Source organism: Gouania willdenowi, chromosome 5 (assembly GCF_900634775.1).
Source record: "Gouania willdenowi chromosome 5, fGouWil2.1, whole genome shotgun sequence".
Lineage (NCBI taxonomy): Eukaryota > Metazoa > Chordata > Actinopteri > Blenniiformes > Gobiesocidae > Gouania > Gouania willdenowi.
The window spans coordinates 3,175,243-3,236,190 of NC_041048.1; the positions used below are offsets into that span (position 1 = coordinate 3,175,243).

Sequence of the window (60,948 nt, forward strand, 5' to 3'; positions counted from 1 at the left end):
TTTCAAACTTGGTCACTTTGTTGACCAAGTTTTGATAAATCTAATGAAAGAACAATTAAGTCTCAAGGTTTCATTTATACAGACAACCTTTTTCAGGAAATTGACTTTGATCTACTGTAGAATGAAATCTCCTTTGATTTTAGGAGATCAAAGAATATTTCTTGTAAAAAAGTTGTCTAAATAAATGAAACCTTAAATCATTCAAACACACGATAAAATAAACTTGCTGGAAAAACCAAATAGCTTAATATTCCTAACGTGTTTTGTCCCGTGGATAAAGCTATTAAATGTCCCAACAGGAATAGCTCATATCAACTTGTTGACTTAGTCGACAGGTTTTCTTTCCTGCCAGGATGGCAGAGCGTGCTCAGACTGTTGCACGTTTATTGGAATAAGCAACAAAAATTTACACAATACATGCAGAGAGAAGCAAAAGCGGTGAATAAAAAAACAAAGAGAATGTAGGGGGGGGGGGGGGGGAAAGAGGGCAAAGATCAGGTTAGGAATATGGAAGCACTTAGTTGCTCAGGAGTGTTCCCTTTAAAGGGTTAAAGATGGCGATGGGATAAGTGGAGCTCGTTTATTGCAAATTTGACAGTGGTAGTTAAACGTTGAGTTTCCCTCCAATGTGCCAGTGCAGAGAGGCGGCTCCACCACCCCCTCATCCCCTCATCTCCTACTCATCCCATTCCCAAACTCAGCTCTACGAAACAGGACCAAGACAAGCTGGATTTCCTTCTGTTTTCCTATCTCCACATATGTTTCCAACTCCTCTCCACGCCTCGTTTTAACGTTGAAACTTGGAGCCTGAGCAGTAGTTGTCATTTTCTATTCCTGTTCTGTTTTCTGAGCACTTTGCTGTGGAAGTACATTTTTGCCCCTGCCACCCTTGGAGTCTTTGCAGATGTCCTCAGCTTGGCGCTGAAGCGGGCGTTCGCCGGCAGCCCAGATGCATTTGCGACTCGTTGTGATGTCGTTGCTATTTGAGGTTCTCAGGATGGGGGCTGGCGTCATGCACAAGCATAGTGGTGAGTACGCAAGTATTATTATTAGTAAAAAAAAAAAACTCCAAATTTAGATTTTAATTAAAGACTTTCTCATGAATTAATCTCAAATATTCTAAATCAGTGGTTCTCGCTTTCTCTAACTTTTGAATCCAAGTCCCCCCTTATGTCCGATTAGAACATTTTGCTCATAATTCTGTGAAAAAATAACTATAGAACATAACGATGGAATGAATGAGTGATAACACACATTTTAAAGATTCTCATTTTGTAAATCAGTGAATAAAACAGTATTTAGTGCCCCCTGAATAGATTATTTTTTATAGTTTTTATAATTTATGATAATTTCCTGCCTTGTGTGGAACCAAGACTGACTCAATGTTCTAATCAAGATCATTTCTATCATCATTTTGTGTTTTTGGTATCATTTTGTTGTTTGTCTCTTGTTTTTATTGTTCAGTATATTTCTCTCTTATTTTGTGTGTTGTTGTTATTATTTGAATTATTCTCTCTCAGTGTGTGTGTTTTTGGTGTCATTTTGCATGTTTCTCTGTTATTTGTGTGTATTTTGTAGTCATCTTGTGTGTTTTTCTCTCATTCAGTTTGTCTTTGTTGTCGTTTTGTGTGTTGCTGGTAATAGTAAGTATTTTTCTCTCTTTTCGGTGTCATTTTGGGCCTATGCTACGAATCTAGATAATTATATCCTGGAATAATCTCCGTTAGCGAGCTCCACCCAACCAAACATTGTCCGTCAGACAGCAGCTGTCGCGTGTTGATTTCAGTCTGGCTCTAGTGACGGAGGCGGATATTACAGCGTCAGACCAATCACACGGAGGAACTGTGACAAATGAGGATTAACTCTTTAAAAATATGAAGAATTAAAATACATAATTCAGATGAAAAACAACACTGTTGCTGCTGTAACAGCAGAAAGTAATTAATGCAGGAATTAATGAGTGTTAATAACATTTAAATAAGTGAGATTATAAACAGTGAATCAGTTTCACTTTCTCTTCTCTTTTTACCTTGTTTGTGTCTCTGATGCTGTGTTCATACAGATCAGCCTACATCATAAGGTGGAATATATTTATATTTTATATTATCTACAGGAATGAGGCTCTTTGCATCACCACAGAATACATTCATTATTGAATTAATTAATCAGTGTGAAAGCGCCCGATGCATGCAGGCTTCATCAGCTGACTTGTTTTTATTGATTTTACTTTATCAGTCATCAGATATAAATCTATATGTTTCCTAAATGATGTCATCATTGCTGAATATTTTCTCTCTCATCAGCTGTCAGATCAGATCCACACAGTGACGTGTTCAGACGATGATCCACCCTTTCTAAGAGATCTGATTGGTCAGGAGGGGGGACTTTAGAATTCGCTAAGATCCTAGCCAGAACTAAACCTGCTCCCGAGCAGGCTAGTCGTTCAGCATAAGTTTCCATGGTGATTTAGCTCCGTAACACGTTAGCGAGCTTCGTAGTCCAGAACACACTGATTTAATCCCGGAAGTTAGCGCGATAAGAGTTAATCTAGGTTAATAACACATCCTTTTTACTATTTTATGTTTTTGCTGTCGTTTTGTAAGTTGCTGGTAATATTTAGTATCATTTTTAACTAAACCCCATATTTTTAATATTTTCATTTGTTAGTTTTCCTCTCTCTCTCTCAAGTACCCCCTGTAGTGCCATCATGTACCCCACATTGGTCTAAATTAATCTAACAATATTTGACATGAGAAGCAACGGTTTTTCCACTTGTATTTTGGAATCTGACTGAATCAATGACAACAATAAATGAGCTACGACAACTATATAATGTATATTATTTTCATCACTGAGTGTTAAGATAATGTGTAATATGAATAAAGAATATTATGATTGCATTGTTCACAAACCACTAACTTAAATTTAACTAAACTACATTCATGGTTTTTTTAAACTTTCTAAAACAAATATGTTTTTGTATTAAAATTAAAATTAAAAAAAAAACCAGCACTGAGTCCAGAACGTTCCAGAGAAGTATAAACTGAACAGTGTAAAATAGTTAGAATATCTGTGAATATCATGAAATAAACAGAGAAACTGATGAATTTAGTTTGAAATAGTCTTTCTACATAGTAGTTGTAAAGAGTACTGATATATTCTACTGAAGTAGAATTACTGTTAGGTGATTGAAATTGTACTTACTGTAAGTACAAGTAAACCATAGATAAAATACTCAAGTACAAGTAAAAAGTAGCTCTATTAAATAGTACACAAAGTAAAAGTTACTATAGTTACTTTCACCCCCCGCGTTTATTGTTGGTAATAAATCTTGCCACGGTTCCCTTACATACAGTAAACATCACATGAATAAACTTAAAAAGAAAGAGACCAAATATTGTAAAATGTAACTTTTAAAATTTTAAATAAAAAAACACAGTTGAATTAAACAAAAATAAATAAATAAAAATGATCAGGCTTAAAGTATAGCTACATAGCTCCAAAACAGATAAAATAGCATCATTCAATGCTGTTTTGACGTTGTGCATTATTATCATTAATCTGATTGGTTGACTATGATGTGATGCATTTGATTGTTGTCTGGTTATTTATTTTTTTGTAGTTTCACAATGTGTGTTGATCATTTTAAATAAAAAAAAAAATAGTTTACTCAGTAACAGTTAGGTGTAGAAATGTAATGATTTACTTATTTAAATATATATTTAAGTAAAATTGTAGCTAAAAAAGTACAAGTACCTATAAAAGCAACTCAATTACAGTAACGTGAGTACAGACGATGCTATCAGTAGCAGCGCTTCTAGCCCCGCCCACATCCTCTACCACAGAGTGGTGGACTGTCACTACAATCATTTATCACTGACTTTGTTCATTTGTCACTCATGGATTTATTCATTTTGGTTCTGAACTTTGTCCGAGTGTCCGTGCTAGCTGTCTATGCTAGCTGCTATATGTTTAGCATTAAGGTGCTAGCTGCAGATAGAACAACTCCGGTGATCCACAAAGTCTTTTTTGCACAATGTGCAAACAACTGGACTTTTGTTTTCCATCTGGTGTTTTTTGCTTTGTTTAGTTTTGCTATTAACGCCCACTAAACACAGCAACGTCGTCTCCTCTGGTTCTCCTGTTTCTTGTGTTGTGGTCTGTGCGTCAATATTATGCGTATACCGGGAACGCGTAAAATAGTTCCGCACTGTTTGGAGTGCAAAAATAATAAAATCAATTAACTGCGTTAATTCTTTTTAGTGCTTTATTTTTTTGTAATGTTTTAATCGTGATTAATGCAATAAAGATGATGACATTTGGTAAATGAACAGGATTTAACGTCCTATTATCCTCAAATATTACAAACACATCTTACCTTTGGGGTCAATCTGACCCCTGGGATATTTGCCTTCAGAAAATGATTTACAGTAAATTGTTGACCAAGTTTTTGTGTCAGACATTTCATTTTAAATGTTGAATACATAAATAAGCCCTTGATAATGAAACCTTGACCGGTTCTCTAGCGCCACCATCAGAACAAATTTTTACATTAAAATTAATTTGATTTCATCCAAATCTTCTCAAATTTACTGACAACAATAATAACCACACGAGTATTATTTTTTTGGGAGATAAACATTGATTGGAGTCAAACTGACTCCAATGAAAATAATAGGAGGGTTAAAAACAAACACAATAATAGATGTTCAGTGCTTTGCTCAAGGACATTACGCTGAACAAATACAATGAAGCAGATTGGAAACAGTCTTTTAGTGACACAAAACATTTTCTTTTCCACCATCCCAGTTCGGGGAAAAAAATTAATTACTTGATCGTGCCTAGTCCAGAATTTAAAGACTTCCATCCCTGAATTGAAAGTGCATTTAATTATGTCTTTCCCTGGAGTGTTCAGCAGCTAAATGCTTGTGTCACTCCTGGTTAGTCGTCGTAGCAGCAGATGTTTCACAGCGTTCAGGGGTTAGTCCTCACATCCAGATTTGTGGCTTGTTATAATCTCCCTGAAGACATCCCCGACCACAGATACACAGGTATACAGTGTATGCAATGTATGCGGTGTATGTAGGGTATGCAGTGTGTGCGGTGTGTGCAGTCTATGCAGTCTATGCAGTGTATGCAGTGTATGTAGTGTATACAGTGTATGTAGTGTATATAGTGTATGTAGTGTGTGAAGTGTATATAGTGTATGTAGTGTATGCAGTGTGTGCGGTGTGTGCAATGTATGCAGTCTATGCGGTGTATGCAGTGTGTGCAGGGTATGTAGTGTATGTAGTGTATACAGTGTATGTAGTGTATGTAGCGTATGTAGTGTATATAGTGTATATAGTGTATGTAGTGTGTGAAGTGTATATAGTGTATGTAGTGTATACAGTGTATATAGTGTATGTAGTGTATGTCGTGTATGTAGTGTATAGTGTATGTAGTGTATATAGTGTATATAGTGTATATAGTGTATGTAGTGTATATAGTGTATATAGTGTATATAGTGTATGTAGTGTATGTAGTGTATATAGTGTATGTAGTGTATACAGTGTATATAGTGTATGTAGTGTATACAGTGTATGTACTGTATATAGTGTATACAGTGTGTGAACTGGCCACGTTCTCACCAGTGTCTGGTATTTTACCAACAATCTGGATCTGATCTCAATTACACCATCAAATTATTTATTCTAACTCCATCCAAAGTGTCGCATAAAGATTATGGAAACAAAATGTGTCACTGAGTCTTGTTCAAAAACAAGAAGTTATGTTTTTAGAATTTATTCATTATTTTTATAGTTGACTAACAACATTAATGACAAAGGGGATTGGTGCACAGAAACTACTACTACTAACCACTAAAGAGCATCACACTTACATTTATTTATTTTTTTACATAACTGTTTATGAGAAGCAACACCTACAGTACGTCTAAGAGACGTGGAGCACAAAAAACAAAATGTGAAAATATATCTACTAACTTTGAAGAGCATCACATTTTATTACAATAAAATTAAGCATTTTGAATAAGAAGGTATTATTTTATTTTATTCATCATTTTAATTTTAATTATTTTTTTGTAATGTTTTAATCGTGATTAATGCAATAAAGTCCCAGCCCTTAATATTTATACAAACACCAATAAAAACACAGTTAAAGTTTATTATTAATCGTATTAATTGGCCGATTTTCTAATGGTATGAATGTTGAATTAAGTTTTAAGATGATGACATTTGGTAAATGAACAGGATTTACAGTAACGTCCTATTATCCTCAAATATTACAAACACATTTTACCCTGAAAATGAATTACAGTACATTTACATTCTCAATTACTAAAGTTCAATCATAATCAGTCACATTTACTGAACCTTTAATAAATAACCCCATAGAATGTAGCCTTCCTCTTGTGTTAGCTTTCTGTTAGCATCTCTAATGATAATAGTTTGACCCATGTCTTAAATCAGCTGTAAAATACACTAAAAATATTATCTATCATCTAATTAGTTTTTTTATCTTTGGTTACCTTGTTAGGCTCCTTAATTAATTAAAATATTGCTATTATGTTTTTGATTTTGGGCGTCTGACCCTTTTTTCTGTCAGAATACCCCTAGATTTACATTTCTTTTTGGTAAACTGATTCTTGAGAGAACTTATAAACTATATAAGAAACATATTTCAATAATCATTAACTACGTATGTGTTAGCCAGTTAGTTTCACAAGTTTACATTTAATGAAATTGTAAATTAGAGTTTTTATAGAATTTCAGGGCCAATTACAATTAGAAAGTTGATTATCTGAAGTCAATTACAATTCAATTATGATGACGACAGCAACAGAATTTTGCTGGTAAAGATGGCAGCTCTAACAACTGGTATAATAATGATAAACTTGGTAATATTACAGCCTGTGCTTACAGTAAGGGCCACATTTACAAATATTATCAGAGTTACTGTCTTTTAAATTACCAGTGGTTCCCAAACATGGGTACGTGTACTCCTGGGGGTACGGGAGCACATTGCAGGGGGTACTCGGAAAGATTTAATATAATATGTTCCTGTAGTTCCTTTTTTAGGTGATTTTTTGCACAAATTCACCACAAACTAACACTACCAATAGTATTGCTCATTAAAATAAAATACTATATTTTCTTGTCATTTATTGAAACAGGATTATTTCATGCTGTAGAGACTATTTTTTTTTTTTTTTATCACACTTCTGACAATAGGAGACAATAATTAGCTACTATTTACAAAGGAGACCATATTTACTGGCATTAATTGGTATTTTTTTAAAAAATGAATAAATTCCACATTAAATTCCACTGAAATTCCAATGAAAAATCATATGACATCATGGAGAGAGTAGTTACAATATGAAGAGGGGGTACACGAGTGGACAAAAAAGATTGGGAACCACTGCACTAGATGTTGGTAAAATCCGGGCGGACAAGACATGTCCAGGTTAAATTAGGACGTCCTAAAATAACTATAAACACTGCATTTAGTGGATATTATTAGTAAATCAGGATATTTGATGTTAATGGTGGTGAGCAGCTAGAAGTTGAGAGCGTTTTAAGGGTCCAAGGGTCAAATGCTCGCTGTGGCAAACGTGTGGTTGACCCGCTGTCACAATTCATCTGGTCACAGTGCTTAGATTTACCGCCGTCGCTTTATTCTCCAGACTTTCTTTTCCTCTTCTTTACCTTCCCGATCCCTGGTGTGTATAACCTCCTCCTCTTTACTTCCAACTGTTCACCTTCTCCCCGTCCCCTTCACATCTGGACCTGGTTCTTTTAGCTGTTAAAAACACACACACACTGGTTCTCACACGCACACACGTGGATTGAAGGAGGTTAGTGTTTCAGTGGAAAGCTGAACTTCAGAGGTCGAGAGGCCAAAGCCATTATTGTTCATTAGTGCTATTTGTGTTGCTCTACGGTTACTGTAGGTAATGGTGAGCATGTGTGAAGCTTTTACAGGAGAGTTGTTGCACTCAAACACATCACCTCTGCAGATAAATTGCTTCCCCCCGCGAGAGCACAGAGATAAACTGGTGTCTGACATTTCACCTCATACAGTAACACACTTTAACGTAATGAAAACATCACAAATGTAAATATTTTCAGAGGAATCAAACTACGCACAGTTAAATATAGGAGGAGCATCACACCCTAATATTAATCCCCCGTGCTGGAGTCGGTGATAAAGTGGATAAAGTTTCTGAGGTGTGTTTCTGTTCAGTGGGTGCAGTTATTTTTTCATTATTCACGTGCACGTGTACACCCAGACATGATCGGTGCATTATTCATGCAGAGATCAGACACACATGTGTAAAAAGAGCAATTGTTATCAGGTGCAGGTGATGCAGGAGTGGGAAACAATGATTCCATTCTGAAATGTCTATTTTAAAATTACACAAAAATGTCTCCAAAAACAACACTAATCCAAAACTTGACTCAGAATCCAAAACAATAGCAAAAATACACAAAAATTAATCGAAAGAAACACAAAAAAAGATTTTCTCTTTTAAATTTCATTACTTTTCTAACTATTTTTATTTATTTTCTAGAAATTAAGTTCTTTGAATATTTTAAAATGACTGCAGTCAAGTGAAATAAGCACCGGAAAATTGCGATCCTCCAAATAATGTGGAGTTTCATTGAATTAGTGTATTTTGAAGGGCTGTGATATTAATTATTTAGTAATTTACATAAACAATACGTCTTTTTTTACTTTCTCCTGTGGGCCAAATTGGATGGTCTAAAGGGCCAAAATTTGGCCCCAAGCCTTGAGTTTGACACGTGCTTTATATCAAACATAGACATCACCACAGAGGCCACTGGTTTTGTTTTCAGGATTTCTGCGAAATGTGTGAGAAGAAAAATGCAAAAACATCTTCAGATTTTAATTGTAAACGTTTTCTGGAGCTGTAACTATTATAGATCAGTGCTTTGCTCAATAAGTAAATAAAGACTAGTTTTTTCGTCCATACTTAACATTTTCTATGGAAATATTGAGTTAATATCCAAGTTAATATAAAGGTGTAAAAACAGTTGACATGTCATACATTGAAGGAATCTTTATGGGTTACACATGCTGAAATAAACAGCAACTTTTTGCAACATTTAGCAACAAACCACTACGCGAATAGCGCTCGTTCCCGTCAATGACCTTTTATTTTGGGACTTCTGGTGAATTTCCATAATATCGAAATATTTAGTTTCACCCGTGACATTTATAATTAGCATTTAGATTTAGATTAAACATTTAACATTTAAGATTTGCATTTAAGCTTTAGATTTAACATTTAGATTTAAATGCAACATTTAGATTTAGATTTAATAATTAAAATTTACATTTGAATTCAATATTAACATTCAACATTTAACATTTAGATTTAGATTTAGAATTAACATTTAGGTTTATTAAGAAGCACCTTTAATAAGTATTTACTGCATTGAAATTGCCAAATTTTGTCCATTAAATATTGTAAAATACTCACAGCTTGTGAAGGAACGTTACATTAAACAATAGATAGATAGACAGGTAGATAGATAGATAGATAGATAGATAGATAGATAGATAGATAGATAGATAGATAGATAGATAGATAGATAGATAGATAGATAGATTTAACTAAATTACTCCAAGAACTTAAAACGACAAGAAAAGCACTCCACAATGACTGCAAAAAAATGTACAAAAAAAAACAAAAAGGTCAAAAAGGTCAAAAATGACTCAAAAATTCCAAAAACAACAGCAAAATTACACTGAAAACACACAAAATTACAAAAAAAATATGTAAAAAGGAAACAAAACACACAGAAATGACACCAAAAACACACAAACCCTTTGTTCTGTATCCTGTATAAATGCTCAGGTGGCCGAACTATAAAAACGTATACATTTTTATCGTCGATCTCTAAACTCTGCACAGTTCATTTTCAAGCCTTACGGCGTACAGTGAAAATCAATAAATTGTGTTTTACAGCCTTTGGTTTTAAACGTTCCCATGTCTCCATGAATCCCCAACAGAGCTTGTTACACCTGGTGCTTGTTAAAATCTCAAGGCAATCCCATGCAAGGTCAAAGGTCATTCGTTTTACGCTACCTAAACCTGCCCGCTCCTCCTAAAGTCCCTCTAGCCCGTCGATCGATAGCACATGTGCAGAAAAGTGTTTGTTCAAACTCAGCAGGAAACAGAGTTGGAAGTGAAAGAAGTCCAAGAGATAAAAGAAGCATCAATTTCTAATAACTGAGATCTTAACAAATACATTAATCTAGTCTAAGTTTTACATGGGTTTTAATTATAGTCAAAAAGATGTTCACTTCTGGATGAAAGCATGATCATTTGTACGCGGGGGTTTTAATGGGACCCACACTGGAAAACCAATGGTTCCCACTCAAAAACCAGAGAAATCCAAGATGGCCACCATCTACATTGCCAATTTGGAAATTCTGTCATTACTTTGGTTCTATTTGAAAAGAGGTGGATTTTAGGTTTTCAAGGTCAAAGGGTGAAATAACTGAATAGTCAGGGATGTCCAGAAGCGTAGGCGGCGGGCGGAATCTCCTACTACTCTCTTTCTGGCCGCCTTCTACTCTTAAACGTGTTCATAAATGATTCCTTACCCCTTTAAGCACTGAAAAAAATATCTGTAACTATACATGAATATATGTAAAAGTCACATTTTTCTATTAGCTTTGTCTGCTAGCGAATAGGTTCTCTTCTTCACTGCGCTGAAGAGCTGCATCCCAACCAAACACTGGGTTACCAGCGCCCTCTGCTGGTTCAAACATATATCTGGCGGCTGTAACTGAAAAAAAAACATTTGTTCTCTATAAACGTTTCCCCAATAATATAATAAATATTAACATTCACAACATTACTGAATTCAACTAAATCAAATAAATATTATCTTTAAGAAAGATTCAACAAAGAATTGTCGCTTGTAAGAATAATTCACAGAGCAAATTTGAAAAAAAGTATATTATGAAGGGGTTTTTAATTATTTTCTTATAATAATGTGCTTGTGTTAGATACAGTATATTATGAATATTAATGTGCATTGATACAACTAAATATATTACAAAAAACAACTACAATCATGCAGATATGTTCCAGTACCAGACAGCATTCTACAGAGGACTACTAAGAGACCAAGCACCCATACTACTGCTATACTATAAATTGGTACATTTTATTTTGTCTGCACATGCTGTCAAAGGTCAACACTAGAAGAAGTGCAATCTTTTATAGATAGCAATGCATGTTTTGTTATTGCAATTAAATAAATGAATTTGTTTTATTGCATAATTGTGACCATCACCAGCCCTCCCTAAGGAAGGGTAAGAAACACTTTATTAAAGTGAGGATATAAAAAGGGAGAGCAGTGTTACACTTAAGTGAGGGGGAAGGGAACAGGGAAGAGGGAGTCAGGGTAGGAAATGGAAAGGGTGGGGAAGAGTCGACTGCTTTAAGGTGAGAGTGAGATGTGAGGTTATAGTTGTATATATTGTGCTTATTGTGTTGTGGAATCCATTCAGCCAGTCTGGTGACAAGTGTGTTATGACTTTAAACTCGTAGTGCTCAGATGTGACCCTATTATGTCATCGTAGCAAGGAAAACGACTGCTGATTTAAAAAAAAAAACAAGAACAAGAACAAAAGGACACAGAGAGCACAAACAAAAAAGATCAGTTAATCACAAACCCAGACATGATTTTTTACATCTTAAAACTGATCCAGAATCAGTAAATTGATTTGAATCCCCTCCAAAGTTTTATGTTTTCCTCCTTGGTCTAAGGTCACTTTTTGTTTAAGATTTTTTTAAAAAGTACTTTTATTTTGACGTAATCCTGCAAACAGACAAACAAACAAATGAACTCGCGCTCGTTTAACGTAGACTTTTGAAAACGGCCCAGATTTCATCAAACAATCAATGATCCAACAACAGATGCAGAGATGTTGGTTAACCACGTGTACTTTACCACAATAACTACAGAAGGCACTGAGGTCTGCACAAGTGTAAATAATATTTACTGTTCTGATCATGTTCTTGTATGTTGTATTGATTAAGTATGCTGATATTTTAAATCTATCTAAAGTCTTTAACTACTAAATAAAAAGGGTCTTGACTGATAAATATTGACAAAAATACCACCAAATGTGGATTGAGGTCACAACCCGACATCATCCTGCAAACTTCTCTTAAACATTCTAATTGGAACACTGATGACATCACTGTTGACATCACCATACCTTAGAATGGCCACTTTTGTTCTAAGGTATTTTCTCATTTTCCTGTTCCTTGTCCCATTATCAATATTTCCTGAAAATTTCATCAAAATCCGTTCATAACTTTTCAAGTTATCGTGCTAACAGTCAGACAGACAGCGTCGCACTGCATTAGCTTAGCATTAGCATAGCATAGAACACTGATGATTGCATTTGTAGCTAATATTATTTTGATATTAACCTTAATAAATATTGTAATGTGTGGTTTCTAGGTGAGATGTCTGTAAACATTGTGTGCTGTAAATGAGATCTACGCTCATCATAAACTAATTCTTCAGAAAAAAAAAAGATTTTCAAAAGACAAGGAATTTTCCTGTGACGCTGTTATTCCAGATGTTTTCCAATGTTTTAAGGGATTTGTATGAACCAAGCAAACTCAAGAGAAATCCCTGAGATAAAGCATAAATCCCATGAGTACTTTAAGATGTCAGGAATCATTTTTTCCCCTTTTTTTTCCTTGACTCATTGTTTATTGAGTAATTGTGACCAGGACATCGTAGCATGTTTCCCCTGATATCAGAGGACATCGTCAGTTTTGCTTTTTCTTGCCCTCATTCTTTCCATGATCTGTCATGTACTTGTCAGCTTTAAACACTTTGAAATTACTTAAACCAAAATCCAAAATTTTTCAATTTCTTAAATTGAAAAAGGGAACTGAGAAGCTGAAACAAACGAGAAACAGTCATGTTTTGGAATTTAGATTTTTTTTCATGTGACTTAGAGATTTGGCACAAATTTTGTCAACTTAATAAAGTATTATTTCATTTGTTAAACATTTACTTTTTAAATATAAATTCTTGTAAACGCCATCTTATTCTTCTTTGATTTAATGTGTTTTTTTGTTCTTATGTTTATGTCCTTGTTTTACTTCTTCTTACTCTGACCTTAAACTTTTCATCCTTTACTCCAGGGGTCATCAACACGGTGCCCAGGGGTCTCAGGTGGCCCACATGGTCCACGTGAGGGGTCCTCAGCACTCGTCCTCAGTCTAAGTTTCGAACTCATAAAGATAAATCCAAATGTCAGATGTAGTCAGAGCCTTAGTTAAATGCTTTAAATTAACCATCTTTAAATGTTTGTTTTCACTGAAATTTGGTGTTTAGATAAAAAATGTAAAAAAAAAAAAAACAGAAAGTAGAGTTTTATAAAATCTTAAATAATTGATAAATTGTAAGGAGATGTTTGGGTCAGTAAAATAGGAACATGATGATTCTCTATTCATTGTTTCATAAGTGGTCGATTGAAAATGAAACAATGGCATAATTTAAAAGAAAACTTCTTTCTTTCCTAACTTTTTAAGTCGACGCAAAGTCTTCCTTCTTTTTTCCCTCTAATAAAAGTGAAAATGGAAAATTGTCGCTGTATTTCTGTGTATATTAATCAGATTATTCAGTAGCTTTTAAGAAGCTCCTGGTTTAATAAAGTTTGGTGAGACCAGCTTTACACAATGCTGTGTAACATAAATCTATTCCTGAACTGAAATGTGTTAATTATCATTATCAACACATCCCCTTCTTTTCCAACCCCTGATTTATCCCTTGTTCCTTTATCTGGTGATGAATGTCATACAGCAAATATGGGCAACAGGTGGCCCAGGGGCCAAATGCAGCCCTCGGTCTAATTCTGTGCTGCCCTCAAAGTAAATACACGAATTTACTCAAAAATCACACAAAACACGTAACAGGACAATAAAAACACAAAAAATGTCCCCAAAAACGCACAAATAGCAGAAAAAATATGCAAAAGGACAACGGTAATACAAAAAATACTTTAAGAACCCAAAATGACATTAAGAAACAGAAACAAAATGACACAAAAATGCCCCTAAAAACACACAAATAGCAGAAAAAAATACAAAAAAAACTAATAGTATAAAAAATGACTCCAAGAACCCAAAATGACAACAAAGCACTCAAAATCAACTCCATAAAGAAAGAAAATGCAAAAAGAATTACACAAAAATGACTTCAAAAACACACAAAATGAGAGAAGAATCCACAACAGGACAACATAAAAACACAAAAATGTCTCCAAAAACATAAAGATGTAAAAGGAGAACAAAAACACTATATTGTAAACATAATATACAATTTAACTGCACTAATCCAAAAAAACGAACAAAAACACTGGAAAAAGACAACAGCTATTAGCAAAAATGACTCAAACTTTCCAAAAATGACACCAAATGACAAACAAATGCACAAAAGGACAACAGATATACACAAAACTGACTCCAAAATAGATTAGTCATGATTTTAAATGTAGATAAATGTGGCTCTGGGATTAGACAATCACATTTTTGTGGCAAATTTGATCAAAGCCAATGACGGGGAAGCGTTCAATGTGATTACCAGAATCGCCCGAGCCACAAGAAGAGCCAGAGATTCTATCTAACGTACGCTGACACGTTATTTAATGAAAGTGTCTATTCGTACAGTGACGTACGGAAAACCCCTGGAGCTATTGGTACGTTTACCGAAATACACGTGCGTAGCATCCGAGGGTTAGGGTTATGTTTATAATTAGGGTTAAATTATAACCCAATATCGCAACAATTTTTAGGATTAGTATTAGGCTTAGGTTTACGGTTAGGTTTAATCTTAGTCACGTGACCTAAACTGGCCAATGAGGGGCGCAGCGTACGGATAGCTACTGCCTTCTTTAATTGATCAAATGAAAACTCTTTTTTTGCACTGTAATCACTGTGGACTGGGACTCATGAGTATCTGAGAGCAAACCTTCCTTTAGTCCACGTTTTAAGCCTGTCACACTTTGACATTGGTTTATCAAAAAAAAAAAAAAACAATGTGCGAGAAAATTAGTAGCAGCTGTATAATTAAATTTGGAGTTGAAGTTTTTATTCTATCTCCAACATTCAGGACACTTTACTCAAACCTCATGCAGCACAAAGGGCCAAGTGGAGTGAGCGCAGAGGGAAAACTTACATAAGATATATTAAGTTAGGCTTAAAGCACTGTTGTACACAATGGTAAGTAATGTGATTGAGGAGAAACACCATTAGACTGGAGTCAAACGTATTTACTGATTTCTGTGCCAGAGCTGAGTCAGCAATGGGCTATAGCAAAAAATAAAATAAAACCTCAGGAACCATATTTTTCTGATGCTTTAGGGCAGAGGTATCAGCAACTTTTATCACAGCGGGGCCACAAAAATGTGTTTGTTTGATCGGAGGGTCACATGATCAACATTCATGTCAGCATTCAGAATAATGACCCATCTGAGCATTAATACAGGAAGGAACAAATAGTTTTTATAGTAATTTTGTTTGTTTTTCATCTAAAATATGTGTTTTTGGTTAATATTTGTGTATTTCTGTTGTCGTTTTGCTTGTTTGTTAGTACTGTGGGTTTGCAGAGTCAATTTTTTGTGTTTTCCCTTGTTTTTTGTGTCTTTTTTTGGGTCATTTTGTATATTAGTGTTGTTTTGTTCATTTTTGTAGTAGTTTTGTGTGTTTTTGGAGTATTTTCAGTTTTTATCTTGTCTTTTATAATATTTTCCTGCAGTGTTGTAATTCTTTGTATTTTTTAATGTATTCTTGCTCTTGTTTTGTGTATTTTTCTGTCATTTTGTACATTTACTTTGGAGGCCGCATAAAATTAGAGCAAGGGCCGCATGTGGCCCCCAGGCCACCAGTTGGCTATGCCTGCTTTAGGGTGTTCTGAACATGAAATCAAATGTTAACATTACATAAGTTGGGATGAACTTGTGTTTTGCACCCTTGAAATGTATTTGGAATTGATTTGTTTCCTAATCTATTTTCACGTTTAACATTTTAGTCATAAATCTGTGTATGTGCTACCAAATTAAAGCTGGGCTTCTGCTCGTCTCAATGAATGTAATAAAAATATGGTTTGAATGGTTTTATTACATGTTAATGAGCTATTTTTGATAACACCCCTTGTACACATTCAACATAATAATGGATTCTTAATTTTATATTTCTATGAAGTCCATATCTCAGGTTTGATTGTAATCAAAACAACGTTTCTACTACATTACCTCACAAAGTTATAATGGATTCAAATTCAAGTAATACTGTATATCACAACATATGACCCAGAACTGCAGTTGTGTTTCTGCTCCAAAAAAAACTCAAATTCCTTGTGGTATTTGGATGATTATTACATCTCCTTTCACTTTATCACTAACTTCCCCCTGATTGATTGCTCTACCTTTGACACGTTTGTTTTGGTCTCCATCAGCTCACAGAGACACGTTGGAGGACTGTCGCAGCTGTCTGGAGTGTTCCAGGGACAACGGCTGTGTGCGATGCCCTGAGCGTCTCTTCCTGTTCCTGCAGAGGGAGGGGATGTCCCACCATGGGACATGTCTACAAGCATGTCCTGCAGGACACTACGGACAGAGAGGGAAGGACATTAACCGCTGCATGAGTACGTTTCATCATCATAAACCTTCCTTTTATCCATTCTTCTAAACACAAAGAGGCAACAGTGCACAACACATATTTCAGTGACATCTTAAATTACCTCCAGGATCAGGATCACATTTGGCCGGTTTGGGTTTTATACGTAGCATTGATTTTAAGTTAAACAAAAGAGTTTTTATACATTAAAAAACAACAACAGCTGCACACCAACAAACAGACATGACTTCTCCGAGCGTAGACAAACTCATATCTTTCCTTTTATTGTGTCAACGTCTCCTTGGCCCTCATTTATCAACCGTTTGTACGTTAGGGGTGTACACTGCCATGAATCTGACGATATGATACGATATATCCTGATCGGGGTGGACTGGGACAAAAATCAAAAACCACATTATCACCAGACACCATGAAACCATTATTAAGTCAGTGATTCTCAACATGTGGCTCTTAATGCCTTAATTTGATTCATTATTCGCCAAAAAACCATGAAGGAAACTTTTTAACCCTTTTTAACCTATTTTCTACTTTTTTCATACGTTAGCTTGCTTTTGCCAATAAATATTCCTTTTTTCTTATTTTTTTTTGTTTTGTTTATTTTTGCAGGTTCTTATTGACACTTGTATCCAGTTTTTGTCCTTTCTTTAGACACTTTTCACCCAAATAAGTTTTACACAATAAATTTCACTTGTTTCCTTTTTTCCTATATTTTTTCTCTTTTTGTTCCACATTTTTGCCCTTTTCCACTATTGTTTGCCATATTTGGCCCATTTAGGCAACCCTTTGCCATTACATACTACCTGGTTCCTCTTTATTTACCCATATTTTGCCATTCTTGACTGCTTTTAGCCTATTTTAGTCACTTTTCACGCTTTTCTTGCCACATTTTTGCCACTTTTGGTCTTTTTTGACCATCTGTTACCATGTCTGCCTCCACTCTCTTGTCAAAGAAATGGCAAATGATTAGTCCACCCCTGATATTGATACTACACAATGCAAAAAACATTGCGACATCAATAATTACAAATTTTACCTTAACAAGGACAAAATGGTATAAAGTGGTATGTTTATTAGGAACCTCACGATTCGATTTGATTAAGATTCAAGGTGCTACGATTTGATCATTCAACCATAATTACAATATTAACGATTATCACCAGTCTTTGGTTCTTTTCCTCACTTTGTGGCTACTTCATACTTTTAAACAAGGTATATATGTCGCTATCCATTAATGAAAGGAACCCAACAAATGTATCTTCATTATTGTTTATTTATGTCAAATAAATGTTTAAAATAAAAATATTGGATTTTTCTGCTAATTCAATCTGAACCAACACAAAATGTACTTTAAAAACATAAAATGTACGACATCAGCTCTCATAACACTATTTAGTTTTTTTTAAAAAAAGCAAACTTGTTGCCTTAAAAAAGTCAATTTATTATTCTTTACAGTGGATGTATGTAATGTATCTATTCATTCATTGATTATATTCATTCATTCAATCAATCAATTATCTACTGCTTTTGTTTGAAAGCGTCTTTTAAAAAAGGGTTGAAGAGTATTTTACTCTTCCAATCAAACAGTGAATGACATCGAATAATCAAACTATTTGTTTTTACTCGAAACTGTTGCAACTTCATCATCAGCCTTGGAATTTTTTGCGGTTTTTCTTCCACTCATTTGCTTATTTATTTCATTTTATGAATATTTGTGTGACATTTTAATGGCAAAAACCTCTTCCACATTTGTATTTCTATGATTTAATCTGGCCAGAAACCTGACTAACCTTTATTATTCTTCAATCCAGTAATATTCAGAGTGATGTCTTGGTGTTTTTCAGAGTGCCGCTCCTTAGACTGTGAACATTGCTTCAGCCGTGACTTTTGCACTAAGTGTAAACCTGGTTTCCAGCTGTACCGAGGCAGGTGTCTGAGCCGCTGCCCTGAGGGAACCTTCTCCCACTACACAGATTGTCTCGGTGAGTAACATCTGCACGAATATTTGCAGAATCAGAACCCGAATGAGCCAAATACAGTTTAAAAACAGCACACGGAATTTAACTTGGCAGTTGGTGCGAAGAACACACGCATCAACACACCGAGGCGGCCATCTGCAGCACTATCATGTTTAGATGAAAAGTGGGAAAACAGAAGGAATGGAGAGGGAAAAAAGGCAGGTCCTAAACCATGTTCTCTTTGGAGAGCACAGTGTTGAACTAGGAAAAACCTCCTCAGCAAACAGGCACAAAAAAACACCGTCATAACAAAACTCAAGGACATAGCACATGGGCAAGGAGCAGTGGGGGAGGAGGGTTGACGGTTTGGGGTGGAGAAAAGGATAGCAGCCAGCTGCTGGGGGGCGAGCGAGGCACCTACAAGAGGGTGCACGCTCGCCCCCCAGCAGCTGGCTGCTACGGGAGAGGGAGGCCAAAGAAGGTGTTGAAACATGATCCCGTTCACTTCATTCTGTACAGTTACGTGAAACGACCTTGGGTAGATCTGATTCAGAAACAAAGTTCCCAGGTGGTGACAGTGGGGGAGAGCAGGAGGAGGAGGAGGAGGAGGGAGACACAAACATCCTGGTGAATAGATGAACCAGCCTGGCTTACGAGGGGAGCCATTGATGATAAGCGATTTGTTTTCGGTCAGGCTAAGCACGATTTCCGTTAGCCTTGAGTCCTGGTCTCCAGCAGTAAATCCAACATGGTGGCCTTATCTCGAAAGCTGAGCTGTTAACTTCTCCAAGTTGGATTGAATTCCACGTAGACGGTCCAAGGTAGCCTCCTGCTTACTTTTGAGTTTGTTTATCGCATGAGTCTGAGTGTTAAGAGCCCTACACAATCCATCAGAAATGACTGGCAGCCTTCCCAAAACAGCTGCCAACGTAATCCAGAATTTGTGATCGGTCAGAAAACTACCAGCTCCAATCAACAGCATGCCTACTATCATAATTCCAATCATGTAGACGTCTTCCACGTCCTCAACGGAAAAGATGGACAGACACACGACACTCCACTTATCCCAGGATAATCCGGACTGGCGGATTATCCTCTGCATGTTCTTTTTGTTCAAAAAAAATTGATCAATTGCATTGAGAGACAAGCTGATCAATGTAGAGAGAGTTTTTTTATTAGATTCTGACAAAAAGACAGCACAAGACAAAGCAAGCAGCAGCAGGTCAGATAAGAGCAGAGAAAAAACCAACCGACTTTGCTGAGAGCAACTCTTTCTTGCACTCAGAGGAGAAAGACGCTTCTTTTCTCTGCTTGCTGCTCTTTTGTCTTGTTATTGTCATGTTTTAATCTAACAGGAGCATCCCGATCCTGAATCTAATCATGGAATTGATTGATCTGGTCTTTCTTTGCTTTTGGTCAAATCTCTCTACTAGTAGGACGTGGAAGATGTCCACCACCAGATTGGAATTTATGATGTTGGGTCTTCTGCTGATTGGATCTGGCATTTTCCTGATTTATTGCTAAATTGGATTACGTTGGCAGCACTATTGGAAGCCGCTGTCATCGACCAAAGGAGCCAAACTCTCCGGACTCTCTCTGAACTCGTGATTCGACCTTTCAATGTACACCTGGACCCAGCTCTGCTAACAAACTCTCGAGGTCATCTCTATGGCAACGCCGTCCAACTTCATTTGCATTTGAGATGCACTGTGTGAGAGTCAGCAGCAGAGTCTGAGTAAACAGGCTTATCACTCCTCCTACATCACTACATATCCTGTCTTTGTCACTGTCTCCTCTGGCTCCACCCCCTCCTCCTTCCCAGCGGTTGGCAGTAGGAGGTGCACCGTAAGGGCAGTGCTATACTGTCGCTGACCTGCGAACTACCCATCCTAAAGATCCATTCCCTGTGCTAACGTGCTGTTGTACTGAAGTGAATGTTATGTTTGTTGGTTTTTGTGCAATATTTGCTGAATAGTTTTTTCATGGTCACAAACTCCGCCCCTCTCTACAGGGACCTAGTTTGTTTGGGGTTTTTTTTTGCCGTTTATACCTTTTCTTCTTTCCCATTGTTTCATATTTCTCATCTAATAAACGGAGCCCCACCCTGCTGCTGGCTGCGCCACAGTTCTCCCGTTCCTGTTCCTCCATGTGATATGTGATTGTTTTTTCATGTCTCTTAGTCGGGATGTAACTGAAACTGAATTTCCCCTCGGGGATTAATAAAGTATAATCAAGAAGAGACTGTCTACATTTAATCTTTTCCTTTTACACACAAAGTTTGCATCAATAATCAGAGTTTCACGTGCATTTTGTCAATTCCTTTTAAACCTCCTATTATCCCTGGGGTCAATTTGACCCCATTTAATTTTCCTCATTCAAAAGATAATAGATACTTCTTTTTTTTTTGCTTCATATTTCATGTCTTTTCCTACTTTGATGGGTGCAATCGATTAAGGATAAAATCATCATATTTTTTTCAACGTGCTGCACACATATTGCACACATTGGCGTCACTCTGGGGATCAATTTCACCCCGAGCTGTTTTAGCTGTGTAAACCTTGTCTGTCTGTGTATGACCTCACATTCCCACACCTGCAGGTGCAGAGTTAATACTTTTGAGTTGATACATGACATTGAAGGGGAAGAAACCATGTCCTCATTTTGTAACAGCTCTTTCACAGTGAAAGTGATATAGAGGAGAATGTGTCTTATGCTGCGTTTACACTGACTGTGTCTTCTGCGGCACTGGAAGAGTCTGCCGCACGAAATGTTCTGCAGGTTTCGCAGGATCAAAAAATTTCCTGATTCGCTTCATATGCGCGTTTGAAGCAAAGTCCCGCCCACCAGCGACACATCCAACTCTGAGTTTCACTGCCTGCTGCTCATAAACATAAACCACCAGTGAAAAAAGCCGGTGTGATTAGCAACTAATGCAATCCTAGCTCAGTGCCGATTTTCAAAGATGAAAACTACAGAGAGAACTTTTACCTGCTGCTACCACCTCCACGCCAAATCCTTCCTGGTCCCGTCCCGGTTATAAAGGCTCCAGGTGGTCACACACACCTTCTACTCCATGGTTGAATGGGTGAACAGACCGGTGTCCGTGTTGACGGCCTGACGTCATCGTCAACAAAGACTCTGATTGCAAAACAGTCGCAGGAGTTTAATATTTTCAACTCTTGCGAACTTCTGCGAATATGACGAGCTCGCACGGCCAACGCTCTTGATGCGCGGATCGGACCGCATCGCCGCAAAGATTTTGTCTCTGGGACGCATCTATTCATTGACTTTGTATGTAATCTGGTCGCACGAACATTTTGTGACACATCCGGTGTGAACGCAGCATTAGACAGAGGAATTTATAGTAAATAACACCAAAAATTTTACAAAAAAAAAGTAAATAAATGTTTATGAGAGGAAAGGGGGGTTCCCAACATCAATCAATATGGTTCATTCTGTTAGAGTCCAAATTAGAAAATATTTGGATGAAAAATGACCAAGATACTGTAACTTGAAAACTGAACGTTTGACCTGATGGTGGCGCTGCAGAAAAGGTCAAAGGTCACATCATCACCACAACCAATAGGGTTCATACTCCAGTGCAATGGTTCTCAAACGTTTTTGGCTCTAGTACCCCTTTCTATTATTTCTGAATCCAATATATAGATCATAATGATGGAATGAACAAGTGATAATACATTTTAAAGAATCTCATTTTTTAAATGAGTAGAAAGAAACAGTATTTATTGCAGTGGTTCCCAAACTTTTTTCTTAACATCAATTAATTGAATTCCTGGCAACCCCAAAGACATTTTTTTCCTATAACTAGTTTTTGATGATGCTTGAGATCAAATATTTAATTTTCTACTGCATTTTAGTTGAACTCGATTTATATTTCACAAAGTGAAAATATAAAAATACAGTTGTTTAAGATTGTGTGTTGTTCTAATAAATATATATGCTTGGCAATGACATCATACAGTAACGTCCAGGGTTGGGGTCAATTACATTTTACAGTTACAATTATGTTTTCAATTACCCATAGTCAATTCAAATTCAATGACGGTTACAGTGACCAGCAATTATCCCAATTACAATTAAATTACAATTATTTTGTGTCTTCAGAAAGTCAATTACAATTATGTTCTCAATTGCTAAAGTTCAATTACAATTAATCACAATTACTGAGCCTGAAATAAATAACCTAATAAAAGTTAACCTTCCTCTTGTGTTAGCTTTCTGTTAGCATCTCTTATGACAACAGGTCCTAAATCAGCCGTAAAATACACTAAAATCATCTAATTTCTATTGATTATTTTGTTAGGATTCATAATCATTAAAAAATATAGGTTTTAATATTTTTCGATGTGGGCTTCTGAGCATTTTTTGTGTCAGTATACCCCTAGATTTAAATTTTCTTTAAATGGTAAAATGTAAGAAAGCTTGATATGAAACATATTTTAATAATTGTTTACTTCATATGTGTAGAACTGTACATAGAACTCTAACATGGTTCCCCAGTTTAGCGTTAAATTAAAATTGAATTTTCATGGCAATTACAATCATAAAGTCAATTATCTAAACTCAATTACAATTTAATTACAATTACGATTATAAATATGCCATAACTGTAATTAATCAATTACGCAATTACAATTATAATTGACCCCAACCCTGGTAGTGTACTATTTACTATTAAAAACGCTTTACAAACACATACAATCTCTTGAATACCTTTTAAAAAAGATCATCAGGAAGGCCTACAAGCCGAGCACAGATCAATGTATTTGGTTCGTAGGAATATACATCGATTAATCAATCTAATGAATGAATCGTTACACCCTTAGGCCCACTGCAGACTAAGTAAAAGGGCAATTTCCATGTATATTTGCAGTGGAATAGGATGGATCACTGAGAACTATCATTCCAGCATGAACTTCTCCAGTTTGAGCAGTAGCTCAATACCAGTAGCCTCCTGTCTGTTAAACTGGACCACACATGACAGCAGCTAATTGATCCAGTACGATTAGTAAAGGACTTTTTATACAAACTGTTGCAGAACAAAGTGCTGCAAACACTTTGACAATTATACGAGTATTAACACGGGTCTCAGTGAGTCTGGTAACGCAAACAGAAAGTCCTTCTATGAAGCTCCAGGCTTGAGAAACACACAGGAATTAGCATCTTTACGTAGTGAAGTCAGAGGAGACACCGTTATACTGAGCAGATGTGGAGAAACCAACAGACATTCAGAAGCACGTGCAACGTTTGGAATATTTACAGAGCTGTGTCTCGTTGTTTCACAGATCCTAAATCAGAAACACCTCGTGTTGAACAGTTCAACACTGTGGGAAGTTAGAAGTGAGATTATCCTTTAAGAGCCTCAGGTGAAGTCTGGAGAAAAGAAGGTGAATAAAATGTGCTTGGGTTCAGGTCCTTCTGAAAAATTATCTTTAAAGATTAACCAACAACAGATCTCTCCTTTTATCTGCATATCTGGCTCCGTGACTACATCTCTGCAGTATTTCATCAGTGAACAAAAGATTATATACGTAGATTTTTTTTTTTTTTTTTCAAAAATATCATCAATCTTTTTTAGCCAGATAAAATAAATACTCCAGTGACAAAATCAATATGCTGCTCATTATCAGAGCCATGTAATCTAACACATCCATCTTCATCCAGGGGTGGATTGGCCATCGACCCAAAGTGGGCCGGTCTGTGCGCTACATTTTTTTTACACCCAGCTACCGAACTCAAAACTCCACTCACTTTGTTCTTCTTCTTCTTCTTCTTCTTCTTGTTTACATGAGTTAAAATCACTACTCCTCTGTTATTCGTGAACGGATCGGGATAAAATTAGGTAGATATAATCTATGGATGTGTACGCATCGACGCTTGGAGCCCCATTTTCGATTTGGGGCCCCAAAAGAAACAAAAAATGAAAGTCCATTTCTCACTTATTTGCGAGACAAATATTACGACAGTTAATAGTACCAAACCATTGGCACATACCAAATGAGGCCCGTGCGTGTCACAGCACCACCAGGGGGTCCCCGGGGACCCCATTTTTCAAAGGACTACTCCTCTGTTATGTTCGTTGAATCGGGCTGTAATTTGAATATTCTATGAGCGGATGTCAAGGGCCTCACGGAGACCTTTTTTAACTCGGAGAAACCGAGTCATTTGACTACTTCTGCGACAATGAAAAAAAAAACAACATATATATATATAGATGTGCTTCCCTCTGGGAGAACACAATAGTTTAATAATTGAAAATCAATGATCTAAAAAAATTAAATTTCCTTGCTTTTTGTTGGGTTTTTTGTGCACTCAAAACAGTAATTTCACAAGTTAGCGGTTTACCCATAATACTGATGCACCTACGGGAGAACCTACTGTAAGTCAAAGTTATTACTGTGTTTCTTGGTCATTAGTTTTTAAATAAAACACCAGATGGAAAACAAAAACAGTTTGTAGTCTCCGTTAGCACCTCAATGCCAAACATGTAGCAGCTAGCACCTCAATGCTAACATGTAGCAGCTAGCAGGGACAACATTCCTAGTGACACTCAGACAGGGTTCAGAACCAAAATGAATAAATCCATGAGTGACAAATGAACAAAGTCAGTGATAAATGATTGTAGTGACAGTCGACCACTCTGTGGTAGAGGATGTGGGCGGGGCTAGAAACACTGCTACAGATCAACTTATCAACTGTTATGTAGAAAAACTCTTTCAAACTAAATTCATCATCTTCATCAGTCGTTCTGTTTATTTCATGATATTCACAGATATTCTAACTATTTTACACTGTTCAGTTTATATTTCTCTGGAATGTTCTGTTTATTTTATTTTAATACAAAAAACACATTTGTTTTAGAAAGTTTACTGGAAATAAAAAGGATGAATATAGTTTAATTATATTTAAGTTTGTGCTGTTATGCGATCATAATATTCTTTATTCATATTTACATTATGTTATCACTCAGTGATGAGAATAATAAAATGTTCTTGTTTAAGCACATTTATTTTTTAATTGATTCAGTCATATACCAAAATACATTTAGATTGAAAAACGTTGCTTGTTAGGAGATACATTTTGATTAATGAATTGCAAAGTCTCTAATTCATCAAATTTATTCAATGCATTATTTTCTTGTATCAATACAATCGATTGATTTTAATACTTTTAATGTCATCAGGAAGGTCGACTTGCCGAGCACAGATCAATGTAAGTTGGATCGTAGGAATATAAATCAATTCATCGATCTAATGGATTAATGGTTTACCCACTAATAAAATGGTTTTTCTTTATTTGTCATTATTGTCTAATAAGTTATCAATAATTATTGTTCATCACTAATATTTCAGTTTGCTGTTTTTGATAATTCATTGCTGAAGTCAGCAGATTACTCTAAAGAACGTTTCCAGTTCCCAGACCCAGTTGTTAGCATTAGCCACCTAGCAACCACATGAGTGCAATGAAATATTTGAATAAATCTTAAACTATGTGACATTAAAATGAATTCCTAAGCCATATTTTATTTTATTTTTTCTAATCACTTTGAAACTGCTGACAGTTTATTATTGGAGCCACATTGGGAAGTGTTTCTCCTTCCTCCGGAACATTCTGTCTTGGTTTACATTGCCACATCTCCACCTGCTCCTGCAAACACTCATCATTTCTCCTCATCTTTATATCTCAGCTAAACACTTTCTGATGGCTTCTAAGCCTCAAAGTAAAGCCTGACTCGCTTTAAAACCAGAGATTTCCATCATTTATCTTAATCTCTCCTTGTGTTTCGTGCTTTTCTTCTAAGTGAGTGAGATATATCGTTGAACTCAGTCATCATTTAGCGCTGCTCTGCCGTCCACCTGCACCATCTGCAGCTACTGTTGTTCCTTGGCATCACATGGTCTCCATCTGCTTCCAATGACTCTGAGTCTAACTGTTGGTACACACCTCCAGCGCTCGCTGGAAGTCTCCCTGATTCAAATCACGGACAGTGATTGCTCAGAGATGTCAGCACGTCTTGGCCGCAGCGACAAAAAAAAGTGGAAAAGTGATTGATTGTGTGGGTGACATCACTCGTCCATCTATGTGAGAATAGAGCAGTGTGATCCAGAATGAACATATAAAACCTTTAACATATGAAATAGATTTAATGCTTGAATTTGATTTCAAAATAAGAGTTGACGAGGTCTTTACTTTCATTTCAGTGCCTCTTCAATTGCATTTTTTTGAACAATGTCATCACCCTTTGTGATGTTTTTTTTTACCAATACCCAGAGTTGTAAAGAGTACTGATAAATTATGCTCAAGTAAAAGTACTGTTACATGATTGAAATTGAAATCGAAACTACACGAAAATAACTGAAAAACATTAAAAGCTACAACAAAAACAACCACAATTATCAAAAATTACTCAAAAATAGCAGGGAAGTATAAAGTTACAACAAAAGCACACAAAATGACCGATAATTACACAAAAATAGCTGAATAACATTCAAAGTGACATCAAAAGCACATGAGATGACTGAAAATTCCACAAAAATAACTGAAAAACATTCAAAGCGACAACAGAAACTCACGAAATTACATCAGAATAACTGAAAAACATTCAAAGGACAACAAAAACACAAAATTACAGAAAATTACACTAAAATAACTGAATAACATTCAAAATGACTACAAAAGCACACAAAATGACCAAAAATTACACAGAAATAACTTAATCTTGCCATGGTTCTCTTACATACAGTTAACATCTCATGATATCAAAGGTCTTTGGAATTGTACTCGTGGATAGATTCAAGAAATATGTCATCACCACTGATGAGCAATTTGGTTTTAAAAGTCAACATGAACTGATATGTGCATCTATGTCCTGACAGAGGCTGTGAGGAAGTACCACCATGTTTTTGTGCTTCTTGGATGCCTCTAAAGCATTTCATCGCATCAACCATGGCAAACTGTTTGAAAAAAGAGCGAGGGGTTCCTCTCTACCTAATCTGGGCCCTAGGTTTTTGGTACACGCATCAAACAATGCAGGTTAGATGGGGAAGTGTGACATCAAGTCCTTTTTTAGTGACTAATGGGGTGAGGCAGGGTGGGATCTAGTCACCCATGCTTTTTAACCTTTACATGGATGATCTCTCTCAAACATTGAAAAACTGTAATACCAGCTGTATGATAGAGGAAAGGCTGTTAAACCATCTACTTTACGCTGATGACCTGGTCATCATGTCACCCTACTCCGCAGGCCTGCAGCAACTGCTTAAAGTGTGCACTGAATATGGTGAACAATATGGTTTAACACTAAAAAAAAGTGTTGTGATGATTGTGAGGACTAAGGAGCAGCGTAAGGCTGTATTTCCCATGTTCCACTTGTCAGAAGAGGAGCTGGTGGTTGTGGAAAAAGTCAAATACCTCGGTCACGTCATCAGCAGTGACCTTTCTGATGATGATGACATTCAGAGGCAGTACTGTAAATTGTATGTGTACAGCAAATGTAAAAATATCTTTGTTTAAAGCCTAGTGCACACCACTCTACACTGCCCACTAGTGGTGCTGCTACACAAAGGCTACATTCCATAAACGATGCTCTCAGGTCTGCTGTTTGTACAGAATAATGTGACCACATTAAACGCTGTCATAAGAAATGTTGTTTATAAATGTATGATAAGGCTCATGGACTCACATAATGAAATGATAATTACTCTTATACAGACTGACCAGAGCAGTATCAGGTACAGCTCAGAGCTCTGGAGGCACAGGAGAGTGTTTATATGGACTATAATAGTGATATTCTCTGTTACGTTTGTCTGTCTGTATTTTAAATGTTCTCTATGGACCTTTGTGAGTCTGAAATAAAGATTGATTGATTGATTGATTGATTGATTGATTGATTGATTGATTGATTTTGCACAAAGGCATCTGTATAAAATAAAAGGTTTGTCAAAATGTACAAACGAAATGAAATGAAAAAGTATAGATACATTAATGAACTTTAAAAATTAAAATAACATCCATCCAATGGTGTTTTGGCATCACGTACATTACGTTAAATCTGATTGGTCGAATATGATGTGATGTATTTGATAGTTGTCTGTTGTAGTTTCACAATGTCTGCTGATCATTTTAAAATTAAAATAAATAAATAAATAAATAAATAAGTAACAGTTGGGTGTAGAAATGCAACTAATTACTTCTTTTAAAATGTACATAAATACAAGTAAAATTACTGATGGAGAAATATACTCAAAAAAGAGTACAAGTACACATAAAAGCAACTCAATTACAGTAACGTGAGTAGTTGTAATCCATTACTTTATCTCTGCCAATACCAAACCAAGTCGATTGAATGCTTGAATTTATTATTCTTTTTAATAGAATTTCAAAATAAGAGTTGACAAGGTCTTGAGTTTCATTTCAGTGAGACATGTGGAACATATTTGACACTTGGCCTCTTCAATTGCATTTTTTCATCACCCTTTGTGGTTTTATGCATGTTTTTACAAGTACAAAAGCAACAATATTTCCTTCACGTGTCCCTTTTCTCTCTCTTGTGGTTTCCAGAAGATTGTCTCACTGCTCCACTGGGAGACTGGAGCGAGTGGAGCGTCTGTCTGAGGAACGGCGTCACCTGCGGCTACAGGTGGGGCAAGCAGACCAGGACCCGGGGAGGTGGGCTGGCCAGGAGAATGCCTGAGAGCAAAACAGAGCTGCTGTGCCCGTCCCACAGCGAGACGCAGAGATGCAAGATGAAGAAAAGGTGTCCCACAGGTGAGACAGAAGACTAAGATAGACTAACCTGAAATCAGGATACAGTGGGGCAAAAGATTATGCACGTTTTTCTAACTTAAACAGAGGAAAGAGGTCTGTAATTTTCATCATAGGTACAATTGGCAATCAAAAACCAAATTTAATTTGGAATTCACTCAAAACATACATTTCCAATAATTTGGGAAATCTTGGCGGCAGGTTTAGAATTTTAAATAGCAGGGTTTCAACCTTTTAAATAGAAAATGAACTGCAGGAAAATAGACCAACCAGATGGAGATGCGTTTTGTGTATGCGTCTCTCACAGACCTGTTATTTTTTCTTCTATCCTCCACTCATTGTTTGAACTGGTTACCTGTATAAAAACACCGGTCCCACCTTCAAACAGTCACACTCCAACCTGCACCAATAGAACAGATCATGTATGAAACTCAAGGTCAGAGGATCTGATCTGGTCCGCAGGATGATTTTGTTCAAGGTCAAATATACAGCAAACACATGGCTCCTTGTGAATCACCATAAAAGTTGTAGATATCTATGGCATGCCCTCAAAATTTTGGGGGTTTGCCGTATATTTGATTTGCATTTTTTTTCTTCTCTAAAGCCTGGAAAATTTTCAAAAATAATCCCACAGGATTCTGGCAAATTGCATTAAATCAGAACTAAGTCACTTTTTCACCTCAATAAATCCTCCTCATAGTCCTTGTGAGGGTAATACAAGTGTTTATGGGGGGATTGGGGGGTCTTTCATCCACCACTGCTGTCTTTGGCCAGAAAACAGCACTTCCAACTTTCCCTGCCTCTGACGCAGTGGCAGACGTACTGCTTTACGTCAACCCAATACAAACTAATGCTAGATCATGACCAGACCGTGGCTGCACACGGTTGTCTACTAATTCACATTTCTTAAACTTTTGTCATGGCGGAGCAGCAAAAAAAAAAAAGGCAGAGAAGATCTTTGTCTGAGGAACGGAGCAACTCCAGCTCAGCAGCAATCACACACACTGTCGTCACGGCAACAGGCGCGTCCACAGAGCTCGCAACCCAGAGCTCCATCAGGCAGCACACACACACATATATCCATTCATCCTCAGAGCCGCTTTGTCAGCACACACACACACACACACACACATTTCCACACTTCCTTCCGTATTACTCTCACTTTACTCATTTATTTAACTTGTCTCTCTTCCTCATACTGGTCACATGGTCACATGGGACTATATGTGTGAAAGCCCCCTTAGTGTCACTGTTGTATTAGGATTTTTCAGTGATCGGTTGCTACTGTCTTTGGAGATCAAAGGTGCACATGTAGCTGTGTGGTGGGGCAGGGGGCGGATGGAGAAGAGTTTTTACAACAGTAACATAACAAAGGGACCTGTAGGGGGAGTGCTTAGGGTAAGTTACTTAGTTCTGCTTTAAAAAATTGAGAAAATGACGTGCAACACCCAAGAATTTTGAGCATCCATGATATTTGGTATTTGGTCCTTGAACTAAAATGTGTGTGACACTCCCGCTCTAAATCATTAGTTCTAAACTCATCTGACTTTCTAAGATTTAAATGTAAGTTTGCTTTATTGAGAGATAATACAGAATGTAAAGGATAAAAGAACATTTATGGGACATGTTCCCTTTTACTCTAGATTGGCTGCATGTGAACAAAAAACAAAAAATGCTTTACTCCAAATGCCCAAAAACAGAAAACTAATCTATATCTATGTCATGATATGGATCCTAGAGTGGATAAAACGCTCTAGGATTTGTTTGCTCTGATAGTCCTCCTCGTTTGATCGGTGTGAACATGCAAATGAAGTCTCGAGTGGATCAAACAGGAAAATTCTAGAACGATTGTTTCTGCCGGTCTCAGAGCGTTTCTGATCGAAGTCTAAAGTAATTAGGAGCGCTGTGAACACAATGTGTGCTTGGTATGGACTAAAACCAGAAAGTATCGGAAATGAAGTAGTGTGCAACACGCCATTAACCAATAAACAACATGTCCTTTAATGGATATATACCAATGTGGTATGGAAAAGTCATGAAATAAAGCATATACTAGTTACCGTTACTAAGTACAGTATTTCATTCACAAACTAACTCAGTTACTATTTTGATTACTTACATTAAAAACTAATGCGTCACTGTAAAAAGTAACTTTTAAGTTACTTACAATTATTATTTTGTACTGTATTATTTTTTCCGGTCATTTATGTACGTATAGCTTCATATCAGTGCTGTATCACTTAGCTTTGAGCTTCGCCGATGCATGTATCTTTTGGAATTGCTGTTTGAACCTTCGAGCCTGAAAGGCACAGCTTACACTTCACCAAAATGTTTTTGTCCTAATGCTCAACTAGAGTAAAATAATGCGTGTATTTCCACTTTGAGAAGCTCGTCTTGCTCTCGCCATGACTAGCGCACGATATGTAAACTGAGAGACGCCGACAATGCTTCTTCTTCTTCTGTTTTACGGTGAATGACACAGCATCCCACAAAAAATGTAGTGCCACTGTGAACAGGAAGTACACTGCAGCTAGCCAAGTAACGGACAAATGCACCATATTGTAACTGTAACAGATTATTTCTTTAAAAAAATATTGCGTTAGACTACTAGTTACTGTCAAAAGTAATGTTGGCCCAACAGTAGTTGTATCACGCCAATAACTAAGAAAGAAAGAAGAAAAATGACATAAAGCACACGGCATTGTGGGTAGTCAGGACAGCCGGCAATAGTCCAAACCTGAGGTTTAAAATCACCAAAAGTATGATAACAACGACAATGTTAGCTCATGGAACTGCATGTTTGGAGTAGATTAGAAGTTGTTCTCTGAACGCAAACCGAGCCAAACCACGGAGATGAAATAGAATCCCATTGGTCAGCAGCTCATTTTAATGCAAAAACCATTCATGAGTTCCTTTGACTGTTTATGGTAGAATGTGGGTGTGGCATATGACGTGAATTCACTTGCGCCAACTTGTAGCTGGAATGTTCTTTATAAAGGTAAAGATAAAGGGATATGGAAAAGCATAGATTTGTAAACTTTGGTAATCTACATGAATGGGAAAAATCCTGAAACCCTCTTTTGGACTGTACCATTGTTAAGATATAGATATTGGACTTGAAATGGACAATGGCCTTTTTTTACTCTTTTCTGTATTGTGTCAATGTATAAAGAATGAGCACCTGTGTGTGTGGGTGCGTGTATAGATGCATGTTGTTACTGTTTGAATAATTAAAAAGTATGAATTGGTCTAGATGTCTAAATGTGGTTTTTCTCTATGTCTGAACTTTATCAAAATACTTAAATATCAAATAAAAAAATAAAAAAATGTGTGCAGGTGAGCTGCGGAAATCGAAATTTTTAGCGTAGCACATTTTCAGATTTTTGAGTATGTTCACTTTTAGTGTAGATTGAACTTAATGTTTGTCTGTGAGTTTCATTTCAAACAGTGTGTGTGTGTGTGTGTGTGTGTGTGTGTGTGTGTGTGTGTGTGTGTGTGTGTGTGTGTGTGTGTGTGTGTGTGTGTGTGTGTGTGTGTGTGTGTGTGTGTGTGTATGTGTGTGTGTGTTAGTTTCCCATTTCTTCCTCAGTGGAACAATGTCATTTGTAGTAATCATCATTATCATTGTCAGATCACATACGCAGCGGCTTTGGCCAACTATAGAAATGTGATCCAGCAGAGTCTGGCTCTGAGCTGGGGTCCATGCACTTAATAGCCCACATGTGGGATAAAAGAATAAGAGTGCTGTTGCATCTCCCTGGCATTCCTCGGTGTTCCAGACTAGACAGCTCTAGTCGTATAATTCCTCTTTCTTGTTGTCTTATTGTTTTCAGATGATGAGGAAGGACATGACTCTGATCCACTATCAACTTTCACTCTCTTCTCATGGTGTTGGTTCCTAAAAAATCAAAAAGCAGAGTTCTGGTAGTTGTTCAAGGTGTTTTGGTGGTTTTCCCGTCTTTTGATTACAGTCAGTTCAATTCAAAGCGACATAACTGACAGGTTAACTGCAGGACAAACTGGTTAGGTTGTTTGGAAATGGAGTAATGTTCAAACAAAGTTCCACATCATGTTTGTGTTTGACTTTTATCCTCGCGGACTTAGTCTGCCTTTTCAGAGTAAGAGGTTGTGAAAGGTGAAGATAATATTCCAACCTGGAAGTGCCAATGAGATTATAATCTATTTTTATCAAGAGCTGATGGACTCCCACCTCAGGTCTTCAACAATACGTCATTTACTCACTAACTTCAGCCATCAGAGTGTCAGCCGTGGACTGCTTAAGGGAGAGTAGAGGTCCCTTAGGAGAGCTTTTCTTCTCTGCTTCATTGTCTACTACCAAATCACAGAGTTGGAACTGTTGCCCCCTGCATTTACAGATTTGTTTTGGGTTTTTATCCTCTTTTGGTAAACAAAAGAGGGTTACATCGGCATGTTTAACTTTTCCTGATTATTTAGAGCAACCAAAAACACTGAAAAAGCTGCTAAATGACCTAAAAAGCTGCTAAATGATGTAAAAATCAGGCTCAATGTTTCACTTCAATAGAAAACAATGGGATGTTTACAGGCAGTGGGGCCGTGTGACATCATCAATCACATGATTTCAAGATGGAGGAACACAGGCTCTGAAACTGTAAAATAGTCCCATTTTTTAAAGTTAATAAAACAATTATGGTGCAAAATAATGTGTTTTATTAGGCACAGATCTACCAATAAGGACATTTCAATGATTTTAGGCCACATTTGGAAAAACAGTGAAGGACCCCTTTAAAGCTGTCAATCAATAAAAAAACAAAAACCTGTTCTTTTACGACTGTGGGTGTCCCAAAGGTAGTAAATTTCCTCCATGAGTTTCCCAAAAGTATGTATTTCATTTAATTTTTGCCTAAACTGCCAAATAGCAAAACTCACTGATAAAAGTTGATGAGGATACAAAATTATCTTTGTTCAACCTTTCTGTGGATTTAATCAAAAGAGAAATGATTATTATTCTGTAAAGTAAGGGGACATATTTAGGCAGTTTTATTCAGGTATAAGTAGGGGTGGGATGATGCACTGCAACATACAATACATGATGATGTTTTCTCAAAATCCATATGATTTGTTATTTTAAAAACTAAAAATTATGAAATTATTTTAGGGTTTTTCTACTTTATTTTTTATTTATCATATTTATTAAATTAAAATATCTTTGACTGTGAACTCTGTATGAGCTTTTCAAACTAAATATGAAAAGTAAAAAATAAACAACAAAATAAAGTGCAAAAACTGACTATTCATGCAAGTCTGAAACGAGAACCATACAGCTAATCTTAAGTTCATAATCATCATGACATCTTCACAAGAAAATAAATCCCACAGTTTACACATTACATGTGTCAAACAAAAAGCCCAAGGGCCAGATTTGGACCCTTGGAGCATTCAAATTGGTCCTGCAGAAGTAAATAAAAATGAGACTAAAAGCATTGATCACTGTGAACGTTAGCAAATAATTCAGTTAGAGATACGTATCTCAGTCATAAAGTCATTGAAAGTCCAGAATAATTGCAGGGGTTTGATGTTTGCCTGAGTGTATATCACATGACTGCGTCACAAATAGTCAAAAGAACTCTCACATTTTCTAAAATTAATTCATCTGCAATACAGTGTGTGTGTGTGTGTGTGTGTGTGTGTGTGTGTGTGTGTGTGTGTGTGTGTGTGTGTGTGTGTGTGTGCGCCTTTTTTTAAGATTAGGTGAAAAAGTCCTGACCTCAATGGTCGCAGCTGATATTTGTTATGACAGTGGCTATTAATATACCGACATTCTATCCGTACGCAGCGCCCCGCATTGGCCAGTTTAGGTCATGTGATAGGCCAGTCATTGGCCAGTTTAGGTCACATGATTAAGACCATGCCTGCCTTTGATTCCCTATCTAACTTGGGTAGTCCCTGAACTCCCCCGGGGGGTATCATCCAGAAAACACATTCCCCTACTTAACCCTTAATTAGGGTTGGGCATCGTTTGGATTTTAACGATTCCGATTCTCAATTTCGATTCCTGTTCTAAACGATTCTTGATTCCGATTTTTTGAGTTGTGCAGTTCAACAGGTCACAGATTTCGCAGGATATTTTTTTTCATTTAAAAAAGCCTTTACACAGGCCATTTTTATTAATTCACTTAGTTGATACGGTTTAATTTGGTTACTGTACTGTAACTAGGGTATTTAATTAAAACTGAAACTTGCTGAAATAAAACTACAAACAAGTTGGCAGCAGAAAAAACAAAGAGCTGCAGCCCAGGTAGATGTGAAATAAAATAAAACAAAGTCAAACCCGGGGCGCACGGTGGCTTAGTGGTTAGCACGTCCGCCTCACAGCAAGAAGGTCCTGGGTTCAAGCCCTGGGGTGGACACTTGGGTCCTTTCTGTGTGGAGTTTGCATGTTCTCCCCGTGCTGCGTGGGTTTCCTCCGGGTACTCCGGCTTCCTCCCACAATCCAAAAACATGACTGTAAGGTTGATTGGAGTCTCTAAAATGCCCATAGGAGTGAATGAGAGAGTGAATGGTTGTCTGTGTCTCTGTTGCCCTGTGATGGACTGGCGCCCTGTCCAGGGTGTACCCCCGCCAAGCGCCCTATGAGAGCCGGAGATTGGCACCGGCAGACCCCCGCGACCCTGTTAAAACGGGAAATAAGCGGGTAAGAAAATGGATGGATGGAAAGTCAAACCCTGGAACAGTCATGTGACTAATCAATCAACAGTTCTTCCAGTTGAGAAAGATTATTATTATTCTGGATACAGTGGAAATATTTTGAACTTGTTTATATTGTAGGGAAGACACTATATAGATAAATGTAATTGGAGTCTAAAGCCACAAAAATTGCACCACTTTAAAAAGAAAATAGACGAACATAAGACCTCTTTACATGGAGTATAAGACAAAAGAACAGTAGAAACTTCGGACATTTTTTAATCCTTAAATCTGTTGATTAAAGTAAAAGTATCCCAAGTATTTTTTTCTTTATGCACATATGTAAATTGTATATGACTGTAAATAATTTACATGTTTTATAAAAACGGGTAAATGTGTGAATGGTATATATTGTAATAGTTGTATGGAGTGCATGTCAATAAAAAAAATTAAAAAAGCAATAACTGGCCGTCACTGTCTGTAGAGGCAGCAGCCCCTCCCCCGCTACAGAGAGACAGCAGCAGCAAAGGACTGTCCTACACTTCCTCATTTAGCGGGGCTAAATTACAGCTGTTAACTGCTTGAATAAGCTTACATTCTGGCTGAACTCCCCAAATTAATAATTTAAACCGTAGAAGGCGCGCTGTCTATGATACGACCAGAGAAGAAGTGATCAGCGCTCTCTCTCCCTTGTCAGCCTATGGTCAGCGGCTCCGCAGGCAAACACACACACACACACACACACACACACAGACTGCAGTCGTGTTCTGAACGCATCTTATACAAACCCTGCATAAACAAACAGAGCAAGCTGTGGAAACAAACTAATGCGGGCATTTAGGAATCGGTGCACAACCCTAACCCGAAGATGCTACGTACGTATACTTCGGTAAACGTTCCAATAGCACTGGGGGTTGTCCGTACGGCAACCATACGAATAGAAACTTTCATTTGTTCTTGACTCAACCCAGAGAATTCCCACCTGAGTGAAAGTAAGAGAACTTTGAGTGTTTGCCCAACATTTGCTCCTGAGCTCAGAACAATAGCTGAAGAAGATGATGGGCTTGTCAGTTTAAATCTGGCATTTATGATAAATCCAACAGTTTCAAAAGAGCAACTTTATTTCAAGTTGGCAACACATGACAAGTTGCACTTTATCTTTTAGGAAACATAAATTTTCAAATTTCACGGTTCTAATATTTGCTTAAGACGCGTCAACCAAAAACCACAGATGTTAGCCACGTGATGGAGAATCCAAACATTAAGACACGTTGTCTAAAAACAACACGTTAACCTCCATTTAATTCCACGTGTTTTCTGACCAACAACCTCTGACATCATCCTTTAGTTATCCATCCTATTTATATACGAAAACAAACCCTGCACATTAGAGCATTAACATGAATAGTCAAATGCTCATGTGAGGCTAGTGGTAGGCTAATGTTAATATTGGGCTAAGGCTAGGCAAATGCAAGCAAATGATAATGCTAGGTTTATGTTAGCTAACGCTAGCTAATGCTAATGTTAATGCTAGTTTAATGCTAATGCGAGCAAATGCTAATTTTAATGTGAATGCCAGTTCATGCTCATGGTAGTGTAATGCCAATGCAAGCAAATAATAATGTTAATATGAATGCTAGTTAATGCAAATACTAGTTTGATGCTAATGCTAGTTAATGTCAATGCTAACTAATGCTAATGTAAATGCTAGGTTAATGCTAATGTTAGGTTTATGCTAATATTAGGCTAAGGCTAGGCTAATGCAAGGAAATGCTAATAAATGTTAATGCTAGGTTTATGTTAGCTCACGCTAGCTACTGCAAATGTTAATGCTAGTTTAATGCTAGCAAATGCTAATGTTAATGTGAATGCTAGTTAATGATAATGTAATGCTAATGCTAGTAAATGCTAATGTAAATGTTAATGCTACCTATTGCTAAGGTTAATGCTAGTTAATGCTAATGCTTATGTTAGTTTAATGCTAATGCTAGCTAATGATAATGTTAATGATTGGTTAATGCTTGGTTAATGCTAATATTAGGCTAAGGCTAGGCTAATGCTAGCAAATGCTAATAAATGTTAATGCTAGGTTTATGTTAACTAAAGCTAGCTATGATAACGCTAATGCTAGTTTAATGCTAATTATAGTAAATGCTAATGTAAATGCTAATGTTAGCTATTGCTAATGTTAATGCTAGTTAGGCTCATGCTAATGTTAGACTCATGTTAATGTTAGGTTAATACTAGGGCAATGTTAATGTGCTAGGCTAAAGCTAATGCTAATGCTAGACTAATGCAGTGTTCAATGATGTGGGCCAGCACCTGCATCCACACTTGCATCAGGAAATGCAAATATTCTAGTTAATTTAATAAAATTCATAACTGGGACTGTCGACAGTCATCCCTTAAATTTATGGGTGCAGATGGGGCTTGAAAGTTCACCTTTGTTTAAAGTAGGGAACACTCCCAAAACAGTCTGAGAACCACGAGTTTAGAAGCATGAACTCTAGCAATCAAACAATTTCAAGTTTTGAAAAGACACCATCATCTTTTTTTGCCACATAGGAGGAAAAGTGTCCAAAACACACGACCAAAGCTTCATCGTGATATGTGAAAATGTGGCCAAATCTTTGATAAACTCTATCATTACATACAGTATATCTCTTTATTTCTTCCACATGCTTTGATGACTTCCATCCTAAGTTCTCCTTGAAGGAAAAAAAGCATAAGTTCAGACGTTGTGTAAAGAGACACGTGTTCCACGTTAGCGTGAAAGCATATTACCTTATATTTATGTTGGTGATAATCTGCCGTCGTTAAAACCCAGATCGTTTTTGAAAAATGGAAGCAACAGGGCGGCTCTTTTTCAGGGCGTGCTGCATTCCCCCCGCGATGAAGTCAAATAGGTTGCATAGCAAGTGTTTAATGGTGTGACACAACACAATCGTAAACGTTAGGAAAACAGTGGAATCTGTCATGAAATCCAGCTGCAGGCATCTGCCTCACATCGGTTTTATATCAAACTCAACCTGAGCTCACATGTTCAATGTTGCTGATTTATCAGACTATCAGTGCTCAAGATGATGCTTTTATCTCCCTAATGATATGATGTTAACATCAAAGGCATTACAGACGTTTTATCAGACAGCAGATGCTCACTAGAGTTGTTTCTGGCCTTTTATTCGTTCGCTGAACATCGGAATAAAAACCGAAGTTCTCGGGTTAAAAGTCCAACTGCTGCTCTGGTTGTTTTTTCAATTATTTTGTTTGGAGTTTTTTTTTGCAAGAGAAGCAGAACAAATCAACCCCACAACACATTCAGAGTTTTGCACGCTACACCTAGCTAGCCAACCTAGCTATAGCCAAGAACAAGTGAGACTGAACAGCACTCAAAGCCCACTTGGATATCGCAGATGATCTTTTTCCTCTAAGTACTGACACATTAAGACTCACTGAGACAATGAAGTTTACTTTAACTCTAGGGTTTACTAAGCTCTGTGTGATAGGGTGACCTTATTTTGATTTCAAAAAAGAGTACACATGGGCTAAACTCGGCATACTCAAAGTGATTTACGTTTTTTTTAATCTACCTGGTAACGGCAAAATACAATATAGTACATAAATAAGTTGTTATTGTCCATAAGGTTTACAAATGTATTTCTATCTTTATAACAAAGACTTGGAAACAAACTAAAATCAGTGGTGACCAGTGTTGGGCCCCAACGTTACTTTTGACAGTAACTAGTACTGTAACGCAATATTTTTCTAAAGAAATAACGCCGTTAATGTTACAATATGGTGCGTTTGTCCGTGACTTTGCTAGCTGCAGTGTACTTCCTGTTTACAGTGGCGCTACATATTTTTGCAGGATGTCGTGCCAAACACAGTAAAACAGTAGAAGAAGAAGCATTGTCAGTGTGTTTGTGTTTACATCACGTGCGCCAATCATGGCGAGTCAATGCGAGAGCAGTACGAGCTTCTCAGAGTGGAATTACGCGCATTATTTTTGTCTTCAAAAGATGCATCAGTGAAGCTAAGCTAACGCTGCGGCTGGATTTTAATGGACTGTGACTGTTATCCAGGAACAGGTCAGCCAAACTATTGCACGGTATGTTGTTGTAAATAAGAAGCCTGTCGCTAATGCTGAGTCACCGCTAACAGCAGTGACTCAGCATTTTCAACAGCAGAATGTGCACCTGGAATATGCACAGCTTACTTTACATTACTGTGCTAAGGCTGAAAAAATACTGTTCTAATTTTGGAGAAGCTGTTTTGTGTTTTATATGCACATCATTTATGGTTGTTTTATAGCAGTTGATCAACAGTGGATTATTATATTATTACAGCACTAATATGAAGCTGTATGGACACAAATTACCCAAAATAAATAATACATTCTCAAAAGTTACTTTTTCCAGTAACGCATTACTTTTTGGTGTAAGTAATTAAAATAGTAACTGAGTTACTTTGTTAATGAAGTAACTAGTAATGGTAACTAGTTACTTTTTTTCAGTAACTAGCATAACACTGGTAATGACTCAAGTCCATCCCCTTTATTATGCATTAGAACAATCTGTCCTCCTTTAAATCTCTCATTCATTGAAACAATAACAAACATCTCTTAGAGGAAAGAAAAACCTCATGGCTTACAGAACATTAAATAAACACTTCAATAAATAACTGTGAATGTTTAAAACACATGGTCCAATGCTGACTCCTGGGTTTCTATTACCCTTGGAAATGCACAAAATGTAAATAGAAGGTTTTTCACACGTTTCCATATTGAAACGTGTCACAAAAGCACAATGGAAACACTTTATTCCGCAAATACGCGACAAAGAACGTGACATACCTGGTCACATGACCACTGCTCACTGAGAAAACATGACGCGGTACGTGTGGACAGAAGAGGAGACCCAGACGTTTCTTAACATTAATCTTTGAAATATTCAGTGCCACATTAGACGTGAAACAACAAAGGAATACAGAGGAAGTCTCACTGGGCGAGATTTCAAGAGTTACGAGACTCCAAAAAACGTTTAATGGAAACACATTCAAAGCACAATTATACTTTGTCAACATTCAGAAATCTTACTTTTATTTTGTGAAAATTTGTAATGGAAACCCAGCTTCTGAGCTTTATTCTGTCTGTTGTCATGGAGATGGAGGTGATGAAGTCTAGACCAGATGATGGAAACTTTACATTAACTTCCTACATTCTAAGTTTCTCCTCGTGGCTCCTTGGTTTTCTAGTCACTCTCTGAACCTCCATGGAGGTTTGATGATCCAGGAGGATCTTCATGATGATGTTTTTAATTCAATCCACCAGCATTTGGTCTCTTTCAATCCATCTTGGATCTCTTCTCTTTTCCTCATGTGTGACGATTTTGTCAAAACAAAACAAACATCTTTAATAATTCTGTCATACAGTAATGACTGTAAAGAGCAACTCTTTAGCTTTCAGAAACTGGTGGAATTTCTCCGATAGAGCAAATATTAGCTGAGTGACGGTCATTTAAATCAACGTGTTTCCCTATTTTGCAAAGTACACATAAAACGAAGCAAACCAGCCACAAATACGTAACAGTTTGTTCTAAGTGTGTAATTCAATAATTATTGTGCTCGAGTTTGGACTTCCACGTATACAGTACCGGTAAATAAATTTAATAATATCAAAGCAATAAGTGACAGATTTCAGTCCCTGCATCATCTTCACTTTCAATTTATTTGATTTTTTGACCAATTATTATGTAAATTTTGTGGAACAATTTGAAGAAAACTGCAGGATTTTGAGTTTTTAATGATTTGTGATTAAAAATGTCTGCCATCATGTGACATAAGCATGAGGAAATGAGCCTGGCTAATATTGTGGAGTTTCATTGAATTTGTGTATTAATGAACTGAATCAGTTGGTAATGTACACAATGATTCATGGTTTCTCTGACTTTTATTACTTGCTGCCGGGGGTCGAATTGGATGCTCAAAAGGGCCGAATTTGGCCCCCGGGCCTTGAGTTTGACATGTGTGAGTTAGTGAATAAAATGTCTAGATATTGATTGACATTGGCTGTAAAGAGCAACTCAGTAGCTTTTAGAAAGTGGTGGAATTTCTCAGATAAAGCAAATATAATATTATGTTACTTTTTTTTTTAATTAATGTGTTCCCCTCGATGCGTTCATGGTCCCTGGGAAATCTGGTCATTTGAATGAATTTGTAAAATCTGGCCAGAAAAGATGTGAAAAAAGGACATGTCCAGGTATAAGTAGACGTATATAATCACCCATGTGAGGCCAGTCTAATTATTGGACACATGGGCCTTTATAGCTTTGTCTCAGTGAAAAGTCAAAAGAAACCAAAGATGAGACTGTGAAGACGTAGAAGAAAATGAAACGTCTTATTTGCCATGAAGGAAACATTCAGAAACAAAAAAGAGTCCCAGTCCGCCACTGATGGTAACTATATCATCTTTTTAAAGTATGTGAGTGAAGTTCTCAGTGTCTCTGAGGCTCAAACGTCTGTCTCTCATCGCTCTGAGGAGTCACATGTGTTGTTCCTGTGAAGGTCAGAAAGATGTGGTGCCAGCTCACATCACTGCGAGGTGGAATTCCACTACAGTCAGAATGAAACTAACAGCTAGTGACGGCTGACGGATCGTCTTCTAAAAGCTGTGATTAATGGATGTGAGAGGAGTAATCCAGCCACTTTCAGGGCCATTATGTGTGTGCGCACAACAGTTTGAGTTGATTTCACAAATCACCCCTTTCATGTTTTTAGGGGTTTTTTTGTCTTTGGCAGTTTTTGTTTGTGTGACCACATACAGTATTTAAAGCACTAAGTGTGAGATCAACAAGTGTTGGAAAAAAAGATACATTTTGCAATCACACAAGTGTTTGACACTGGACTGAAACATGTGAACAAAAGCAGCTGTGGTGACTTAAACGTTTTAAAAGATCCATATCTAGAAACCAATGTTGCGTGCTAAAGGCTGAGTGGAATGGAAATGTGTTGATTTCCAAACTCTGGAACTAATGCAAAAAACACCAAATGTAAATAACCAGGGCTTAGTTTAAATAGTAAATAAATCCAGGCACGTGCACAGACATTTGGAAGGCAGGTGCTCAAAGCAGAAAACATTATGAATATGCAATTATAATTATTGTTTGTTTGTCGTTTTGCATGTTTTCCTGTCATTTTGTAAGTCATTTAAGTCATTTTGTAATGTTTTTTTAGTCATTGCATATATTTTTCTCCCAGTTTGTGTGTGTGTGTTTTTTTTTTACATACATACATAGGGGCTTTTAAGGGGGATAAATCAAAGGTACAGTAGAATACATATTTAAAGGGGGCTATGGTTTTTCTATCAGTGTGTTGGTTTGAAGGCGTCTGTTACAGAGCCTCTTAAGTTCAAAACTTTAAAAATTCACAACAAATCAACCGCGTGTGCTACAGATTTACAACTTTCACTAAAATGTAGCCACAACACTGAAGAAACTTTTGTAAATTTAAACCTATTGCAAATTTTTAAGTCCGTCACTCGGTTTTTTTGTTTTGGTTTTTTTCTCATTTTGTGCCTTTTTTGTTGTCGTTTTGTGCGTTTTTCTGTCATGGAATTTTTTTTTGTCATTGCGTATATTTTTCTCCCAGTTTTTTTTTTTTTTTGTATATTTTTGCTAACATTTTTGTTTCGATTTTTCTCTATTTTGTGTGTTTTTTTGTTGTTTTGTGTGTTTTCCTGTCATTTTGTAATTAGTTTTTAGTCATTTTGTATTTTTTTAGTCATTGTGTGTATTTTTCTCCCACTCCGTGTTTTCTTTTTTTGTCACCTTGTATATTTTTGTTATCATTTTTGTTCAGTTTTTCTCTCATTTTATGCATTTTCTGTTGTTGTCGTTTTGTGTGTTTTCCTGATTTTTTTTTAAGTCATTGCGTAGATTTTTCTCCCAGTTTGTGTTTTTTTTTTTGTCATTTTGTATATTTTTGTGATCATTTTTGTTTCGTTTTTCTCCTATTTTGTGCGGTTTTTTTTGTTGTCGTTTGGTGTGTTTTCCTGTTTACTTTTGGTGCCACACCCTCAGAGTGAGGGTCGCCATGTGCCCACATCTGCCTCATTTAAATAAACACTTTTGTTCCTAAAGTAAATCCAGCCACTCAAAGCTACTCAACACTTTCACTGAAGGGCCTCTTGCTTAACACGGACAAAAAAAGTAACATTTCATGGAAAAATCAACTCCATATGACCAAATGTAAGTGATGATTGAGAGACAAACTCCAGAAACAGACTCGGGGGTGGCGGCCATCTGCCATTAATGTCTGTGGAGAGGGAAAGCCCGGTCATAAAACTAAAACTTTTAGTATTATTTTAAAATTGTTACAAATCAACTTCTCTTTTATTTTGTAGGAAAATATTCTTTGTTTTTAGTGCGTTAATCAAAGTGTTTTACTCTGTTAAACAAATGTATCCATTCATCACATGATCACACACACACACACACACACACACACACACACACACACACACACACACACACACACACACACACACACACACACTTGTGGCCATTAGAAACCACTTAAATAAAAAAAAAAAGGAAAGAAAAAAAAAGAAGAAGAAAAAAAAGGGGGAAAAAAGAAGAAGAAAAGAAGAAAAAAAAAGAAAGCACTTAAATGTGACAGTTTCACACTGATGCACTAATGTTCGCTAATAAACACGGAGATATTTACTAAGACTGAAAAAAACAGAAGAAAACCAGCCAGAAATAATTTAAATAAAGTTAATCTGCATTTTTTTATGTTTTTTTATTGAGCAAAAGTACAGAATCTATACATAAAACAAGGCACTTGAATGTCATATACAACAATCGACAATAACAATAGTTAGAATAAAATACTTAAGTCCAAACTAGAAGTTCAATCTCTATACAGAGGAGCAAAATAAAGAAAAACAAAACATCACACAAATAAAGAAAAATATTAAATAAAACAAAAAATTACATACATACATACATAGGGGCTTTTAAGGGGGATAAATCAAAGGTACAGTAGAATACATATTTAAAGGAGGCTATGGTTTTTCTATCAGTGTGTTGGTTTGAAGGCGTCTGTTACAGAGCCTCTTAAGTTCAAAAGTTTAAAAATTCACGACAAATCAACCACATGTGCTACAGATTTACAACTTTCACTAAAATGTTGCCACGACACTGAAGAAACTTTTGTAAATTTAAACCTATTGCAAATTTTGAAGTCCATCACTCGGTTTTTGTTTTTTGTTGTTTTAAAAAAAAAATATTAAACCAATCTCAAACCTCTTTTAAACAATGCATCACAATGTTTGTCATTATCTGTTCAAAGTCCTTAAAGGACGTGTACTACAAAGCTAGATATGTACTGGATTTATCTCCATTAGCTTCACCTAACCAAACATTCTCTGTCAGAGAGCAGCTGTACTACGAAGCGGGATATAAACATGTTCTCTAAAGCTTGGTGATTTCAGGGTGACAGATGTGGGGATTGCAGAATCAGAACAATCACAATCACGTAGAAACTGTGTCGAGCAGCTGACGTCGTAATTGAAGAATAATTCTTGAAAAATATGAAGAATTAAAATCCATAATTTAGACCAAAAATGACACTGTTGCTGCAGAAAAAGCAGGAAGAAAAGAACACAGCTGCTGACACTGTTAATGTGTAAAAGTGTGAGATTGGGCTTTCGCTCTCTCTCTCTCCACAGACATTAATGGCAGATGGCCACCACACCCCCCCCACACACCCCCCCTCCACCCCCTCCACCCCCCGAGTCTGTTTCTGGAGTTTGTCTCTCAATCATCACTTACACTTGGTCGTATGGAGTTGATTTTTTCCAACAAAACGGAACTTTTTTTGTACGTGTTGAGCAAGAGGCCCTTCAAAAGTAGTTACAGCTAAAGTAAAAATAAACTTTATTTAAATGCATAAAAAAGGCACAAAATGAGAGAAAAAACCCAAAATATACAAACCGACAAAAGAAAAAAAAAAGAAAACAGTGTTGCATCAACTTCACTTTATATCCTGGTCCAGACCAGGTTATGTGTTCAGCCTAAGTTACCATGGTGATTTAGCCCGGAAAGAAGTTATCCAGCGTCGTAGTACAGCGCACACTGAATAATTCCAGGAAGTAAGAGAGATAAGAAGGAATCCGGCTTCATAGTACAGGACCAAAGAGATGAGAAGGTCTTGTTTATGAGCTAAAAAAATAAAATAATCTCTTTGTTGTTAAACCCATCGATACTCGGCCACAATCAGATGTTTGTCGGATGTCGTGAATTGGCCCTCGTCAGCTTCCGTAGATTTGACTTAATTAGAAAACCTTCCCCTTTTATCACAATATTGTATATGGAGTTTATTTTCAAAATTTCAACTTGAATCACGTCTTTTCAACTTAAAAATGCAGTTTGTAGAATCCTCTCTCCGAAATATATTAATTATATTTAGCAAATTTTTACTCAATATAAACTAGTGACAAATGCGTGGACTTTATCTTGTATTATTATTATATTTTTCATGAATAAATGTATCTCTGAAGTTACTGCCCTGAGCAGCGGCTGTTGACGTCAGCTCGTCCCCGTCGTAGAGCGCACACACGCGGCTGATCCCAGCAGCCGCTCAGAGCAGAGTGACAACCATCACGCTGCATCCAGACCGTAAAATAAATACGCTTCTCTTAATTTTACACACCATTTATCCCGTCTGTTCTCACTCTTTCTCTGACACCAGTGTGTGGGGCGGACCCTGCACAGTCACAGGAATCCGTGAGGATGCAAAGCGGTCCGTTCCCCCTGAGTATGTTTGTGACTTTAAACTGTTGCTTCTCTTTTCCGCCAAGTGCATTTGGTACGTGAACACACCTGAGCAGCCAATAGTTAAACAACTCATGGAGCACACATGTTTGTAGAAATATCTCTGAATGGCTGAAGTCCAGCGTCACGCTGCTGGATTTCTAAACTTCATTTACAGAGCCAGGAGAAGGTGAAGAGGTTCACTGTCCACTCAGAACACTTTGGATTACAATATGCTCAGAGATGTTTATACATTTTTGACTAAATTATGCCAAATAAAAACTTACATACTGCAGCTTTAACTTTATTCTTGATTTGCCACAAAATTATTTTCTCCATCAAAAAACTGGCCCTAATCCACTTCTGTATAAATGCTATAATAATGAAAACAAAGTGGAGATCTAAACTCTCATGATGTTGATGATAGACGTCCGTGGAGCTGCTCCTTGTTTAAGAATCTCCTACAGCCACAAACATGAAGAGAAACATTTTGATTCCTTGTCTGTGATGTTAACAAGCAACATTTTCTGGAGCTCATCCATCTCCGATAAATAAAGACCATATGTGATTATTATCCAGTTGATCTTAATGGGAATATGAGATCATTTACTGGTCTGGCACCACAGCATTTAGAAATTAAGATCATTTAGGTTTAAAGAATCAAACGCAGAGACGACCGATGATGATGATGATGTTGCTGGTGATGAAGATGGTTCATATCTATACGTGTGCTATCGCCTCATTACAATAACCCTGACCTCTGATTGGCTCATGCATGTTTTATATGGGGTGACGAATTAAAAACGCAGTCACTTTTTTATAGCCGATATATTTGGAATATTTAGCTCATTTTTCTTTCATTTGATACAGACATTTGTGTAAAACAGCATGTTCTATATCATTTCAAAAAAATTTGTAAACATGAAAAATAAATGTAAATGTCAGTGATAAATCTAAATGTTTAATGTAAATCTAAATATTAAATGTAAATCTAATTGTTAAATTTAAATTTAAATCTAAATCTAAAATGTTCAATCTAAATGTAAAATGTAAATATAAATGTAAATGTAAATGTTAAATCTAAATGTAAAATGTAAATCTAAATGTTAAATTTAATTGTTAAATATAAATCTAAATGTTAAATCTAATTGTTAAATGTAAATCTAAATGTTAAATGTAAATTTGAATGTTAATTGTTAAATCTAAATGTTAAAGTCCGTGTAAAGCAGAAATAAATGTATTATGAGTTTGTCACACTATAATAATGTGTCATTGACCACTGGGACAAATTTGAAAGATAAAAATAATTGCTAAGTATATAAAATTAGGTCTCAAAATCATAGAAAACAAGCACTGAAACGCTGGGGGCGTGTCAGCTAGAGGAGCAGGAAAGGGCACTGCCTGCGTGTACTGTGTCTATGGGAGAGAGCAGTGTGAAAGCGGCTACAGCGTCGATACTGCTTCTCCCATTGGTTTTCCAAAAGTGCTCGGATCGGGCCAAATGATGTGTCAGCAGAAAGGTCTGTTAAATCTAAATCTAAATCTTAAATTCATACATAAATGTTAAACCGGTGGCCAAGTGTAAAGCTAAATGTTTAGAAATGATGCAAAGTGGTATTTTACTTTCCGCTCGCAATGCATCATGGGACGGTTGAGTTTGACTAGTGTGTCCACCGTGCAGACTTAAAAAAAGTCCCCATATAGTTTACATCCTGTATTCATATTATATAATGTGAACACATTACATACTCAGATGTAGTGTGAGTAGTACGTTAGTTTTATAGAGACATTTAGAACACAGCAGTTAACAATTATTCTCTTTTATTATTCAGTTTTTTGGGACAAAAACAAAAACAAAAATTGAACAATTTATTCAACTTATTTCTTGCAACAACAAAATAAATCCTTAGTCAGGTGACCCATGAGGACTAAAGTTCTTTTTTTAACAAAAAGGGTGAAAAGTAATAAAAGAACATTGTGGTTAATATTAAAGGAGAGTGAGTGGGGGCGGGACTTCCTGCTCCATAACACACATACAATTTTTTATTTATTTTTCTTAAGTTTGACTGATATAAATATAAATGAATACAATGTATTAATGTTCCGTTCCACATGCGTCTGAGTGGTGATGCCAGTGTACTGTGACACAAACAAGGAGCTGAATTACATCACATACTGTACGTTAGATGAAATGGATCCACAGTGATTACAGTCAGTGCAGACGTGGCCTGGAGGCCAGTGAACGCAGAACAACATCCACTGATTAGAGACGAAACGGCAACACAAAACCGTCCCATTGTCTTCATCGTGTTTCTGGGGAACCTCGCAGTGAAATAAAAGCTGAGTCAGCCAATATTAGAAAAGTGTGTTTTTGTAACAGGTTCATGTTTCTGCAACGGTTCTTTCTGAATCTGTAATGACACACACACATATATATATATACTGTATATATACATATAGATATATGGATACTGTATATATGCATATATATATATATAGTGCAGTAATTTGTGCACTTTGTATATATACAGTATATAAGAAACATGAACAAACTAGGAACAAACAAAATTTGATGATTTCAAATCTTGAATGTCATTATTTTGTTCATTTACCACTTCCTTTGTTATTTAATTACTTGTTAAACTAACTAACTAACTAAAAATAATAATAAAGAGAAAATTTAAAGTTTTTAAAACAAATTGAATTTCAAAAAGTATAATAATTCTGACACACATTTTATTGTATAAATATAAACTAGGGATGGACCGATGGACTGCTGATTTTCTTGAGCCGATACTACATTTTCTCCCTCAATTTACGTCATAAAAATCACACAATGATGAAAACAAATGGAACAAGTCTCAATTTTCTAAAAAAGGAACATTTATTGAAATGAACAAAGGTCAGGTAGAACGACAAGTGAAAAATATTTAACAAATATTAAAAACAGGTGATGTAGAACAAAATATTATATATACAGTATATATATATATATATATATTATTTAACGCAGCAGCCCACATCGGCCAATGTCAATACACGTAAAAAAAAACGTTCAATCGCTAACACAAACCCTGTTTTTGGTGTATGTCTGTTATGGAGTTGTACCCCCCAATGCCCCCCCCCCAATATATTTTCCTTTTCTGAAAAGTGTTTTAAATCGGTCATGCCTGTCTTTATCCATGCTGGGTCTGATCCTGATGTTTGAAAAAGCAGAATAACGCATTAGCCTCGCTACATGCACTTAGCCAGGCCTTCATTCTAAACAGGGCTTAAAATAAACTTTAACCAGAAAATAAACTACGTTATGAGCCACAGAATAGATTTAAGCGTTCATGATATATATAGAGATATGTAAAGGGGAAATTTGTAATTATTGATACTGCGATATGTCACGATGTATATCGTATGATTTAGTATTGGGATAAATTGCATCAAGACATGCAAATTGTGAAGCGTATCGTATCGTCAGATTTATGGCAATGTACACCCCTATAGTTTAGATGTAGTTTTCATTGACGTCGCTTCAAAAAAATGTATTAGACAAAAACTATGACAAAAGTTTTCAGTCAACAACATTAACAGTGGCGTGTGTGTGTGTGTGTGTGTGTGTGTGTGTGTGTGTGTGTGTGTGTGTGTGTGTATGTGTTCAACATATCCAGTCCTCTGTGTCCCAGTGAAACACTGCAGTGTTATGTTTAAATATGTAGACGTGTGCTCGACCCCGAAGTAAACGCACAAAATGACAGAAAAGGAAAGTACAGTATACAAAATGACAACATAAATTCCCATAATGTAATACAATACATAATAATATGATGTAAATGTAAAAAAAACATATATAATCCGACAAAAACACCTAAACATACACAAATACATTAAAAATGCATAAAACAACTCCAAAAACACACAAAATGACAACAAAAATAAACCAAATGACTCCAAAAACACACAGTTTGTCATTTATAATACACAAAGATACACAAAGTGAGATTACCTCTTATCACACTAACTTCTAGGATTAAATCAGTGCTGAACTACGAAGCTGGGTAACACCTTAGAGAGCTAAATCACCATGGTAACTTAGGCTGAACGACTAGCCTGGTCGAGAGCAGGTTTTGCTCTGGTTAGGATTTTTTAAAGCCTCATTCTAAATATTTGTGTTTCTTGCTAACCTGGAGCAGGCTGAACAGCTGCTGTAATAATGAAGCAACTGAGCTCCGTTTATTGAAAGCTTTGATATCTTTCAATTTAAATTAGGCCCAGTGTGTTGTGTTCCAGTCCCAGTGTGTTGTGTTCCAGTCCCAGTGTGTTGTGTTCCAGTCCCAGTGTGTTGTGTTCCAGTCCCAGTGTGTTGTGTTCCAGTCCCAGTGTGTTGTGTTCCAGTCCCAGTGTGTTGTGTTCCAGTCCCAGTGTGTTGTGTTCCAGTCCCAGTGTGTTGTGTTCCAGTCCCAGTGTGTTGTGTTTAATCTAAATGGTAGAAAACCCACCTGTGTGCTACTTACTGCCCTCTACTGACCTGGATGAATGATTGTTTTTAGTTGAACTATTTACAGGAATGTGTGAATAAGGTCCTTTACATGTGAGACACTGAGGTTTTAAATTGCGAAAAAAAAAAAAAAAAAGTTCAATTGACTAATTTACAATCGTCATATATTTGTTGTATTGATGCTTGTGTTTATTTGAGTAAATTATGTGAATTAAAGCAACAGTTTTCAGCCTGGCTTTGATGTCAGCGTGCTGGACAATTTTAGGCCTTAGCAGCCTTATGTTCTAAAATCCTGGAGAAATCTCAGGGAAATTGCAAATATTGTTGCATTTCGTGGAATTTGGGAATTCGAATGAACAGACATATCTCCAAAAAAATACACAAAAGGACTACAGAAATGCACAAAATGCCTCACAATGAGCAAGACAACAACAAACATACACAGAATGACAGAAAAACTCTAAAAACTCTGTTCTTTCCTGTATTAATGCTCAGATCACTCATTATTCTAATGCTGACATGAATGTTGGTCATGTGACAAACGTTTTTTTTTTGTGGCCCCACTGTGATAATAGTCCCCTACCTCTGCTATAGAGTCTTATTTCTGAATCCTGCATATATACTACTTTAATTAACCAGTTTTCTCATGAAGAACTCATTCTAACTAACAATGATGGCCTGGACAAGTGGCCTTAGATGTTTAACAAAAACACATTAGACGATAGAATACGTAAAGTAAAAAAAATGCAGAATAAATGCATATATTATTATTTATATAGTGATATTATTTAGTTCAGTTGGTGAATAAATGGCTTTGTTGGGGCTCGTTTGATAACAGGAGAGTCACCATACCGTGTGTGTGTGTGTGTGCGTGTGTGTATTGTCTGTTTTTGGTTAAATAATGTGATGAATAGACTACAGAGGTTTCTGAATGTTTAATTCAGTGAAGATGGTTGAAGGATGATTGTCTCTGTGGACATACGGTTACGATACATCTGCTTTACTGTCCACAACTTAGAATTCTTTCTTCTTTTGTTTCTTTTTTGTGGCCGAGAAAGAAAAGCAAAAAGAAAGACAAAAGTCCTCCCAGACGTCTGTCGGAAGCATCAGAGTTTCAGTTTTTGATCCCTTATAAATGTCAAAGGCACCAGATTGTCTTGGGTACAACACGTGTGTTAAACGTGAGCTAAACATGTGCTAAACGTGTGCTAAACGTGTGCTAAACGTGTGCTAAACATGTGCTAAACGTGTGCTAAACATGTATCACGCAGAGCAAAACTCATGCCATCATAAACCCATTATTTACAAGCCACACACAACATAACAGGGTTTACTGTACGTCTGATCATCTGTGTTTTTCAAAAGAAAATCAATGTGTAACTAACAAAGTTTCACATTTTATTAGCGTTACATTCATAGTGATGGGAGGTGTTAATATGCACATGGAACAACTGCAGATGGAGAAAATTGGCAAAAATGTTGCTCAAGATGTGAAAATTTGCCACAGAACTGTTAAAAAAATGCAAAAAGATGCAATAATTTTGGACATGATGCGACTACATTTTATGTGTGCCGTAAACAAGAGGTGATGAAAAGAGTCTCATTTACTTGTGCCAACATGGAATCTATGTAAAAAGACTGAATGTTAACACCTGAAATAGTTGGAGAAACACAATCATAGTTAAAACTTACAAACATGAATTCAACTAAATCTTAATGTTTTCCTCTGATTTATTTTTCTCATAAAGGCGCTTCAAACATCTGTGTTTCAGAAATACGTCTTAGCTTTAACCCTCCTATTATCCTCAAACATTACCAACACATTCGCCTCCAGAAAATGATTTTCAGAAAATTGTCGACCACATGTTTGTATATTTGTTGAAACCGTAAATAAGCTCTTGATGATGAAAACTTGACCTTGAAAATAGTTTTTGCTGAATTTTAACAAATTTAAGTATCACTCACAATCCAAAGGCCCCGATATAAAACCTAAAGTATGTTTGAACTTTGTCGTGTGCCGAGAAGCCTGTGAACATTTCAAACTAAATGTGTCTGACACAGACGTGTCACTCAGAACGTTTTACAGACGCATAAATCATCAGATACTGTATCTGCTTTCAAAGCGACACTTACAACCAAATGTGAGGCTGACGTAAGCCTGAGGTTCGTTTGTTGACAGTTATCTATCAGGTAGACATACTGTAGCAGATAAAAGTGGTAATATTTTGAGAATAAAGTTGTAACTTTATGTGAATAAAGTCGTATCTTAATAAATCTGTCATTTTTCGAGATTAAAGCTGCAATAATTAGAGAAAAAAGATCTTCTGTGTTGCGGTCGCTCGTGCATTATGGAGAATGTGGAACATTTAGTGAGATTATATTTATCTTTAGGTTTCACACAGTTGTAAAATATTGAGAATAAAGCTGTAAATTTAAAAACTGGTAATGTACATCACAGGTACGGGTTTTTTTTAAAGTGTATTATTTAGCATGGATGCCAGTATTTATGTTTGAATATGATACAGTGATTTAAAATTATTTACAATTTCTGCTTAATTTCAATAAATAATTCCCATGAAAAGTTTCCATTTTTTTTATATATATATTGCCAAAACTCACGAGCTTAATTTCTCGTAGAAATATCCCAGATGTTTTACGCTCCTTTGCAGCCCTACTGAAATATATATCTACAACTAAATGATTTGGTCATTTATACTGTTTTTGGCCCTTTGGATGTTTTAAAGGGCCGGTTTTGGCCCCCGGGCCTTGAGTTTGACACACGTGCATTAGACGGATTTCTCTGCTTGTCCTACATGTGTGTTTAAGGTGAGCCACAGAAGATGAGCACAAAGAATGCAGTTACACAACCGTGAACGAAGCCAGATGTGAAAAGAACAAAAACAATACGACGGCATAAAAGAATATTTGTGCTCATTCACTGCTTTTAACTTCTGCACTTTATCTTTTCACAGAAAAAAGACAGAATAAAAAAGGAGGGCTTGGACGAAAGCGCGAGAGGAAACGACTACGGCTGCTGGCCAGGGTCAACCTGACAAGCTCCGCCCCCAGCACCAGGGTCCTCTGGGTCCCAGTGGACGGGTTCATCTCAACACCTCAACATCAAAGAACCCCGTAAATTCATGTCAACACACAAACTAATTACGTAGTAATGTGGCGTTCAGGTTCATCCTGCAGAAACCAACGTTTAAAGGAGCAGAGGGCAGGATGGGAAAAAATAAACATTCATTTTTAGCTTTTTTAATGCTAACGGTGATGAAGCGTTCTGAACCAAAGAGAATGAGTCCATAGATATTTCTACCTATTGCCTTGAAATGATTGTGATACATTTTGTGCTGATGTTATGGTAACGATTTCCCTGCACAGTTCTGTGGACGTGAAGTCAAATAACGCTGGTGCGCGTTCTCGACAACTTGGAGACGTGACCCAATACCGGAAATGAAAAAAGAATGAGAAGAAGGAGGAAAGAAGATAAACACGGTGGACTAAACTACTGTTTGGTTCCGCAGAGGCATGCGGTGGGGAGGTCTGGCAGTAAACAGTAAATAAATAATGTAAGAGTAAGTTAAACATAGTCCCCTGGACTCCAGACCTTTAATGTGCCTGTTTTTTCACTGTGTGGTCAAGGATTCTTCCTTCTGTTAATGTGGGTTTGAATCCCACTTTTGTCATTTATATTTTTTAATTTCAACATATTTAACATGACAAATTCCACCTTTAAAAATACATATACGACAAAAATAAACATTTTAGGGTATTTCCTGGGTTGGGGTGGGGCTAAAATAAAAGGGTTGGCGGGGTAACTAAAAATATATATGAGCTAAAATATAACAGAACTTAAGGTCACGTGGTGCACCCATCACATGATCTAAACTGGCCAATGAGGGGCGCTGCGTATGCATAGAGTGGTCGTCTATAGATACGTTTAACGTAATAAATAATTGTGTCACAGTATCAGTGTCACGACCATGTAGTAGTCTCTGTGATGTCACTGCTGTGACTTTCTGAAACCGTGGATGCAGACACACACACTCCTCCCCACAGCACAGGTAAACCACAAGGCTGACCAACTGACGAGAACTTAAACTTCTGACCAAGAATTGGCCGCATCACTGAAAACGAACCAACACCTCCACAGACTGACAAAGGCTCCTCGTCACTGGTCACGTACTGAGTTTGCATCGTACTGATTGTATGTGTGCAAATATGGGCATGCGTGCACATGCGCACTCACGAAAAATGATAATAAAATAAAAAAATAATTCATTTTTGTTTATATTTGTTTTCAAAGTGAACAGACATTTTATTTGTTTATTGGATTAGGATTGGGTTCGGGTTAGGATTGGGTTAGGGTTAGGATTGGGTTAGGGTTAGGATTGGGTTCGGGTTAGGATTGGGTTAGGGTTAGGATTGGGTCAGGGTTAGGATTATAATCTCAGTACACAGGTAAACTTAGTACGTGACACCAGCGCGCACAAACTAGAGCCACACACACAGAGAGGAAACAGACAAGAGACAGAACAGCACACATGGAGACATGCAGACGTACACAGACCAAAAACAGACTGGGAAACACACACACACACACACACACACACACACACACCACAGTGACCAGGTAACCACACCAGATCACCTGTCACACCTAAACTTACAGAAAAACACAGACAGTGGACAACACGGATGGAGGCTGACACCATGACAATCCGCTGTGCCCCCGCGCCGGCTCGGCTGATGCTGCAGTTACACTAACGGCCATCGTGTCACTAACGAGTCTGATTTCTAGATCCTGCCTGATGCTCCTTTAAACAGTGTTGACATGTATCACCTTTAATAACAAATAAATGCTGACATGCAGGCAGGGTTGGGGTCGATTACATTTTTCAATTGCAAGTATGTCTTCAATCATCCATGTTCAATTAGAACTCAATTATGAGTTTCAATTACAATTACAATCATTTACTCCTGAAAGTCAATTACAATTATGTTCTCAATTACTCAAGTTCAATTACAATTAATATATATATACATTTAATATAATACAATATTGTGTTCGGAGTTTATTTTCTAAATTTCAACTTGAATCACGTCTTTTCAACTTAAAGCTGCAGTATGTAGAATCCACTGAAACCAAAACCTAACCTCCCTTATTGGTATATTTTGTGACTTTTTTCCTCAGTATAGACTATTGACAAATGTAGGGACGTTGTCTTGTGTTAGTGGAGATTTTTCTGGTGTTTAGAGACTCTGACATGAATGTCCTGAGCAGTGGTTGCTGGCGTCAGCTTGTCCCCGCCAGGGAGCTCACACAGAGCAATCCCAGCCACTCTGAGCAGACTGACAACCATCACTCCGCAGTCCGCATCAAGACTGTAAAACCAATTCACCTTGAATAAGCTTCTCTAAGGTCTACACGTCATGTATCCCATCTGTTCTCACTCTCCCTCTGACACCATCATCACGGGGATCCACAAGGACGCAAAGTGACCCATTCCTTCTCAGTGTTTGCAACTTCTGTTGCTTCTCCACCTCAGTCTACCTTGATTTGCCTTGTAACTGTTGTGTCTAACGCCACAATGAGGACTTCTGCTGGAACTTACACCATTATACTTTTACTATCGATGGTCCCTGAACGAGCCCGACTTCAAACAAGCAGCCAATAAAAAACACCCAAAACAGCCCATGGATCACGTGTTTGTAGAAAGATCTCTGATTGGCTGAAGTCCAGCGTCACGCTCCTGGATTTATAAACTGTATTTACAGAGTCAGGAGAAAGAGCAGATTTACTGTCCACTCAGAACATTTTGGATTACAATATACTTAAAGATGATTATGAATTTTTGACCAAATGATGCAACAAAAAAAACATACATACTGCAGCTTTAACCTTCCTCTTGTGTTAGCTTTCTGTTATAACAGGTCAGTTTTGACCCATGTCTTAAATCAGCTGTAAAATACACTAAAAAATATTATCTATCACCAAATTTGTTTTTCATCTGTTGGTTGCCTTGTTAAGCTTCCTAATCAATGAAATAATTGGTATTAATATTTTTGATGTGGACGTCTGAGCCTTTTTTCTGTCAAAAATTTTAAAATAATCCTCAAGAGAAGTGAGAGATAGTAGGGAAACTTTATCTGAAACATATTTTAATAATTACTAACTGCGTATGTGTAAGAAATAGAACTGTAACATGGTTCACCAGGTTTGCGTTTAATCATTTATTCATTTATTTTTATTAATTTTTTTAATTTAAATGACAGTTTTTATAGAATTTCCATGCCAATTACAATTACAAAGTCGATTATCTGCACTCAATTGCAATTAAATTAACAGCAATAGATTTTTTTAATAACAATTACATATATATGTGTAATTAATTACCAATTACAATTATAATCGACCCCAACGCTGCATGCAGGTAAGGTAGATCGCAATTTCCCTACTTTATAAATGTGAAAATAAGTGGCATGAAATATGTATTTTTCAAACTATCATAATAATGTATTTATCCATAAAAAGCAGTGAGATCTGTATCATGTTGTATTCTTTGTCAAGGTTTTTTTTTGCCCTGTAAATGCTGATTAAAGCTTAGACAAAACATCAATAATAAGCCCTTTACTGTGAAAAGACAATAAGTGACGAGTTGAAAATGTACCGATAAGATGATGATCTAATGTAATTAGGAGTCAGTGTTTCTTTAAACACATTTATTAAATCTAAGCTTATTTATTATTGTAATAAAGACAAACAAGAGTTGACGTTATTGTTAACTAAGTGTGTGGCTGATATCCAGGGCTCTTATTGTGAAAGGGTTGGTCTTCTTTTTCTTCTTCTGTGTGTACATAAATAAAAATAAGTGCGTTGACTATTTAAGCTAATGAAACCCAATGTGGTTTCTTTGGCCTAAAACCTTTGAAATGTACTTATTAGTAAATCTATGTCTAACAAAACACATTATTATGCACTGTATTCATTTCATTAACTTTTAAAAATGGAACTACTTTACAGTTTTAGAGCCTGTGTTCCTCCATCTTGAAATCATGTGACTGATGATGTCACACGGCCCCACTTCCTGTAAACATTGTTTTCTATTGGAGTGAAACATTCAGCCTGATTTTTTGATGATTTAGCAGTTTTTTAGGTCAAAATTACAACTTGTTCTGCTTTTATTTGCTCTAAATAATCAGGAAAAGTTAAAGATGTCAATGTTAACCTAAATGTAAAAATTGTGAAACAGTAAACAGTTGTGACCGCAGGAGGTGACAGTAACAACTCTGCGGTTTGGTAGTACACGATAAAGCAGAGAAGAAGAGCTCTCCTAAAGGACCCTAGGGCCCTATAAAATCCGTTTTTTTCCAAATTCTGTTTTATTTTTTGCCAAAATTCTGTTTTTTTTTAATTTTTTTAGAAATATTTATCTTTTTTTTTTTTTTTAAATAGTTTTTAACTTCTGTGAGGAAACAAAATAAATACTAATAATTAAAAATAAATAAATAAATAAAGTAAGAAAGGTAGATACTGTATAAGTTGTAGTGATATGGATTATTCTGACTGCTCCTTTTTAATTATTCATGTCATTTAAATATGCATGAGAACAGCATTAATGTCACCAGATTTCCTCTCAGGATCAATAGTTTACAGAATCTGATCAGGTTTAATGATTAGTGTTTTGATCAACTTAGTTTAAATTAACCTAATTTATATTATCCTGTCTTCTGTAGCTCTGATGAGATGTTGTTCAAATGGAACATTCTAACGTTGCACCAACTGACTTTTATTTTGTAAACTGGAAGTTCTCGCTGAAACGTTTGTACTTGAGGTAGCTAGCTGAGTGTGAATGTGTAGCTACGAGACACGGACAAAAGGCTGGAATAAAAAGAACTAAAGGACAACACGGACTGAGTTATTCTTAGTTAGCCAGACATGACAGTTCAAACACTGAGCAGGTGAAGATGATTAAAGCTGATCACGTTCTTACGGAGCGCCGCTGTGCTACACGAAAAACGGACAAAGCTTTTACAGGCACAGCAAAGTTAAACGGGCACTGATGGCTCTGTATTTAGGAGTCAGTGATGATTTGTGTTGTTTTAGACAGTGTTTGTTGTGGTTTAAGATAAGTTTAATGAAGCCAGGATGGGGGGTGGGGGGGGGGTGGGGCAGTGCATCTATTGAACGTTCCCCTGAAACATTTCCGCATAGAAAAAACATTCCTTGCCCCACGGTGATGCCGATTTTGTCTATTTCCGCGTTTACCCTTTTCATTGGTTGATTCCGTTAACGCAGATTTTGTAGGGCCCTACTTTACTCTCCCTTAAACAGTGCGCTGACACGCTCTGGTGGCTGAAGTTAGTGAGTAAATCAAGGACTGTTGAAGGCGCACAAACCCTGAGGATAGAAGTCCTTTGGGTGGGTGTCCTTCAATATGATGATGGAACACAGAATCTAAAACTGTAACACAGGAACCATTATCAGGAAGTAACAGCCCCCAGAATACAAACAGTTTAGTAACACTATCAAAGCAAACGTAAAGGATGAGACTTACACTGTAGGTGAAGAGAGAAGAAGAAATGTAACATTGTGCCATAGTTTGCACTTCCACGTACATCTGATATCTATAGTATGTAATACAATGACAATATCTAAGCAATAAATGACAGATTTCGGTCCCTGTCGGATCTTTACTACAAAATACTTTGAGTTTCAGACATGTGCAGTCCTGTGGTGTTATAGACGTGCAAGTTCCTGCAGATATTAACACATATACTGCGTTGGAAATGTCACACTAACATACTATACACCACAAACACTGAGTATATACTGTCGACTAACGTACTACTCATACTACGTCTGACATTTAAATAAGTATGTCGTGTGTTCACATTAGATATTATGAAAAGGTTGAGTACGTGAGAAATATCCGGATGTATGGGGACATTTTTAAAGTATGCACGGTGGGCACACTAGTCATACTCAACTGTCCCATGATGCATTGCGAGCAGAACGTATAATAGTCCAGGGCTTCAAGCTAAAAATCGAACTTTTCAAAACAAAAGCATCCCTTCTTGTCTTCCATTAGTTTATTACTTTTGTAAATATGGCTCTTGTTTTGAAGTTAACAGGAAGTTTTGTCAGTAGCTAATGGAGGGTTTCTGAAAGTCTCTGAACTGTCAGCATTAAATGTGTCTACGTGAGTTTTATGGATCAAATGAGCACATGTTGATATTCTACTTGGTCACTTTCTCACTTCAAATGTTTTCAGAACTTTCAAAGTAAAGGTGGAGAATAAACAGAGATATTTAGCCTCAGTGTGAACAAGGTTTTTGTCGTTGTAGGTTCCAAAGGCATCTTGGGAAACTTGGAAATATACTTCAGTGGGAACGCTCGTCATCCTAATCATACTTACAGTATATAATAGACAGTACATACTCAATGAGTTTGTAGTGTATACTATGTTATTACGCTATTTCGAACACAGCCCATGAGTAGTGTCCACTGTGCATACTTAAAAATGTCCC

The 60,948-nt window shown here is 36.6% G+C and overlaps 1 protein-coding gene across 2 annotated transcripts; it reads left to right on the top strand.

The window, feature by feature from the left end:
• The first annotated feature begins 516 nt into the window (after positions 1-516).
• rspo4 (R-spondin 4) lies at positions 517-55,756 on the top strand. 2 transcript variants are annotated; one of them, XM_028446371.1, is made up of 5 exons: positions 517-1,028; positions 16,527-16,715; positions 18,550-18,687; positions 29,245-29,451; positions 54,387-55,756. In XM_028446371.1, the coding sequence occupies exons 1-5, from the start codon at positions 950-952 to the stop codon at positions 54,548-54,550; spliced, it is 777 nt and encodes a 258-aa protein (XP_028302172.1). In that variant the 5' UTR covers positions 517-949; the 3' UTR covers positions 54,551-55,756. The 2 variants fall into 2 exon arrangements, with proteins under 2 accessions (XP_028302172.1, XP_028302173.1); XM_028446372.1 differs by having other exon boundaries at positions 29,248-29,451.
• The last annotated feature ends 5,192 nt before the right edge of the window (positions 55,757-60,948 follow it).

Coding starts and splice junctions, on each gene's coding strand:
- rspo4 (XM_028446371.1), top strand. CDS start 950: ATGCATTTGCGACTCGTTGTGATGTCGTTGCTATTTGAGGTTCTCAGG. Junction 16,716..18,549: donor GGACATTAACCGCTGCATGA/GTACGTTTCATC, acceptor GGTGTTTTTCAG/AGTGCCGCTCCTTAGACTGT. Junction 18,688..29,244: donor CCACTACACAGATTGTCTCG/GTGAGTAACATC, acceptor TGTGGTTTCCAG/AAGATTGTCTCACTGCTCCA.